Source organism: Cibotium barometz, chromosome 13, assembly GCF_041138505.1.
Source record: "Cibotium barometz isolate CiBa-2024 chromosome 13, ASM4113850v1, whole genome shotgun sequence".
NCBI classification, from domain to species: Eukaryota; Viridiplantae; Streptophyta; class Polypodiopsida; order Cyatheales; family Cibotiaceae; genus Cibotium; species Cibotium barometz.
Window position 1 is genome coordinate 7,568,676 of NC_141058.1, and position 72,089 is coordinate 7,640,764.

The 72,089-nt window shown below is 44.6% G+C and overlaps 1 protein-coding gene across 1 annotated transcript; it reads left to right on the forward strand.

Annotated features, from left to right (window-relative positions):
* The first annotated feature begins 19,910 nt into the window (after positions 1 to 19,910).
* LOC147632325 (protein GAMETE EXPRESSED 1-like) lies at positions 19,911 to 49,367 on the forward strand. The gene is made up of 8 exons (XM_086807150.1): positions 19,911 to 20,555; positions 20,861 to 21,388; positions 22,141 to 22,267; positions 47,590 to 47,776; positions 47,863 to 48,019; positions 48,110 to 48,372; positions 48,471 to 48,687; positions 48,774 to 49,367. Exons 1-8 carry the CDS (start codon positions 20,017 to 20,019, stop codon positions 48,814 to 48,816), a joined length of 2,061 nt encoding a protein of 686 aa, XP_086663276.1. The 5' UTR covers positions 19,911 to 20,016; the 3' UTR covers positions 48,817 to 49,367.
* Positions 49,368 to 72,089: the final 22,722 nt, after the last annotated feature.

A 72,089-nucleotide genomic window follows, 5' to 3' on the forward strand; every position in this document is an offset into this window, starting at 1 on the left:
CGGTGTTTGACAGCCTTGAATTTGACGTTTGGATGGGTACTTCTTGCCTTGGACCAAGTCCAGTGCTGGTTGATGAACCCATGCCCAGAAATTGCACTTCTTTGTTCATGAGACTGGTTTGCAGACCAAAAAATCCCAGGTCGATATCAATGATACCACTGGAACTGGTTGGGGAGGGTGGTTTCTCCTCTTCCCCAAACCCAGACTAGTTTGGAGACCAACAAATCCTTGGGCGATATCAATGATACCACTGGATCTGGTTGGGGAGGGTGGTTTCTCCTCTTCCCCAAACCCAGAGTGTACCTCAACCCTTTTTCCATGGACTCTTCACTACTAGTGTCAACGGTAGTCAGGTTTAAGGCACTCAAGTGAGTCCTTGCTGAGTGACCTGAACCCACACTTTTTTGATAGGAAGATCCTGGGTGATCTGATGCACTATCGTCAGGTGTAAGATCGTCTCCGACGATGAGCTTTCCAGATCTTAAGTGCATGTATGTATGATTTGATAAGCTACTTTGAAGTTTTGATTAGATTCTGTCGATTTGTTTTTGAGGCCGTGAGATTGCAAAGAATAGTTCACGACGTGAAGTGTTAGAAAACAGTTCACATCATGAATGAATTTCTACACTTTCACATGTTCAAAATTGTTTTACTCTTGGGGTCATAATTCCTCGTCCTTGTTGTAGGTGTCACTCCTTTCCAGACCTTCGTAGCCTTAACGTGACTATACTAAACTCGTGCATTGGATTTGGACTAATCCATGAGTTTACAAGAAAAAGTTCATGTCGTGAAAATATAAGGTTTCACGTCGTGAAAAATAATGGGTTCATGCCGTGAAAGTTTTCTAAAATGGTTCACGTCGCGTGAACAAAAAATGGTTCACGCTAAGAAGAGTTCTCAAATAGTTCACGTCGTGAACGATTTTCTGCACCTTCACGATTCTTGATTTTGTCAGACCTTGTGGCATGAGAGGTGTCAGGATAAGGTTGCCTATTTTTGGCAAGGTAATCCCGTGATTTGTGACATTAAGGCGCTGATGTTGGGAGCGATTTACGGTGTGAAGTTACAAAAAATGATTCACGGCATGAACATTTTCCTGCAGTTTCACATGGAAACTTCCTGCATCGACTATTATGATTTTGGGTGTAAAATACTTATCCAACCATTCCCAAAATGATTGTGCCACATCTAAGGAGTGGAATACAAGTTCAAGGCACAGTCAATGGCTCCTTATTTTTTAGATTTTTGTGGATTTTTGGAAAAGAAGAAAAATAGAGCACCAACCTGCTCATTCACGTTGATGCTTCCAATTATGCAAATATCAAAATTAACTAGAAAAAATAGTGAAGCTCTATTCTAAGACCACTCCACCACATATATACACAACAAACACAACCAATTTCACATGATTTTTAACTTCCACGCAATTCTTATCCATTCATTTCCTACACAATGCACTACCAGAATGCAAAGGCAATCATGAATCTTGGCAGTGGTGCAAAAAATGTAATGGGCTACCACACCTCCAAGAGGGAACTCAATGCATTCATCTAAAGAATGAGTAATAGATCATAACCGTCGTAGAGCACTTACCAAGGCTTCGAACCTGAGTCCCTTGAGGCCTCCAATCTCCACCTCCAAGATGTCACCATAGAGTCGCTCACACCGTCACATAAGCCAATCACTCTCTCCCACACAAGCATGAATCATACAAGCATAGAAGAGGCACAATAATTGAATTCTCTCTCTCTCTTAATCTCTCTCAAGACACAAAGAAAAGTTCTCTATATCACAAAGGGGCATTGTATCTTTTCATTATGAGAAGATGCCTTATATACATTTGGCCCTTACTCACACTTGGGCGCCAAAAACTTAACTTAACTAGGCCTTGGGTGGCCAATATCTCATAATGTACATTTTTTATAGTGCCGTTTTATGACACTTTTTAATGTCCTCAATTGGAGGAGCATACTTGTTAATCCAAAATGGAATTAACAATACGCTTGCGGCTTAGAATTCAGACAATAGGTTACACCCACCAGGGCCGCCGCATCCAAAAATTTGTCAAGATGATTGTTGAACAGATGAGTCTTAGTGCAGGTGCTTGAGATAGGTGTTATCTTTTCCTGCTAGACGTGTCTACTAAATGCAAAGCCCACATGTATATTATAGGTGTCATTGTGCACGGGCAATGAGCTAAAGGTGTACCCGAGTAAAACTCCTTTTGGTGAAAACTCAACCACACTTCTTTCTTTGATTCTTATTTTTCTACTTTCTTTTGACTCTTACACATGGTTTATGTAATGAGGGTGGCCGATAAGGTGATTTTGAATGAGATCAGGTTATCCATGAGAATGGAAGAATTTAGTACAACATGTATGGCATGTATGTTGGTACTCAAATGTACTAGTTTCTTTGACTCTTACATATAGTTTGGAGAGAAATTTGATTGTTGTTGATGTGTAATGAGGTTGGCCGATAAGGCAACTATGAATGAGGTTTGGAGTAAAAAATTGATAATTGATGTGTAATAAGGCTAACCACAATAAGGTAATTGTGAATGAGGTCAGGTTGTCCAACACCATGAGAATGGAAGAATTTAGGACAACAAGTATGGCATGTACGTTGGTAAACTACAAGCTATGGGCTATGGGTGGCTTGCTGGAAAACATAGCTGAATGGATCCATGTGATTCTTGAGCGTCCTCTTGAAATGTTGGTGGCTTATCAACCCTCTTGGTGGAAGCATGGCACATTGTCAAACGAAAATAAGCTTCGCAGCAGCTTAGGGGTGAAATTTTGGATTATCGGATAGTGTGGCTTTGCTTTCACTTTTTTGGACATCTCTACCTTATTTGATTAATGTGGTTGTGGGCATGTTTTGTGCCTTGGAGGGAGAGGCATAGCTCGATTGATTAAATCACTACTTATGTGAAGAAATCCATTTTTGGGTGTATATGGCTCCGAAAGGTACTCCATAGACCGCAATTTAGATGATCATTTGATTTGAGGCAACATGGAGGATTCTCCGGTAAGTTCGTGCTTGTCATGCAATGATGCAAGGCTAGTAGCCCTTATGAGTGCGCACACGTTGGAATGGCAATTTATGGCTTGGACTTGGCAAGAAAAACCAAACACACAATGAGGAGAACAAAACAAGACTAGCGGATCAAGGCAACCATACAAAGTGTTAGCATGGCACATTAGTGCGGCTTGCACACGAATGGAATCCAATGGTGTCTAGATCAAAGTGTAGTTGAGACTATTAGGTGTGACCAAGCGAAAGGTGGACCACCTAGTCGGATGTACCAAGTCACCAAGCTTGTGTAGAATGTACAAGGAGTGATTTGGACAATGCAAGAAAACCCACGTCTACAAGGGCAAGTTATAGAAAATGCAAATAAGACCACTTTGACCAAGAAAACTCAAAGAATATACTACTACAACAAGAGGCCACAAGGCATCACGAATGTCTCCTTGCAGGAAAAAATCTAAGTGTTGACCAAAGGCAAGATGACACAAATGAAGTTCGTACAAGAAATGGGTAAGGAAAAAGAAACCTAGAGCAAGGGAATCGAAGCAAGTATGAGAGTATTGAAACTGGAGTGGGTGCTCTATGAAGAAATGAGAAAAATGAGGCTCAACATCACTGTGGAACAATTCCTAAATGTATGGACAAAACTACTCCAAAAATTGGAGCTCAACATTGCCCTAAACCTACAGGAAAAAACTACTCCAAAAAATAGTATCCATAGAGAAGTCGATGGAGCTTCCAAGTATCAATATGGAAGAACTAGCACCACAAACTGCAAGAGTGTACAACAAAGTCGCTAACCTTCGACCATAGCAAAAGCCACACTACAACTCTTGAAGTAACAGTCAGATAGCCTAGGAAAGAAGCTGTGAATCACAATAATGCATCAAAACAATGCAACCAGGCTCCTTCCAAGTGAGAATGGTAGACCAAAGAAGGGTTTAAGGCCAGTGGACATTGTCTGAGGGAAAGAAATTAAGCTAGAAGGATGCAATTCCTTATGGTGTTCATTGTCCTAAAGATGGCAAAAATTTTCAAGATTCTATCCCATTCTTTTAGGAAGAAGCAAGAGGATCAGCAACAAGCACAAGTGGGAAACTAACCAGGTTTCCACTAGGAAAGGAAAAAATAAAGTCAGAGTGTTAATGGAGCAGCCAATGATAAGATAAATGAAGCAAGTTGCCCCCTCTACATGCAAAAGGGTTGAACTACCTAAAAGGTGTAGAGGATGAGGAGGAAGAGAAGATTGTGCAAGAAACTCTAGACTTGCTCTCACTATTTGATTGTATAGCTAACTAGGATTACAACCATTAATCACACACCATCAAGTCCAAAAATCTCAAAAAAACTCCAAAAACCAAGTCAAACTAGATCTCAGATTGGGGACTTGAGCCCATAGTCTAACACTCATGTCCTTTCAAGATTTTCCCATCATACATCTATACTAGAGCTACAAATTCCAAGGAAAATTCTTATCCTTCATAATGATTAGGAAATTAAAGTATAATTATTACCCAACCTGTCGTAGGCCCCATTCCTAAAATTCTATGCCCTAAGTAGGCTTATTTCATAAAAGGAAAGCACTTCAGTCTACTTCATACAAAAAAGACATGAACATGGACATATGTGCATCATGTAGACATGAACTTAGATATAAATTATATGTGACATGCATTGTCTCTCTATGGGGATGCCCATAAATTATATGTGACATGCATTGTCCCCCTATGGGGATGCCCATTGTATTTAGCTCAATATCTTGAGTGATTCTATTTAACACTTGATGTTGAATATATGCTTACATGGATTCAGGTTGTTGTGTTTGTGCTTCTACATTACGTGTGAGAGTTGATTTGTTGAGTGAGTCCAAACCATTTCGTATTCACGCGATAGGAATTGGCTATAAGTGAGTCCAATTGATTGTTACCACATGTTAGTATTATTTTGTTGAGTGATTTTATTTTAATTACGATCAAACATTGTGGATTGTATGAGTATAGGCTATGAGTATGAGGATGGTGATGATGGGCTGCACTATACATGAACACCTGCCTAGGTGTCTAGATTATTTTTGTCTAAGGGCATGCATACACCATTTTGATTTATTATGATTAGGCCCATTATACATAATTGTTGGATAAAGGTCATATTATTTTAATACCTTAAAAATTGGACAAAGGTTACTTTTTGTAAAAGAAAAGCCCAATTTTGGAAAAGTACGACTGCAAGGGAAATTTTTGATAATATGACTAAAATACTATGTGTGGGAGGAGGAGCCACACACGTCAAGGGGGAGATTGCACCCAACCTTGTGTATTTGGTTATTATCTTATGTGTTTGTCATATGTGTTTTTTCTTAATGCAAGGTTTAATGTTTTGTTCATTTGGTTAATATGGGCAAGAATGTAACAGATCCTTTGACGATGGTATTAGAGCACGGGTCCAAATTCAAGAGAGAGCTTGAGCATAGGGGTTTGTGAAAAAAAACTTAAATTAATTTTTTCGTGAAAGCTTTGGAAGCGTAAAAGGTTTAGAGTAGTTTATGAAGCTTCATCTTGCATGGGAAGAGGCAAAAGTCTAAAGGGCCGACAAAAAGTGATTTATATCAATCTCAAGGTCAAGTACAAGGATCTTGTTCAAAAGAGAGATCATACATATAAAGTATCTTCAAGGATATATCATGTGGTTCTCTTCTTTATTTAAAAGGGAGATCGTAAATATAAAGTATTTTCAAGGATATATCAAGTGGTCATCTTCTTCTACAAAAAGAAAAAAAAGGCTCATAAAAAATGGTAATACATTCTCCAAAATAGAAATCTCTAGTGTTCATATATGAGTAGAAAATGGAGCACATGTACGAAATAGATATATAGAGTAGGTTCTAAAAATAGTAAAAATAAAGATAAATGGCCCAGCTCGAGTTGTCAATCTTACTCAAAGTAGATGAATTCAGACTATATTTGATGGCAAATGGACCCACAAATCTTTGTATACAAGATTCTGAGTGGCATGTAAAATTCAGTCAAACTCAAAGTTTCAAATTTTATTGTGGACGTCTTGGCAGCTTGTTGAAATCTGTGAATGAGCCAAAAGCATAGAAATCTGAGGGTATTTTAGTGTATTTGCTGGTGCTTCTCGAAGCTCTACACAAAAATCTCTTCTTGGATATGTCCACGGTTGAGCATGTAGGGGCCAAAAGAATGTTAAAAGACCTCTTTTTTAATCCTTTTAATAGTACCAAAGCTTAAGCTTGTTTAGCTTTTTAGCTAAAAGTGATCAAACACTTTTATAATCTCACTATAGAGAAGCACATAGGGTCATTTGAGCCATGGATATGGAGTTGATGTTTTGCAGATAGCCATGTGGTGTTTTTACATTTTTGAGACCCACTCTATATACCTATTCCACACATGTGCTCCTTTTGCTACTCATATGAACTCTAGAGATTTCCATAATGGAGAATGCATTACCATTTCTGTGAGCATTTTTCCCCCTTTTCATAAAAGAAGACGACCACTTGATATATCCTTGAAGATAATTTATATTTACGATCTCCCTTTTAAACAAAGAAGATGACCACTTGATAGATAAGTAATTTTTAATGTTTATTTGATATTTACAATCTCCCTTTTAAACAAAGAAGATGACACTTGATAGATAAGGAATTTTAATGTTTATTTATTACTATTTTTATATTTTTATATCTTTTCTTCTTTTACTTCTTTAAAATCACCTGCAACAACTGCCCAACACTAGCCAAGAGCAATTGGATGCACTTCAAGCTCAATTATTAAGTGCGATGATACTTACAGAAGATTTGGAAAGATAAGTTTCACACAAAAGGCAAAGTCGAGCATCTTTGAGATCTAATTCTTTAGACACTAATAAGGAAGATCGTATTTGTAGGACAGTGTAGGCTACCATTAAAGCTCAAGAGTCCAAGAAGGAGATAAAGGTAAGCAAGAAGGCATTCACTTTCCAAGATTATGAAGGCAAAGTGTAGTGCTCGCATGGTTGAGCCAACTTGACCGATTAATTTTTTGGGGAAAAGTTCTCACAGAAGGATAAAGTCAAGTAAGCCAATAGTAACCATTTATTTGAAGGGATTATAACTTCTAATTAATGTAGATCAACAAAGTATCAAGCACTTGCTCTCTTAACCCATAATCTCAGATAAACATATAAAATGGGCATCATTTATTCAAAGTTTTCAGCCCATGATATAGTATCAACCTAGAAAAGGAAATGATTTCTACAATCAAGAGTGGACCATTTGAAGCTATGAAAGAGGTATATGTGAATGATCCATATTTATCTTAGTATGCATGATAATGGTTGGAACCCTATTAACCCCTTTTTGTACACCATGGCTTAACACTACCTACCTTCTCCACACACGACAGTGCACATGAACTTGTAAATGCATATCACTTTGGTGTAGCACATATCCTATTTTTTCTATAGGATACTTGGGTAACATTGAGCTCATTGTATATCTTTTGTGGACTCACTATTTGGGTAGTGCGGTGAAAAGCTTTGTAGGATGTCTAGAAGATAGTCTCAAGGGAGCACTTTGAATCACCAGCCTAGCATCCATTGGACTCACTTATAGTAGCCAAGTATCTTTGTCGAAGAGTGGGGACTTTGTTGATGTTGAGGGCCATGCCCTAGAGAACTTCATCAAAAGTGTGTCAATCTAGAAACTCCACCAGCAAGATGAAAAAATGACTCTAGTGATGATAATTCCAGCGTTAGGCACCTCCTCATAATCTTGGATGAACTTGTATATATGGTGCAAAGTATGCAATCTTTGTTGAGAAGGAGAGGTGGCCAAGGTGGAGGTATATCCAGAGGAAGTTGAATTGTAAGTGATCAATGATCCTATTGATATTTGGTATGGGGTTAGGGTGCTTCCTCTCTTCCAAGATCCTAATGGCTCTGTCAATGTCAATGTTAATGTCAATGTCAATGCCATCCAATGGATCTTGCCAGTTAAATGGGTAGTTAGGGGGGAACATATGTTCCTGGTCCTCGACTTGAGAAGTTGGGATTTTTCCTTCTTCGAGTACTCCTAAAGACAAGATTATTGCATGTGGGGTCAATGGTTGGCAATTGTCTTGCAAAGTTAAGGCCTTGTTTAGTCCATTTAGTCCATTTAGGACATCCCCTAAAGATGTAAGTGGTGGAGAAAATTTGGGAAACAAAAGCGGCTGATGTTGGAGGGTTGGGCATGAAGTTCTTTGGCATTTCCTTTTGCAAGATCTTCTAGAGTGTGTGCATCTTAAGAGGGCCCTAATGGGGAAGGGTCGTGGTGGGGAGCCACACCACCGGCGTCTGATCCTATGGAGTGATCCTTTGCTAATTAGTCCTTGCTACCTAATGCATCTCTTTGTCATCCTTGTCCATGGTAATGTCATTTGTGTCCTCCTCTCCTTTTTGCCTGATGCATCTTCATTGTCCTTGTCCTTGTCCATGGTAGTGTCACTAGTGTTCTTCTCCTCTTTCTTTAGAGTGGCACTTGTCTCATGGAACTATAGAATTCATCAGTATCCATCATCAAAAATGTCTTAAGGGTAGGCCACATGGACACATTGGCTAGTCTTCTATAGTTGCTTCTAGATCCTGTGATACTAATAATGGGTTTGTAAACTATGTTCCCCTCCAATGTGAGGTGCCTGCATGTATCATCCACTGTGTACCAACCATTGTTGCACATCCATTAAATGGGGTTGCTAATGATGGTTATTGAGGTGGAGTATGGGTATAGGTCTTTGGGAACAAAGAGCTCAATGTAATCTCCCACTTCTCAGTCTCTCTAAAAAGAAAGAGGCCTAAAGCTTTACGAAAGGCCTCAAACGTTTTATGGCATAAGACTTTAGTGATAAAATCTGCCACAATGTCATGTGTGCTACAATAGATCATATTTATTCCACCTGCCATGGAGTCTCTCTTGCTCTTGACATAGTGATAGTGCACTTCAATGTGCTTGTTCCTAGCAAGAAAAACATGATTCTTTATAACTGCCATTATGCTCTAATTGTCAATGAGAATATGAGTAGGGGTTTTTGAAGGGACACAAAGATTCTCCATAAATCTTCTCAACCATACATATTTGACTATCACAATGAATGTTGCTCTTTATTTAGCTTCATAGGATGATGTTACCACAGTTGGGGTTGTTTCTTGCTTAGCCAAGATATGCATGAATTGCCAAGAAAGAAACAATTTCCATCAGATGTGGATTGTCATGTACCCGTCATGTATCATAATCACCTATCTAATCAAAATCACTAAATCGCCCCTCTTGGCATAGAACAATCCCAAGGTCTTAAGTGCCTTGCAAGTATCAAAAGATACATTTAATTGCTTGCCAATGCTAAGTGCCTCGGCAATGCATGAACTTTGAAAGTTGTCACACCATACTAAATGTATGGTAGTGAGTTGCATAAATAGAGGCATCCAAATAGCTTGATTATAAGTGGTTATTTTTAATAGTTCACCAGCATCATGCAAACTAAGTTTTACACCAGGTTCAATTGGTGTAGGAATTGGTTTACAACTTTCCATGTTGAACCTCTTTAGCTACATCATGGACAAACCTGGATTTTGACAGGCTAGCAACTCTTCCGACTTAGGGGTCCGATGGGCTGAAACTTAGCAGATGTTTTTGATTCATTTCTCATTATGACACCTATCTCAGTACACTAGCACTATCAAAGATATCGTAGGTGGTGCTAACTTGGCCCCTTGGACTTAACTCTAAACGGTGTCCAAGATGCCTTTCACCTACTCCCAGAGCAATCGAACCTTATCAAAATCTTAGTGGTGCATAGGGGATGGTCAGAGATTGCATAGGGGATGGTCAGAGATTATCAAAGACCCTAGAAGATCCAAGAGATGGGTCGTCCCATGGACCAGGCTTGCGCCCACCATGGTCTCCCCATCCAGAGATGTACTTGGGTGGTTGTCTCTATGATGAAGCTTTATGCGGTGTGTGTGCATAGGACAGAGCCCAATGAGATGTGTAGGTGTTGTGCATGGGCGAGGGAAAAAGGTGTGACCGTGGTCCTAATCACCTAGAGACTCTCTCTTTTTTTTTGGCATGTGTTCATTGGTCAGTGGGTTAGTACCCGTAAAGAGGGTTCTGTACTGAGTGGCCCATGTGGCTAGAGTTGTGAGATTACCTTTGAGTTTATCTTTGAGTGGTTGGATAAGCTCAGCCATGTGTAGCACTGCCCCTTGGTTTGGTGATGAAGTCGAGGGGCGTGGTGGAGCTTCATGGAGGAGGCTCCGTGGGTTGAAAGGGTTGGGAACATTAAGCTTTGGAGTGCCCATGGGTTGGGTGTGGGCAAGTCTGAAGGATTTTGTCGAGGAGGAGGAGAGTTGCCTGCCCGTTGGTCACCAAATCATCTTTGTCGATTGGACCGGTACTGGCGTGGTGGGTGTGGTTTGGGCGAACTGCTGAGGGGTATGCCTTGGGAGCCAAATGATGGAATTGCGATCATGGAATCCTTGGGCTTCTAAGAGACATTTGGGCACCCAACACTGCCGAGTGATGAAGGTCCATGGTTGGCGAGGCTTCTGGCTTTTTTGTTGACAAGGCTTTGAGCTATAAGCTGGTTGTCGACATGGAGGAGAGGCTTTTGATTGTGGCTTGGGGAGCCACATGTGTGTGTTGCCTTCATGGAAGCCTTGTGCTTTGAGCACATTGGTAGGCACCCAACCGTATTAGCTTTGTTGTGCTTGGGGTTGCCAAACCCGTGGTTGTGGGACCGTTGGTCGTGGCTTCTTGGGGAGTTGTTGTGGTGGATGAGCACAAGCAGCATGCTTGGGTAGCCATAGGTGAGTGTTTCCCTCATATTAGCCTTGCGCTCATAACAAGTGGTCGGGGACTAGAGAACGTTGAAGCTTTGTCTTAGGGTTGGTGTTTGTTAGCTTTTTTCATTTGGGTTTTAGAGATGGTCGTATGGGGATCCATAGTTCTTTGTAGCCATCATAGAATCCATGAGAGGCAAGAAGATTCTTAGGCAACCACCATTGATTTTCATGATAAAGATATGAGGCCAAGGTGTTTGCAATGCGGGTGGTTGAAGTTGTAGAGTTGAGGGGCAATGTCAATGTGACGAGGCTTGATTGTCATTGGTGGATAGTGTCGAGAGTGGACGATCGATCGGATTTGGTGAGGCATGGGGTGGGGGAATAGGAGAGACTGTCAAGTGATGAGGAGGGGGAGTGACGAGGAAGGGAAGTCGAGGGTGATGGTGTGTGGATGATTTCCTCTTAGGGAGACAAGAGAACAATGGCCTTTTTATCGTTGATTTCCATGGTGGCCGTTTCTTCGTGCCAATTGATTTGGCAATGAGTGGCATCAATCCACTCTTTTCCAATAATAATTTGGCCTTGAAGTGCCCATGCATCAATGACATGAAATTTTCACTCCAAATGGTTATTTCCAATAGATATTTTAGGAATGAAATACCCAACACTCATTCAACACATTTCATGTGAGATTTGAATGTAAGTGTCTTCTTTTGCTAGTATGGGTTTTCTAAGAGCTTTCCACTCCTCCAAAGAATATGATATTGGTGCGGACCATAGGATATATGTGGGCTTGCCACCATTGTAGACCATTATCAGTCAGAAGTCCAATCCATATTCATGGTGGGTGGAGTTCTGGTGGTAGTTCAGGGATAGTGGAAGACTTACCAGTTGTTGGGAGGTGTGAGAATACCCTTTGTGGAAGCAGTTGATGGGGGCAGAGGATCAGAGTCGATGCGCTCCCCAAACTAGAGGATCATTGTTACCTTGCCTTGGGGAAGCTTGAGGGTAGCTGTGTTGTCATCTAAGTTAATTGTACTTATAATGTTCTGGACCCAGCTTCTACCAAGGACGACTGCTTCTTTTGTTTCACCTATGGGAATCACATAAAAATTACACGCCAATGGGTTAGCTATAGTATGTATAGTTTGTGTAAAAATTACACGCCAATGGGTTAGCTATAGTATGTATAGTTTGTGTAAAATACCCAAGGCTTTGTATGCGTTGTTCCACTAGGTAATTGAACTTTGGCATGGGTAGTTTTAAGAGATGGTTTTCCCAGAGACCCATGTTTCCCATGGCAAAAGATTACAGCTAGATATGGGAGACAACAAGGCATGTTTTCTTTACATGTTTCTACCAAAGAGAAACTCTATCCAGACCCGAAGGGTGTGGAGCTACACTTACACTCATGTTTTCTTTACATGTTTCTACCAAAGAGAAACTCTATCCAGACCCGAAGGGTGTGGAGCTACACTTACACTCATGGTGTCAATGGCTTTCTAGGGTTCATGAAGAGTATGGCCGTTTGGGAGCACGAATTGTGTGCCAAGGGATGGTATCAATCACAGCAAGAAGTTTCAACCAGTCATGATCAACTTTGTCTCACTACTGACAGAAGCAACCATGCATGGCACCCGTGTGTCATCAAGGGCTTGATGACAAGCATCGCAAACCAAGAGATAATTACTCCTAGTGATGGTCATAGAGTCTTCAGCAAAGGGATCTTTGGCCATGGGATGTGAGTGCTAGGCATATAAATTGACCTTCAGTGTTTTAGACCCTTTGTGGATGTAGACATGATACATGTCCCAGTCATGGATCAGTTGGGTTTGTCTCATGAAGGGTCGAACCAAGATGGCATCATAGGCAGCATTACAAAAGTTCATGACTACAAATGTGAGGTGGAATGTCATGTCACAGACTTTAACCTTGAGGTCATGCACTAGGCCAAAGGGGTTTTGCAGAATTCCCGTCTGCAAGCTTGATCACACATGTGGTGCATGTTTGTGTGAGGATGCTTACATCAGCACCGCCGTCCATTATAGGAAATGGGCAATGCTGCATTTGTGTCATCACCTTCAAAGTATTGTCCCAGCACATTGTGGCAAATTGTGGGTACGCCTTTGGGTTGTGGGTTGTGGTGATGAAGTAAGTTGAGATGATGGGGCTCAGATTCGTCCAAGGAATCTAAGGTAGCGCCCTCCTCCATAGAAGCTTGTAGTTTATGTTCCATCCAATCCTGAAGGTCATTCCATAAATTTGAACTACCTTTTAATAAGGCTCCTATGGGCATTTGGATTTGGGAGGAAATGAAGGTAGAGAGGCCTGCCAAGTCGCATTGATGAGTAGGGGCTTCTTGAGAGGCGGGGCCATGATCATAAGGTGGACCAACAATAGTATATGGAAGTTCAATTTGGTCCTTATTTGATAGGTATGGAGATCGAGAGTTGGTTGCAATAGGAGGATAAAATACCTTAGCAAATTTGGTGTGCGAACCTCGTGAGTCACTGTCGGGCTCTATGTCAATGTTCACATCAAGTTGTTCTATGTGAACATGGGATTTTGGCTTGGCCGTTTGTGGAATAAGTTATCCAATTTGTAGAAACCTCAACTTGCCAAGATTCAAACCCAGTCTCACCATGTGATCTGGTTCTCTCTAGAAGTTTGGATTGCATCTCCAACACCCCCCCTTAAGCCACACTTTGGTTGAGGTCTTAGCTTCCAACATCATAACTTGGGCTCTGATACCATGTCAAACCCAATCTCACCACATGAGCTAGTTCTCTCTAGAAGTGTGGATTTCATCTCCAACACCCTCCCTCAAGCCACACTTTGAGGTCTTAGCTTCCAACATCACAACCTGGGCTCTGATACCATGTTGGAAACATGGATCCTCCTAGTTCCCAGGAGGTCACCCATCTGAGTTGTGTTCCTGTGTAAGCGCGCTTAACTGAGGTGTTCCACATATTAGTCTAGCCATCCAGACCCCAAAACCTTAAGGTTTTAGTTATCCAATTTGTAGAAACCTCAACTTGCCAAGATTCAAACCCAGTCTCACCATGTGAGCTGTAGAAGTGTGGATTGCATCTCCAACAGAGTACTCTCTTGCTCTTTTGTTGTGTGTGTGATGCTTGCATTGTGTGCTTCTTCTACTCTTCTATATCGCATAAGTGTGTAAGCCTAGTCATTTTATGCGGGCAATGATGCGCCCACATAGCCTCCCTTCCAATCATTGCCTCCTTACCTAATGGATCGAGGACCATTACTACGCGATAAAAGAGTGAGCACATGAGCATGAGTTTTGCCGTTAGGAAGTTGAACAATCAGTATTGAGGTAAGTTCCTTGATGACCCTTGCATAAACAAGGCTAAACAGTTTGAGCATCATTGTTCGGGAATAACCCCATTGCTTACTTGTCTTACATTGTAAATTGATTCCACTCTCTCGTTTGGATGCATAACCACGGAGCAATTATGGCTTGAATTTAAGAAACTTGTAGTTGGTGAAGTTGTTTTGATTGAGTTTTTGTGAATTGTGTCTTAATTTTTATGTTTTTATGTGATAATATGCTCAAAGGAGGATATCATGGCCAATTTCATGTGGAAATCTTGATGCTTGTTATTTTTTTCCAATTTGTGTGTTTGTGTTGGAAAAAATCACAATCAATATTGTGTGTTTTTTTGCATTTTTAATTCATTTTCTAGCATTTTTAAGTCAAAGTATGATTACGATTAATTTAGCATCGTTAAAACAAGGGAGAAGCCCCAAAATTGCTTTCAAAATAAAAAAACTACTCTTGTTATGGACTTCTTCAAATCTTGGTTAAGACTTCTTCGCCCCCCCTAGAAGTCTCATTTCAATGCCCAATAGAAGTAACTTATATGAATCATAGAAGTCACCATTCATCAATCATTTTTATTCACAATGGGCCAATCAAAGGCTACCAAGTGTGAAATGTCTCTGACCACAGAAGTCAGAGTTCTTTGATCATGGAACTCTTCCTTTTATGATCATACAACCAAGTATGACTTCTCTTTGACAATAGAAGTCTCCAAACTTCTACTATGGTAGAACTCCCAACTTCACGATTGAGAAAATTTAAATTATATAACACAAAGATAATTTTTGTGAGAAATTTAAAAATTCACTTCTATGACAAGACTTGTCTGATCATAGAAGTGTACTTCTATGATTATACAACCACATTAAAGATGAGGAATCCGTTTCTCCAATCATAGAAGTCCCAGACATTTAAGACTATTGAAGTCATTGAATTTGGAAAATTTGAGAGTTGTCTAGAGAGCAAGAAATTGAAGGGTAGGGAGCCAGACTTGGCACACTTCAATGTGTTTAACTGCATTTCCTATGTACATGTGCAAGATGAAGTAAAAATCAAACTGGATTCCAAGGTAGAAAAATGTATCTTTATTAAATAATCTCTCAGGGATTCACCTAAAATATGTAAGCATACTACGTAAGTTCAAATGAAGGGGTTTTTTAATTCTAAATTTTAAGGTAAATTTTTAAAAACACATTTTAAAATGGGGTTTTTTAATCAATTTGAAAAAAAAACTAGTAAGTCTATAAAGAAAAAGGGGTCATTTTATTCATGAAAAATTCATAGATAAGGGGTTTTTTAAATACCCCTTTAGCAATCACAGGTGCTTAGTAGACTTGGAGAGTCCTCTAATAGTGGATCTAGTGTTAGTCCATGGTAAGGTAGGTCGAGAACAGATGTAGATACACATGTATCATGCAAAGGGAAGGAAAAGGTAGATCAACGTTTTGTGCCTAATCTATTAGCTACGTCACTCACATGTGGATAGTGACTCTAGTGGCTCTGAGCAGAGCCTTGATGAGGAGCTTGGGATCTGTCAGTGGGGTTACTCCTGGTGTAAGGAGAACCAGGGCTGTTTTGAGGACCCCTGGTAGTGATCCAAGTGTATGCAGGTCTACGAGGGTTAGACACCCTGTTTTTAAGTTGAGATATATAGCCCATCATTATGCTTACATGTTAAAGTAATACAAGAATTGGAACCCCCTTGTTTTGATCAAGCACTTGGAAATAAAAAATGGAAAGATGACATGAATGAGGAGATGGCAACATTGGATGTAAATGCAACATGAGAGCTAGTGCCTTTGCCTAAGAAAAAGAAGGCAATTTGATGTAAGTGGGTATATAAGGTCAAGCATAATGCATATGGATTAGTGAGTAGGTATAAGGCAAGAGTGCTTGCCAAGGATTATTTGCAAACCTATGGCATTAACTACGAGGATACATTCAACCCGATTGCAAGAATGGCAACCGTGAGAGGTATTATTGTTATGCCTGTAATGGTATTTACATCAAATGGATGTAAAGAATGCTTTCTTGCATGGTGATTTACAAGAAGAAGTATACATGATGCATCCATCATGTTATGAGAATGATGCACACCTAAATTTTGTGTGCAGGTTATGCCAAGCCTTATGCAACTTGAAGTAGACACCCAGAGCATGGTCAAACAAGATCAGGGAGTACCATTGGATTTTAGATATCTAATGTAGATTTTTCACTTTACGTGAAAAGACAAATAGAGGGATCATGTTATTAGTCATCTATGTGGATGACTTGATTATCACTGCTGATAATAATGCTGACATACATGATGTTAGGAAGATTTTGAAGCAAAAGTTTGAGATGAAGGATTTGGGCGAGCTGTAATATTTCTTGGGCATATGGTGAGATCACATCATGGCATTTTGTTATAACAGAGGCAATATGGCTTGGACATGTTGTCTAATTATGGTATGACAAGTGTCAGCCTATTTCAGTGCCATTAGAATAGAACATAAATCTTTATGTAGATACATGTGAGATTTTGGAGAGGACCCTACTATGTACAGGCGCATCGTGGGTGGGTAGCTTGATCTTACATGGCCATTACTAGTCCAGACATGAGCTATGCTGTTAAACTTGTGAGTCAGTTTATGCAGGAACTTGGGAAGCCACACTTGGATGTGGCTAGATGGATTCTAAGGTACATAAATCCCATAGTTGATTATGGACTTTTTTATGAGGCTGGTACAGAGATATAACTACATGGGTACACATGCTGATTGGGCTGGCAGTGTCATAGACAAGAGATCTACCAACAGTTTTATATTTTCGTTTGGGAATGATATTGTGAGTTGGAGCAGCAAGAAATAGCCAACAGTTGCTTTGTTGAGTACAAAGGCAAAGTACATGGATTCTATTTCGGCATCTTGTGTGGAAGCTTAGTTTTAGAAATTACTTGGTGATATGGATGAGCCCATGGATAGGGCCATTGTCATTTATTATGAAAATTGTGATAATATAAGTAGCAATATAGTTGACTCGTAACCCAGTATACCATGTTAGAACGAAGCACATTAAGGTGCATTATCATTTGTGAGGGAGAGGGTTCGATGTAAATATAGTATATGTCAGCAAAGAGGATCAGGTGGCAGAGATCTTCTTGAAGGCATTGGACATAAAGAAGCTCCACAAGTTTTGGAGCTTACTTGGAGTGTACTATGTGGCGTTGAGCTCAAGGGGGAGTGTTGAGATATCGAGGTCAACTAGTACTGTGGACATTGAGGACCCCCCAGGGTGATAGCTTCCGCACTTATGCTAGTGAGATTATGGTTGATATGCCACCAGTGGAGAACAACCTGTGTGATAGCCACTTTGGAGTACTAGAGTTATGGCATAGTTATAATGCTAGCTCATATAGTTGGGTTCACACTATAGACCATTATATGTTATAATAGAAGAGTCCTTTCCCTTGTAGTAAGTACTCTTATCTCTTTTATATTAATAGTTGTAAATAGGAGAAGAAGATAGAAGAAAATTTAGCCATCCATCTCTCTCTTATGTTTTGCTCTCTCTTGTGTGTGTGTGTGTGCTTGCAAGGAACTTACGCTCTCCCTTTGCCCCGCATTTACTTTATTTCACTAGGTGTATAAAGAGCCACAACAATGTTGAGAACACATGGCAATGATCTAGGTGTACGCAGGTCTATAAGGGTGAAATATCCAATGTAAATGTTCATATATAATGGGTATAGAGCCCGTCATTATGCATAGATGGTCAAAACAATACAAGAGATAGAGCCCACATGTCTTGAGAAGGTATGTGTACATAAACATTAGGAAGATACCATGAATGAAGAGATGGTTGCAATAGATGTTGTAAATGAGACATGGATGTAAAAGACATGGGAGTTGGTGCCTTTGCCTAAGGAGAAAAAGGCAATTTGATGTATGAACACTATTTTTGATCAATTTCTTGCTCTCTAGACAAATTTCCAAATTTTCAAATTCAATGACTTCTATGCCTTAAAGGTCTAAGACTTCTACAATTTGGAGAAATGACTTCCTCATCCCTAATGTGGTCATATAATCATAGAAGTAGAGTTTTGTGATTAGACAAGTCTTGTGACTTCTACGATCATAGAAGTGAATTTCTAAATTTCTCACAAAAATTATTTTCATGTCATATAATTTAAATTTACTCAGTCATAGAAGTTGGGAGTTCTACCATAGAATTCTATAGTCGAAGAAGTCATACTTGGTTGTATGATCATAAAATGAAGATTTCCATGTCATTGATCAAAGAACTTTGACTTCTACAGCCAGAGACATCTAACACTTGGTAGCCTTTGATTTCCATGTCATTGATCAAAGAACTTTGACTTCTATAGCCAGAGACATCTAACACTTGGTAGCCTTTGATTGGCCCACTATGAATAAAAAAGATCCCATATTTGAATTTGGAAGCATTTGTCTCGCCACCTAATAGGCTCACCTTGCTCCAAAGACCCCCTTTAAGTAGGGTATGTTGATGGTGCTCTCCTAGCTTTTGATAGGTGCCAAAATGCTATAAAAAGATTCCGTGTTCTAAATCCCATCAACTTTCCATCACCAACATCAGCTCAAAGGTCGTGCAAATAGGGGGCTTATCACATGCAAGAACTTTAGCCTCTCAATGCCGAACGGGCCCATTGTACGTATGCGTATTAGTTTTGTTTCTAAGATTGTTGAGAAAAAAGAGATCACTACAAGTATAGATTTTGTTGTTCTTACAATTTATTTTGTAAAACTTTTTCTAAATGTTATTATTTATTAATATACCTTATAGTGTTGAGCTAGTGCTTTGACAGAAGCCATGATAATAGAGAAGATAGGGTACGATAGTCACACATGTGAAGGGTCAAGTACTGCTTTCATTCTTAACTAATATACGGGTACACTAGGCCCTTTTGGTGTTGAGAGGCTCAAGTTTTTGTGTGTGATAAGCCCCCTGCTTGCATGACCTTATACCAAAGGTGCAAGTAGGGGGATTATCACACGTAAGAACTTGGTACAAGGTCATGCAAGTGGGGGGCTTATCACACGCACTTTCGCCTCTCGACTCTGAAAGAGCTCATTGTACTTGTATTAGTTAACAATGGAAGCTGTACTTAATTGTCCACATGTGTGACTATAAGACCCTATGGTATAAGGTCATACAAATAGGGGGCTTATTACATGCAAGAACTTTAGCCTCTCAACACCGAAAGGGTCCATTGTACATGTATTAGTTAACAATGGAAGCTGTACTTAAACCTCCACATGTGTGACTATCACACTCTATCTTCTCTATTACCATGGTTTCTTATTGAACCACATAGGCTTGTGTCATACCTGTAGTAACTGAGAGGTCCAGCAGTGAATTAAAGAATTTTGCTACCATTGCTCCACATCAACAGTGAGAAACACATTCCAACTATTGTTGATCTGTCATACCGATGGTAACTCAGAAGACATCATCCCCTTCTTGTTGGCTTCTTATTTGGTGTCCTATTTTTGCATCTAGGGCTGACCATGTTAGCTAGAGGGGCTGGTCACCGCTCACATAGAGGTGAGTATCCTAACTCAGAGGTCAACATCCTTCCCTCTTGGAGTTGATGTGGCGCACAAACATAAGTATGCTTGTCACCATCTTTTTGGTGAACCCACTTTTTGCCTCCCCCCTTCCTTTTCAAGGCTCGAGGTGCCTCGCCTTCAATTTTATAGTAGCCGCCGTGACTACGAAGGGTCACAACGTTTTGATGTCACAACGACAGGCACGGTCCTTGCGGGAAGGCGTAGGATTTCATAGTCAATAGCCAGGAACCCATGCTGTCATTGTCAACACCCTGCAAATGTAAGCGCGCGCATGATGGGCACGCGCTAGTTTGCCTTGTCTTGTTGGTAACGGTGGAATTACTGGGGGCCTTGGGCTGGCCAACATGGGGCTCGAGCAGGTCTCATCAACCAACCGCGGCATTGCGAGAGTTACCAGACCATTCTTCTGCGCCGCGCGGCGCTGTTTTGGAGCTGAGCAGAAGTGGTGGAGAGGAGGGGCTTCCCCATACCTCCCTCATGAAGCAAGCCCAATCGATGAGCGCCAAATCGACTGGAGAGGCTACTTGCTGGCAGAAGGCCTACAAGAAGCTTCTGTCCAGCTGCCAAGACATCTTGAAAAACGAGGAGAGGAAGTGCCGGCTCGCCTACGAGTTCACTGATTGCTTCTTGAAGATTACCGGCTGGCCTCCCCCGCCCAGCTGCCCGGACAACATCCTGGTCAGGTTTTGCACGGAGAAGTTCGACCAGCACACTCACGAGGTTTACCTGGCTTTCTTTGTGGAAACGGCAGCCATGTGTCATGATCTTCAGTTAAGAAACAAAACCAACCCCCTTCCCCTAAGGACGACTTGACATGAGATTAGGGGTTCTTCTTTGCATTGGGTTACACAAAAATTTGACGGCACAATGGGACTTGAAGAGGGGTTCTGTCATTTATTGCCATCGCTAAGCCAGTGGACCATGTATGATCTACATTAGAGCATAGAATTTTAGGTTACCGGACTAGAAGAGGGGTTCTCTCCAAGGTGTACGCCTTTACATGGATGGTCGTGGACTTGGATTTTATCCTCCTTTCCCCTTTGATTTCTAATAAAGGACTTATGTATGCTTGCAGGAGTGAAGCCTTTAGGCAAGAGACAACCAATGTGGTGAACGACCTAAAGCAAACGGGGCATTGGGTGCTGGACACAGTGAAGGAGGTGGAGGGTCTGTCGCAGGAGATCCTAAATGATGCACTGAAGCAGTCAAAGAGGCTGGAAGAGAAGCTGACGGGGGTGGAGACCCTCTCGCAGACGCTCCTGAAACAGAACGAGCAGTTCGATAGAGAGCTCAAGAGCACTCTGGGCACTGTCCAAGCCATTTATGACTACTCGGACCAAATAAAGGCCAGGCAGGTGGAGCTGAAAGACCTGCACCACGACATGAACATGGCCATGCACTCAGGCATGAAAGAACTGGAGAGAGCAGCCCAGCAGACCCACCAGCAGCTCGATGGCATCTCTGAAGGGAACAAGAAAATAGAACAGCAGCAAGTCAAACTCGCGGACTCCCTTGCTGCCAACATCCAGCAGCTCAAAAAAAGTGCCTTGCAGAGCTTGGATGAGCTCAAGGAATCCCAAAGTTCAGCCATGGAAGAGACAAGGTGCATTCATTAATCAGTTGCAACATCATTATTTCTTTCCTTTTGGGAATATTTGCGTAGATAAAGTTTGGTGGGACGCGCGCCCCCACGCGGGGGGGGGGGGTGAGTTGCAGGGTTGTGACAGTGGGCTGTCAAACCCCATATGGTTTTATTGCATAGTCAATCAGAACGCTCACCCCTTAGGCTAGCTTCAGACCCTTCTGGGCGAAAATGCATGTTATCTAGCTGCAGCACCTCAATTAATTGGTACGCTGCGGACATGTTTGCATGTGCTGCGGGACGTCAAAATAGGGGCCAATTAAATGCTACCAGAAAATACAGATTGTGCACATGAAGAATGTCAAGCTCCTCACCTGTCACCCTCCTCGCTTATCTGTGGTCATCTCTCAGCTCAACCGCAGTTCCTTGCCAAGCTTGCCTTCCTAACTGTAGGTCCTTGCCGTCCTCCTCAGCTAAGCCCCTTGCAGCTGTGCCAGTCCTTACACACAAAAAGGGGCAATCTCTCAACTTGCCTGTGAGGATGCTGAAAAGGGAAAACTTGGGCAGCGATCCATATTTTCATGAGCACATTTGGCTGTGTCTAAAGGACGACTTATCAAGTTACAAGGTTACAGAAAGTTGTGGCTGACAACACACCATGTGATTGGGCATGCGAGGAAGAGCACAATGGCTGTGTGTGACCAGCCTCACTACATTGGTCACCCTTTCTTTGAGTATATCTAATCAAGATTGATTTATGACTGATCCTGCAGGGTGTCCTTGACGGGCCTTTCTGATGGAGCCCAAAAAGCCCAGGCGAGCTTTGACAGGTGGCGGACAGAAATGGACGACAGAAATGAGCTTCTACTAAAGGGATCTCAAGCTATGCTTAGTGCCCAGGTACATACAATTGTGTTGTCGTTGGCTCAATAATAACTGATTGAGTTTGCCCTCAATCAACCCCACCTTGCTAGCACATAAACACAAAGTTGTTTTCACTTTGCGCTTGACTTTTACTTGGTGACTTTTGGTTATGACTTTGTCTCAGAGTAAACAATATTTTTGAATAATATGGAGGTATCAATAACTAATGCCATGCACATGTTTTCAAGGTGGACTTGCACCCATGCACTGATGTGCAGTGTGACACGCTGGCTCATCATTAGTGCTATACTTTGTACAGAAGTAGTACCTCATTACTAATTAGGAACATTTGTCATATGCTGTGACCCCATTGTGAGCCCTAGTCTAGGGACATGTTAGGCACGAGCTACGTAGGTCATTCCAAGCCACAGGTGTCAGTGTTTGTCACTTAACCCACTTGGAGAACTGTCACGTAGCCTATAATGGCACGTGAGAGCTTGACTAGATGCGGAGCCCGAATGCCGGAGTGCGGATGGCGAGTGCATCCGGGGTTGAGGGGTGAGGACATCTCGTTTAGAGCACCAGCCGTAGAGCTAGGCGGTTGGATGACCGGGTGGCCGGACGGTCGGATTAGTGAGGAGCTCAATGCTTAGAGCAAGAAACAAACCAACTGTTTTGGGGGATAAGAAGAGAACCTTAGAGATAAGGTTTCAGCAGGTGGGAAGAGTGGCCGTGAAGTTTTCGAAGAAAGGCAAGTAGGCGCCAGGGCTCAACTGAGGCAAGAAGCGGCGATGGTGGACAGCATGCACCATCACTTGGAGCGGACGCTCCCAGAGAGCTGGACTATCTAAAGGAGGGGCCTTTTTATAGTCGCAGAGGTGAAGGAGATAGCGAGGAGATGTGAGTTTGAGTTCCGTCTGGAGCGAGGCAACCTCAATCCCGAAATACCAGCAGTGGAGCGGAGAAAGATGCTCATGGCCTCTGCAACTATGATATATAATAATGGGGCTAAAGGGCAGCCCTGTCGTACTGAGCGAGAAATCTGAAACCGTTCTCTATCATCGCAAGCGAGAACTCTACTGTGGGCATCACGATACATGCATGAAACTCCCTTGATCCATCTCTGAGAGAAGCCCATATGGCTAAGAGTACCCTGAAGGAAGTCCTAATCCACTCTATCATAGGCCTTCTCAAAATCCAAGAGCAGAATGGCTAAGGGCTGATTGCTCGCTTTAGCCCATTCGACGGCCTCCCAAAACGAGAAAATGTTATCAAAGATGCTCCTGCCGTGTAAGAATCCATTCTGAGTATCATATGAATAACATCCTGCAAAATTGGCTGCAATCTGATGCTCATTGGCTTAGCAAGAATCTTATAGGCAGTCCCAAGTAAGGTGATAGGTCTCCACTGGCCAATCAATGTCTTATCTCCGCTCTTAGGAATAAGATAAATAAGCCCCTCAGTGAGAGAAGAAGGCATAGAACGTGTGTCCCACATCTCCTGCAAAGTTGATGTGATCTCAGCCCCGATCACATCCCAAAAAGTAATGAAAAAAACAGGGGAGAGGCCATGCTGCCCTGGACACTTACCATGAGGTAAGGCATGAAGAGCCACAGAGAGCAAAGGCCAGGCTTTGAGAGGCTTGTAAGAAATCATGAGATCTCCAAATATCAAGCATACGACGCGATAGCTTTGCATCGGAAAACAAATGATCAGGGATGCGTACATGGGGTGCTGATCTATGGCAATTCGAATCTCTAATACATAAAACCACTGGGCAATGATCCGATTTGGAGCAATAAAAGTATGTCCACCTGTGTCAAGCACCCAATCATCCACATAAAATCTGTCCACCTGTGTCAAGCACCCAATCATCCACATAAAATCTATCTAACCGTGCATAGATACATCCTGCATCTCTTCTCCTGTTAGACCATGAATAAAGAAGAGTGGATGGACTCTTCAAAATGTCATCCTCATGCCAACAATCTTTGCCATGAATGGAGAGTATAAACCTTTCCCAAGACGCTCTTTCAAGAGGATGCACCAAGCCCTCATGTCCACCTCTTTTATCCGTTGGCATCTCGACCATGTAAAAATCCCTACCAATAATCCAATGGTTGGCAAGAGGCATCAATGTAGTGAGAGATTTCCAAAAGGCAATCCTCTCACCTCTATGGTTAGGAGCATAGAGGTTGAGAATGCCAATGCGTGTAGTACCCTGCATAAGAAGGATCCACTGCGCTCTCGCAGGCAAAATGACACCATGTCCAATGATGCAAGGCAAGATCAAAGCTGAAACAGAGATACAAACACCACCCTTGGTACCAACAGTCGGTGACCAAAAGGTATGTCCCGAGAGAAGCTTGCCTGATCTCCCACACTGACTAGCATCCAGTTTATGCTCTTGCAAGAGCAATATATCCATAGGTCCACTTGTGACTGCACAATGAAGCTAGGTTTTTACAATTTGTTTCTGCTGACGCGGAAAAAACTCCCAAGACCTTGAATGTTCCAAGAGACAATCCTCATAAGGACTCAGAGTAGGAACGACCAGATCTCGTGGTCGACAAAGGAACCCCTTTAGAGGCGGAAGTACGTCTCGCATAGGTAAGGGAGGGAAAATCTGATGATGAAACCTTACCTCTCTCCCCCACTCCGGGGAAAAGCCAGGGCTAGTCCTCAGAACTAGAGAGGTACCATGACAATGCGAATGTGCAACATCATCCTCAAGGGTACAATCATCTTGTAGCTGTAATGCAGCATTGTCCTGTGAGGGATCCAGATCATGTGCTTGCAAGGCCTCATCCTCCAAAGAAGGATCAACATCCTGTGAGGCAAGAGCTGCATAGGGGTTAGGGTGTTCCACAAGGAGTGTGGGTGAAGGGGCAGGTACGGGGGTCCGAGGGTGCCTGCCATCCCTAACCACAACCCAACACTGTGTGGTCTGCTATGGCAAAGGAGCAGTTGGAGTCTTGGCATCTAGAGAAGGCCCTTGATGGGCAGGACCATGCCGCCTCCAAGCATGGCCCCTCGATCTGGGACAATCTCTAGCAATGTGACCCTGTCGACGACAAATCTGACACTGGTTAGGTCATCCTGCAATCTCCATCCTCTGGCGGAAATGAGATCGGTCAGGTCTCTCTCGATGGATTAGGAACAAGCACAAGGACCCGGGGTACACCATCAAGAGTGGCGGTAACGGCCGCGGAAGCTGAGGCGGGACAGCTTGGAAGGACTGGTACCTCTAGAACCTGGCCAAAGGATGCCCCTATGGAAGCTAAAAGCTTCCAATAGGGCCAAGGAAGAGCAAGGAACCGTAGTGAGACCGGGGTAAGGCGTTGATCCTCCACCACTGGATCAAAGCCCACCTGGTACTGAAAGAAGAAAATCTTCTTAGGACCAAGAGGGAAGGGGCTGCCAGCCAAAGCCTGAGAAGTAGCTTCTGAAGAATGAAAGTCCGCCTGGAAGAAGCCTCGACCAAGTAAATGAGTATCCTGAAAGTGCACAATCAGCTTTGAAGGGAGAGCTGCTAGAAGCCATTCACGGGCCTGCGAACGTGAGGGGTGGGAACCATAAACTCTCGCAACAAGGGTGGTATGGACCTCAAGGTCAATGTCGTGCTGAAGAGGTGAGCTCGTCCTGTGAAAAATTGATGATTCTCCCGGCCAGTGGGGGTGACGAGAGATTGGCTGCGACAGAAGAAGCCATAAGACCAATCAAGAAAAGTGGGCGGCCGACTTGAATCCAGATAAAATTGCTGCTGAAAAAGAGGCGGGTGTAGAGGAAGAGGGGCAGAGGCGGGAGCTGAAGGGCGGGAGCAGCTGGGGAAGCAAGGGCAATGGGGCAGGTGGGAGCAGCAAAGGGGCAGGCGAGGACTGCAGATGGGCAGGGGGGCAGCAGAGGGGCAGGTGGGGGCAGCAGATGGGGAGGCGGGGGCAGCAAAAGGGGCTGGTGGGGGCTGAAGAAAGGCAGGCGGGGGGCAGCAGAGGGGCTGGCGGGGGCAGCAGAAGGGCAGGCGGGGGCTGAAGAAAGGCAAGCGAAGGCAGCAGAGGGGCAGGCGGGGGGTTGCAGATGGGCAGGTGAGGGCAGCAAAGGGGCAGGCGGGAGCAGCAGAGGAGCAGGCGGAGGCAACAGAGGGCAGGCGGGGCAGAAGAGGGACAGGCGGGGGCAGCAGCGCAAGTTCACCTGCACGACCTAATAGATAGGCATTGAAGCTTCCAAGCTCACTAAATAACTTTCCACTCCATCTTCTTGTCTCAACAAGAGCTGCAAAACCATGACAATGTAGCCTTTTTGTCATGTGGCCTCATGTTGGGGTATTCCATTACGGTTGTAGGAACACCCCTCCTTGCCCACCTTGAGCGCTTGTTCAAAAGTTACAGGGGCAAAGGCTGGCCCTTGACAGCAATGGTCTCTCAGTTCATTGTGGAACTGCAGGGCCTCAATGTTGAATCCGCAGAAGCCTTGCTGTACTGATCCACAGCCCTAAGCATACTAAAGAACATTGATGCTAATTAGCTTAGATTAAGACACCGAGGAGAGAGATTAGTGTTCAGGTTTTCTTGTATTACTATGGTACAAAAAGGTTGCTTACTGCTTGTACATGATGTAGCCCTATGGTCAGCCCCATACCTATGGTCAGCCCCATAGGGGTTGACCTAGGCCCCTTCTACATATTCACTACTATGCTATGTCTTAATGATGAATTATGAACTGAACTATGACTTGAATTATGCTGAACATGTTGTGGTTCTTATACATGTTGCTCACGCTCCAGTCGGCCTGAAATGCTGTTGTCGGCTAGCAAAGACAAGCACAAAAATGTAGCATTTTTTTTTTCCCGAGAAAAGATCCTTTCATTAGTTATAAAAAAAGCCCACTGGGCTACAAAACCCCTCTCCTGCTCATAAGAAGGCAGAGCAGCGATCCAATCAAGGCAGCTAGGGAGACTCTCCCTAGGTGTAGAAAAGTACAAATAGCTGAGAGGCTATATCATACAATAGGAGGGGGGAAAATCCAAACAGGTGGCTTGTAGTGCCAGCGGGGGGTACCCGCGTGTAGAGTATAGAAAGGGCCGCTGCGCCAAGGGGTGTGGAAGGCGTGGCGCCGCAAGATCGCTCGATCCGAGTCGCCCCGGATGCGGTCATACTGCCCTCGCAGGGTGTGAATCAACTCCTGCGAGATAGCCCGAACAGTCTCTGCTGGTGGCTCTAGTCTCCCCTCAAAGGCCCTGAAACAACGGGCTCTCCAAGTGAACCATATGGTGAGGTTGCTGAGGAGCTCCCATCTAATATACCTCTCCTGTGTCCAACCGGCTGTCGAGAAATCCGGTGAAGGAACAAGGCGAGGCTGGCCCCCAATGAATCTGATGGCCTGGCTGTCCTGCTCCGTCTTGTATCCCAGAGCTGGCCTTGACGAAGTCGACCAAGTAGCGGCTCTCCACGTATACATGCCCTCTGGAGAGGGGGGCCAAAATGCGCAGCATCCTCAGCCAAATCTGCTGCCCCTGTGGACAGTCCCATAGGCAATGTCTCTGTGTCTCCAATGGGTGGCCGCATCGGACGTAGGCTGGCGGAAGGCCACTGTAGACAAGCCAGGTGCCAACTGCAGAGCCCCTGTGGGCAACCAGCCACTGGAAAGCCGAGATCCTGCGTGCCTGTCTGCTAGCCCAGAGCTTGGTCCAAAAATCCTCCAGGAACTCCTGTGAGAGTCCCTGAAGCCGCCAGTGCTCCGATGCAGCTGGAAAGACCGTCCTCCTCGCAGTCAAAATATGCCTCCCCAAACGAACAGTGTACTGGAAAAAGGTGATCTCTGTGGCCTTGGGGGACGCATAAGGATCATGCCACTCGTACTCGCGAGGGTCCCACTGGAGCCGGGCCAAGGGGCGCGCAGCATATGCCCATATGCGCCAATCAGAGTCCACATCTGCAGGGTCTGGATCAATATGCCACTTCCGAGAAGCGGTGGCCACTACCCGTATCCTCTGAAAGATGCACTCTGCAACCAAAGGCGACTCCACCTCCACTCTTTGAAGTCTGCCCTCATCCTGTATCTCATAGTAGAAGCATCTACCAACCTCAGTGCAAGCTCTGACAGCAAATCTCCAATTGTGTAAAGGCTCTCATCCACCGTGGGGCCGTTGGCTCGAAAGGCGTGAACCACTCCTCAGTGAGTGCCTCCTGAATGTCATCCCTCATAATCAGCCCCCCTCTGAAGTGACTCAGCCTCTCCGCCTGGATCTCCTCCGGGAGACTACAAAAGGCCTGCCAATCTCCAAAACTGCGCGCTGGGCCTGCCGCCAATGGTCCCCAGGCTAGACGAGGCCGAGAACCTAGCATATGACCCTGCTCTGTGCGTACCGCGGGGCTCCAGATGAGCTGCTGTCTAGCCCGCTCCTCATCACAAGTGGGAGGTCTCTGAGAAAGCCCCGGTCTGAGCAACTCCCAAGCTCGCAGGATACTCAAGGCAAATCTGTCCTCCCATCCTCTACTGAGGCATGTCCTCCTCATCTCTGTGAAGATCCACCGAATCTCTGGTGCCCCCTGCTGGGGAGCTCTAGCCTACAGCCATTGAAAAAGAAGCTCCTTCCAAGGCTCATCGCCTGGAAGCAGCCCCCGAACAATAAGCTTCCCCAACAAGGCTCTACTCTGATCAGCTGGATCTATAATGCCCAAGCCCCCTTGGGCTAGCGGAAGAGACTCGAGTAATAACTGCCCAAGCAACCTTAGCCCGGGCCGGCTGACCATCCCGCCCAGACCAAAGAAAGTTCCTGATTAGCCTTTGTACCTGGTTGATGCAAGAGCTCGAGAAAATCCAGCAAGACGTGATATACCACATAGTCGCTAAAAGCACCTGATTTGTCACCACCACCCTCCTAGCCAGGGATAGCCGAGCTGTACTCCAATATAAAAGCTTCTTCCGAATGCTCAGAAGAAGCGGGGCGATCTGCTGCTCAGGTGACAAATCAAGTCCAATCTGGCATCCCAGATACCGCACTGCTATGCCAGGAGGAATCCATCTAAAACCCGGGTCTGGGCTCCATGCCGGAGCGGGAGCGCTACTGATCCAAAAAGCCACTGTCTTGCGCCAATTGATCAATGCTCCCGAAGCCACACCAAAAACCTGTAGCGACTGCTCTGCCCTCTGTAGATTGGCCTCCTGGCCATGCAGAAACAATCCCGTGTCATCAACAAACTCAGAATCGAGGAGGTCCTCTCCTCGGACTGGAAGCTGGAGTCCTCTCAAACCAACCTCCTCTGCTGTCAGATACATGCTCATAGCCTCTGCAAAGAAAAGAAAAAGGAACGGGGCGAGAGGGCATCCCTGACGGACTGATCTGGTCAACTCAAAACTCGGCCCCCATCCTCCTGCCATCAACACCTGGCTACGAGCTGTGGAATATAGAGCCGCCACTCCTCGAATCCAGTCTGGCTCAAAACCCAAGCGAATTATAGTGCCCTCTAGAAAACCCCAATCTACTCTATCGTATGCCTTCTCAAAATCGAGAAGCATAATGACCAAGTCCTCACCGAGAAATCTAGCTCGGGCCGTCGCCTCCCAGAAGGTGAAAATGTTGTCAAGGATACTGCGCTCCTTGACGAATCCTATCTGGGTAGCATGAATCAAATCCCCAAGGAAGGGCTGGATCCTCAAACTCAAGGCCTTTGCTAGGACCTTGTAGACAGTATTGAGGATCGTAATAGGCCTCCAATGCCGAATATCATCTGACACTCCCTCCCCCTTGGGGATAAGAAAGATCAAGCCCTCTGAAAAACTCTGTGGCATCACCCCAGTGTTAAAAACATACTGAAAACCCCTGTGGAGGCCTGGCCCCAAAAGGTCCCAATAGCGCATAAAAAAGGCAGGCGTCAATCCGTCCTCCCCAGGGCAACCATGACGCGGAAGGACCCTCAAAACCTCAACAAGCTCATCCTCTGAAAGGGGCTCACCCAAAACTGTGCGCATACGATCTGTGACCCTCCTCTGCACATGGGCCCACAGAGTCTGTCTACAAGCATCACGTGCCTCCATGGCTGGCTCCGTTGAAAGTAGGTCTCTATAGAACTCAGTGGCAATAGCTCGAATCTCCCCGGGCTCAGTGGCTAACGATCCGTCCTGCCTCCTGAGCTGGCGTACTCCTGCTCGAGCATGGCGGGGTCCGGTGATCTCAAAAAACTCCCCAGTCACTCTATCACCAAGCTGCGTCCACTGAGAGGCCTGGCGATGATAGTAGAACTCGTGTCTCTGCTCCTCTGCCTCTCTAACCTCCTGGCGTGCCTGGCTCAACTGGGACGCCACCCACTCACATGTAGGCTGCTGCTCCTGAAGACGCTGGAGCGAAGCAAGGCTACATCTCAAGTGACGCTCCCGCTCTCGTGTCTCTCCCAACCGTGTCAAGGCTGTAGCGTGCAAAAAAGAGCTGAGCTCGATGAGTCATGCCATATCCTCTCAATGTCCTCAAAAAGACTGGGGTCTGTAAGTATCCTCTCTGGGATCCTCAACTGCAAGCTGGTCTCCCGTGTCCTCTCCTCAAGTGTCAAAATAACTGGCGCATGGTCTGAAAAAGAGGTGCCAGCGAGAATGCCAACGGAGCCACCACGCTCCCCGAACCTGTCGCCCACATAGAAGCGATCAATCCGTGATAGATTAGTCCCTCCCCGCCGGCGATCCGCCGACCGAGAAAAACTAAGACTGTCCTGAGAACGGGAGAAAGCCTCACGCTGCCATGCATCAGTGATCCGCAGCGTCATACAAAATCGCTCCCAAGCTGCAAGCTCCGTGCCGTGCACTGTAACATGACTGCCTCCCATCCTATCGGCCGGGTCCTCAAGCATGTTGAAATCTCCCCCGACACACCAATGTGTGGCCTCAGGCAATGCATCTGTAACAAGGGTCCAGAACTCTGCTCTGGCACTAGCATGATTGGGCGCATAGACATTGAGCACACCAAAATGCTCATTGTGCATCCTCAGAATAACATACTACGCTCTACCAGGCACAATGACCCCGCGATCCACAATGGCCTGCCGCCATACATCCGCAATGACCATACATACTCCTCCCTGCCCACCCAAGGGGCCAAAACTTGCAGACCAAAATGTGTCCCATCTACCAGGCATCACCGAACCATATCTCCGAATCCTGCTCTCACTCAAATGGTGCTCATGCATCATCAGAATATCAATACTGCCCCCAACCAGGCATCTCTGAAGCTCCAAACAACCACGATAATCTACATAGTGTGCGCCGCCAAGGCCCTGTACATTCCATGAGATGATCCTCATGGATGACCTGCTGAGGTGGAGGCTGAGAGTCGGCCTATCACGTCTGTCATCTCCAAATCGCTCACATGGTGAGAAAACTCAACTGCCTGTGTTTGCAAAATACTAAGAGCGAGATCCAGAGTCCACTCCCGGTCGCTAGTGCCGCAAAGAGGGAAGGAGAAGGCCACCGCTGAATCAAGTGCCTCCTCCCCTCGGGCCGGAGGTATCACCACATGAACTGTGATGGGTGCTGGCTCATGGGGGCCCTCCGCTCCAAAAAGGCGTGTAAAGGAGTAGTCGAAAGCCTCCGAGCGTTGTCTAGTGTCGAGACTACTCAGCTGACTGCGGATAGAGGATATCCGTGAAGCACGAATCGGCATGGTAGGTCTCCTCTGCGGTGCACGAGCAAGGTCGGTGCTCAGTGCCCGCCGGACTGCAGGTGAGCGCCAGGGTACTGCTAGTGCCTCTCGGGGAGCTGAGGCGAGCGGAGGGGGGGAAGGGGGTGGGAAAGGAGACGCTGAAAAAGCGGGAGCGGGAATGGGAGGAGGCGAGGGTGGAAGCGAGGCGGAAGGGGGGGCGGGGGAGGGGAGGGTGGAGGAGAAGGGGGGGTGCTGGCATCTCCTGATCCTCAGTCTGCGCTGGGGTCTCCTCCTGGAGGGGAGCAAAGCTGTTCCTCACTGGAACCCAATGATGCTGAGGCTGTGTCTGCTGCTGCGTCGGTCTCTGGGCATGCTGCTGTGGCTATCTCCCTCTACGGTGCCCTTGTCCAGGCTGCCAATCAGAGGTCTCTGTGGGCTGAGCAGGTGTCCCGGAGGCTGCTTGCCGAGCCGCATCTGTGGGCGGGCCATCGAAGGAAGGTCTGCTGCTGCAACTGAATGACCTTCGGAAGGGAGGAGATGTCAGGAGCCAAAACTTTGACCGAAGGAAGGCCAGCTGCTCTAGCCACCACTAAAGCTGCTGTGGGGCCAGTCTCAAGCACCGAGCCCACCAATGATCCTATCCTAGAAAGGAGCGGAAGGTACTCGTGTCGAAGTCCAGGAAAGCAAACTGTGACATGGAATAGGCGCTCTCCCTTCTTGGCCGCTGCTGGGTCGAAACCATGCTACCAATGTCTGAAGAAGGCCTGAGCGCCCCTGATGTCAAGGGGACTCATGGCTAGGACCTGGGCCACGCTCTGGGCTGTCTCGAACTCAATCTGGTAGTGTCCGCGGCCCAGTGACTGAACGTCCAGGATCTTGCCCACATCTGCAAGAAGGTGGGCCTGGAGAAGATCCCGGATCTCCCCTCTGTTGGGGCGAGTGCCAACTATACGGCAAATGGTGGAATGTGCCTGGAGGCGTTCCACCTCTGTGGCGAGGCTCGCTTCCTCTTCTGGCGAAAGAGAAAGCCTAATGGGGGTATCCTCCTTAGGGGCGGGCGAGGGGGTTGCGGAAGAGTCCCTGTGAGGTGGGGCGGGAGGAACCTCCATCAGAGTCTGAAGCTGAGTCGAGGGCGAAGCGAAGATGGAGGGTCCTGCAAGAACCAAGTTGCACGAAAAAGCGGAGCGGGGAGGGGAAGAGGGGGAAGGGCGGAAGACAGAGGGGGAGGGGCGGAAGACAGAGGCGGGAAACGGGCAATGGGGAGCGAAAAGAGGGGGGGGGGGGGGGCAGGCAGGGGGCGGGACGCGGAGGAAGGGTGGAGCGGGGGGCGTGAAGGAGACGGGGGCAGGTGGCGAAAGGGGGGGGCGGGGGGCGCGGAGGGGGGGGGGTGCGAGCAGGCGGGGAGAGGGGAAGGCTCGAAGGCGGGGAGGGGGGGTGCGAGCAGGTGGGGAAGGGCGAAGGCAGCTCGAGCGGCGGCCGGGGGGGTGGGGGGGGTGGGAAAGCTTCAGCGAGCGCGTTTTGCACCCGGATAGCTGGTTGAAGACTTGTACAAAAATGTAGCATTTAATGCTACAGCCATGCTGTTGGCCTGCTACAGCTGGCTGACCAGCATACTGAGGTAGAATATAAGGGCTGGCTCCCTTTCCCTCAGTCTATCTCATTTTTCAGCATTCAATTGAGGTCATTAGCAGCTGCTACTGCTTCTCATGATTGTACAGCACCTACGGGCTTCCCTCATGCTCAGATTTCAGCAATAAACATCAGTTTCCAGCATTTACAGGTCTTGTACCTGGGCCTACATCTGTGTTTTATATTTGCTTCACTTTCTTTCATGGTATTAGAGAAAAACGCTGACCTGTGAGCAGAAGAAAGCTGCGTTTTCTGTTTTGTAGCAGAGGCTTCGACAGTTTGCTGCGTTTTCTGCAGATTTCAGCGTAGAAGGTGTTGCGTTTTCTTCTGGGAGAAGAGGCTTCCTCAAGAGTGCTGCATTTTCTTCATTTGACACTTGGGACTTGGGACTGTTGTATTTCTGAATTTTCAGCAAAGATTGCTGATTTTTCTGTGCTGAAGCCCTCTTCTAGGTGCTGAGGACAGGGAACTACATCTTTGGAGAGATCTTCTTCCTCTCCTTTCAGTTTCCCACCCACCCTCCCTTTCTTCTTGCTGTGCACAGCCTGAGAGGAGGACTTGCTGATTTTTTTTTTCAGTCCCTTTTCTTCAGAGAAGGTTTCTTGTCAGAGGACATGGCTTCAGGAGATTTCTCTACTGTTGCTCCTTCTCCTGTTGATACTCTAGCACCATCACAGCTTGGATCCCCTGCTCCCGCCGCTCCACAGGTGGTTCCTATTCCCAATCTTTCTTCTCTGAGTTTCTCTCATCCAGGTCTTGCTCCAACCCCTACCCACATACCATCCTACAACCCTCCCCAAGTCAGTGACTTCATGAAGCTTTTCGAAACAAACTATCATACTTGGTCTTTCTACATTCAGTTGTTGCCGGAAGGAGCCGGTGTGTGGATGGCTATCTCCACACCTCACTTGGTGGACCTTGCTTTGAGAAGCATATTGGATGCTCGGACTCGTCTTATCATCATCCATTGCATGGCTCCATCCATACAGGCACAGTTTGTCTCCTCCTAGAGTAATGCTCATCAGATGTGGACAGAGTCCAGAGGAGGTATGGGAGAGTTTTGACAGTGAAGATTGCCAAATTGGAGTCAGATCTGGAGAAGCTTACCATCACTGAGTCAGATAACCTGATTGAGAAGATTGGAGAGTTTTCCCGTATCAAGATGCAACTTGAGGAGTACGGGACCATCAACAATTCCATCATAGTGATTCCCATATCCATCAGCTTTTCTCACCCGTTTTGGCTTTGGTTTGTGAGGCAGATACTTCTTTGTGGCATTCTCGCTTCAGTCATGTACCCATTGCTGCCTTACAGAAGTTCCATTCTAAGCAGGTTGTCAATGGACTACCTCAGCTCAGGTCTCTCTCACACATCTGCTCATCCTGCATGATTGGCAAGCATCATCGAGATGCATTTCCAGAGGAGGCCACTCATCGAGTAACCCGAAGACTGGAGCTTATACATGTAGATCTTGCAGGACCTATGGAGGTTGAGTCTCTTGGTGGGGATCGATATTTCTTCTTCTTGTGGATGATTTAACTCGCAAAGTCTGGGTATGTTTTCTGGCTTGCAAGTTAGATGCTTTTGCTAGTTTCAAGACTTGGATTGCGATGGTGGAAAATCAGTCTGGGGGTAGAGTTTCATTCTTCCGGACTGATAATGGTGGCGAGTTTGTACCATTTGATGACTTTCTTGCTTCGAAGGGCATTCAGTGACAGACTTTAGTTCCTTACACTTCTCAGCAGAATGGAGTTGTGGAACAAAAGAGCCAGACCGTCAAAGAAATGGCTCGTGCTTTGTTGCATCATGCAGGTCTCCCTCCTGCTTTTTGGGGTGAAGCTGTGGCTTACCTCAGTTTATCTCATTAACCGCTCTCTCACAAAAGTGGTTGAGGGGATGACTCCGGAGGAGGCCTTTACAGAACACAAGCCTTCTGTATCTCATCTTCTTGTTTTCGGCTGTGTTGCTTATGTGCATGTCCCAGATAAGAAAAGGACTACACTCGCCTTGAAGTCAAAGAGGATGATCTTCACAGGGTACAGTTTGAGATCCAAAGGGTACCGCTTTTGGGATCCGGAGGTTGATGACATCATCATTTCCTGTGATGCTCGATTTGATGAGAGCTTGTTTGGCATTGATTCCTCTCTGCTTGATGCATCTTCGGATTTTGTGGATGATCCATTCCCGGCAGATGCTAGTGATCTTTTACCTCTTCCACGTCCAGCTCCTCCTCTTCCCCCTGCTGCAACCCTAGTGCCAGCTGCTTCTTTACAGTCACTTGTTCCCGTTGCATTAGCTTCTGAAGCTCCTAGTCCCTCTATGAGTCCTGCTTTGACTCTGGGATTACTCTCACTAGTGCTTACCTCATCACCACTTCTAGCAGCATCGGATGAGTCCTCTACTATAGCTGGATCTTCTTCTTCACGCTTTGAGAGGAAGGCTGGCCTACCTCGGTGGGTTCAGCAACTCTTTAGAGATTTTGGTCTCACTGATGCACAGCTCCATAACCAGATCTCTACCACCACCCTTGGACCTCGCCGTTCATCTCGGGCTGCCACATCTCATCACACAGTGAATTATACTCTCATGAGTTCTCTCCAAGAGATTGATGAGCCTGAGAGTCTAGAGGAGGCTCTTGTTAGCAGTCATCTCCTGTCTGTATATTTACACCAGGGCCTCTGTTGTCAGTGTGCCCGCCCAATTTAGGTGTTTTCTCATACCGACTACTTCTATGCTAGCCGACTGCTCCAGAGCAGGTCGTGGACAATTTTGCTCCTGTCGGCTGTCTCTTCTACAGGCCGGTTGGCTGATGGGGACCATATAAAATGGCCCCTTGGTCCCCGAAACATTGTATTCAGTATCCGGGATTTTCTCGTGTATATAGCAGAGTTATACATCTCTCTCTCTCTCTCTCTCTCTCTCTCTCTCTCTCTCTCTCTATTTCTGTGTTTTTCTACAGTGCACTTGCTCTAGTATTTTCAAATCTTGTCTTCATCTCCACTACATATTTTGACATGGTATCTGTCACCAGCCTGGACATTTCCCAGTCTGAAAGGGGTCTGGTGGACTCCAGGATGTTTAAATATTTGGAAAGTACAAGCTTTGGGAATGGGGGATTATCCTAGAATACAAAGGACCACACTCCTAAAATTTAGGAGAGTTGCTATTTTTGGCCCGACTCCGATGGAAATTCTGTTCGCGTCATTACATCTGGAATTGAGCAGATACCAAGAGTTGGCAAAGTGCCTATAATGTCTACCAGTTGGGATATTTTTAGAGGTAAAGATTATGGAAGGACCCATCTCTTAGATTGGGACATGTGGCAAGAAAGTGGACCAAAGTGAGACAAGTGGCCTGACACTTGTTAGAAAAAGGATCAAAGTGAGACACGTGGCCTCACACTCGTCACTTCAGCTATTGTGTGGCTCTCCACTTGTCATCGTAACCTTCTCTTGCCATTTTAGCTCATGGGAGGCCCAAATCTATAAATTGGAGCCCTCTGTCTTCATTAATGGAGGCTCTCTTGCTGCACACTAGCCTCTACCACCGTTACAGGCTGCCCTAATGATGGCTACTCTCTTTCTCTCTCTCTTGAAGGCTGCCCATGAAGAATACCGGCTGTTGGGGACTGTTTTGGAGGCTTCCATCGCGAAGAAATACTTAAGGCAAGGGTATTTAATCATTTATTATGATTTCTAGCCATTGTACTTGTTGTACCAGCATTTGTACTTGCTATACCAGCCCTTGTACTGGCTGTACCAGCTTTTGTACTTGCTGTACCACCCATTGTACCGACTGTACCAGCTTTTGTACCTACTGTACCTGATGTGCCAACCACCGTACCGGCTGTACCAGCCACTGTACCTGCTGTACCAGCCCTTGTACTGGCTGTACCAGCTTCTGTACTTGCTGTACCACCCATTGTACCAGCTTCTGTACTTGCTGTACCAACCACCATACCGGCTGTACCAGCCATTGTACCGGCTGTACCAGCTATTGTACCGGCTGTACCGGCGGAATGGAGAGTTGTACTTGTTGTACCCTTTCTATTGCATGAAGACCCGTGGTTTTTGGGGAAGAATCAGTACCCACACGGAGGTATATGGATTATATTGTTGGCTCGGCATTTCTACAGCCTATGTTCCGGCTTGGTTGCCTCGTGTTGGGCTGTGTTATGGCATTTGTATTTGGATAATCCGGCATCTCCCGTGGGGAGAGTAAGGCCCTCAAAGCTTGTACATGATATTATTCTTCTTGGGTAATAAAATACTCCAAGGGGGGGGTCGGCCCATTCCGGCCTCTATGCGGTGTCACACGTGCAAGCTCCATTTTCAGCATTTGTGGATGTTTTGTCTAGCTTTTATGTTTTATGCAAAGTGATGATAGATATGTGTTAAGGCTGTGGCCATGTTTAAATGTTTTAATATGCATTGATGGTATCAACAAGTGTGTCAAAGGCCCTAGTCCCCTGGGCACCCGCCGCGAGTTTCATTGGTATCAGAGCATAGGCTTTCTTGGAAGCGGAGGCCTCCTTCTATCAATAAGGAAGAGAAAAGATCTCAAGTGGGGACCACACTTACCATCATTGCTGTTAAGCATGGCCAGCCGCTTCATAGCTTATGAAGCAAGAGCATGAGCAGTAGACAGCTTGTTGATCTAAGGATTTATGAATTCACAGAATTTTATCGTGGAAGTGTGAAGTTGGCTTTATGTGCACACGTTTAGCACTCTTTCCATATGGATATTGTGGATTATATTATCAAGCTTACAGGCAAGCTATATGGAGATATATCTCGGGATATCTTAAGGATATGGTGAGGAGATATTTCTTTTGGCTTCATGACCAACCTGGCAAAGAACAGCTAAGTATACTTTGACTTTGCAAAGTTGGTGCTTTTGCTATTTACTATGAAGGGTTTTTGATGTTCACTAACCCTTGTATAGCTATGCAAGGAGAAAGGTGTTGTTGTTTGCCTTGAGATGGTTTCAGGGAAACATTGTTTATGGCTCTCTTTAATGGGATGAATTCTTTTCATGGCTCCCTTTATTGGGATGGATTATATCCATGGAGATTTCTTTCTTGGACGAGATTTATATAGATATTGGGCTTCACAAGCAATTTCTATGGACGAATCTGGTGGACTTGGACTTGCGACTTAGACATGGGATTTCGACTTGCCCAACTTGGCCGTCGTCGCCGCCGCCGTCTGTAGAGCGCCGCTGTTGTTGCCGCCCTTCTTTGAGATTCGGAATTGGGGTTTGGACTTGGAGCTTGGACTTGGAACTTGGATTTGGAATTTGGACTTGGGACTTGGACTTGCGACTTGGACGTGGGATTTCGACTTGGGACTTGGACTTGGAACTTGGTCTTGGGATTTGGACTTGGATTTGGATTTTGGATCTGGTAGCAGCCCGGTGAGAGATACTTGTGGGTCATCCCCGCGGTGTGCTCGGCATTGGAGATCTCGTGCCTTGATATCGACTCCTTGGGTTTCTACACTTACATACTTGTTTGATCTTGTATTCATTGGTTGTATTGATCCTGGCCAATGTGCCCGTGGATTGTTCCTAAATAAATTCCTGAAAGGGGGCGGGGCTTGTTCCCCGCTCAGTGTGGTGTACTATGCAAAGTTTCCTAGTCCCTTCTCTCTCCCCTCCCTTTCTCTATATCTTTTGGATACGTGGTTGAGTTTGTCACGGCACGCCCCACTGGGCTTACAGTGGTATCAGAGCAGGATTTCACCAACCTTGATGTATGCAGCAGCAGTTTGGGCACCAGGGCTTGCAGCCTCCACATGGGTACAGCTGGAGAGACCACAGATCTTGATGCTCTCGAGGATGATACGCAGCAAACCATCCGTCCCGCAGGACATTGTTCGAGCTGAGTTTGCTGCACCACCTATGGCAGTGGAGGCATTGTTCCATATGATCTCCTTTATATACAAGATGAGGGAGATGCCCACGGAGAGATTATCCCGTCGAGCTTTTGAGGCATCCAGACAGCTGGCCGAGACTGGACACACCGGATCTTGGTATGCACAGATGCTACAGTGGTTCTCACATCATGGGATAGACATTGAGCGGTTGCCACCTTTTCAGTATGATCAGTCTGCTCCACGGGGTTACCTCTCTCTCAATGAGAGGAACAGAGTGATGAGACAGGACACATGGCAGCGCTACATGCAGGAGACATGGACAGCACCAGAGAGCCCACTACCATCGAAGATGCTGTATTACAGAGACCACTTTATGAGCATCTAAGGGGATGGGTTTATACAGCGACCGCGGTATATGGATGTATACATGCCACACAGCTCTCGCGTTGCTATTGGACAGCTACGAGTCTCATCACATCAGCTAGAGATAGAGGCTGGGAGAGCGGCACGGGTTCCCAGAGCCGAGTGGATATGCAGATTGTGCCGCGAGGAGGTGGAGATTGAGGATCGCTTTGTATGTAGATATAGAGCCCACCAGGGGGTCAGAGATAGTTATGCAGGATTGTTTGAGGAGCACTCTTCACTACATCAGTTGATGGAGGCCTCGGACCAGCGACAGCTTGGCAGACTACTACTAGAGCTTCATAGTTCTCGAGAGAGACTCCTCCAGACACTCGCTCCCACTAGGGATGGGAGACAGTCCCAGCTCAGATTTCTTCTAGAGAGCTATGCCAATGCCAGCTGATGTACTACGTGGGGTGACCGCACAGAGAGCAGAGGAATTGAGAGCCAGGAGGAGACCTAGACAGTCTGGACATAGAGCACCCCGACTCCGTCACCGAGAGATAGCAGCTATCCGGATGAGACACCAGATGGAGACACAGGAGAGGCTAGCTCGCTTTCATTCAGACTCAGGGTACATGTTCACGCCACTCACAGCCTCAGCATCGGCGATGTATGATATCTTATATCCCTCTTATGGCACTGGATGGAGTTAGACATAGATCTGCATAGCATGCTTGTACTACCCCTTCAGCATATAGAGATGCATCTTGCCTTAGCACTCCATCCACATCCCCACCCCCCCTTTATATTGTTTGTATATGGGCTCCACCGATCCATGATGATTCACAGTTGTATCCAGACACAATGCACACTTTTTCTTTTCTTTCTTTTTCTTTTCTTCCGATGATCGGAAGAACACAGTTGTATTATTTTGTCTCATAGGCCGACTTTGGCCTCTCGTAGACGTTAATATCTCTCTCTCTCTCTCTCTCTCTCTCTGTGTGTGTGTGTGTGTGTGTGTGTCAAGTGCATGAAAGATGCCATGGACATTCTCAGGTGCTGATCCAGAAGAGGCAGCCAGATAAAGAATATGAACCAGACGTTAGGAGCATCAGGTTGCAGATGAGATAGTAGCTTGGACTTGCAGCCAGGACAAGGAATGATGCGCTGTCGGCTGAACCAGGAAGGGCTGTCGGTTGCTTACAGAAGGTGGGCGGCTGGACCCAAAACAAGAGGCGGCTGGCCAACCAGAGGCGACTGGGCCAACCAGAGGGCGGCGCTGGATATTATGGATATAAGGCCAAGACTGCTGGCCGACCAGCAGTCGGCCAATTCTCCAAGGAAATAAAGGAGCTATAAATAGGCAAGGTAGCTCATAGTTGGACTCATTCAATCCTTTAGGGATTGGGTCCCTAGGGTCCTATAGTAGGACCAGATTTTGGGTGTTACCACCTTTTATGAAGACAGCCTCGGGCTGTAGCAAAGTACCCTTTTTGTACCATATCAATATACTGAATTTTCCAGCACATCTCTCTCTCTCTCTCTCTCTCTACTCTCTCTCCATATCTGCGTTTTGCATCAGCATGTTTCCACGAGTGTTTAGGGCTGAAAGAAGACCCCCAGAGCTTCCGCGTGTTACATTGGTATCAGAGCATTAGGCTCAGCAAAGCTAAACACTGATTCAGTCCCATATGATGGTGTACAGGTCCAAGGTACAGGAAAGTACACGGATACGAATCCCAAGGCAAGGAGCACAGAATCGGGAAGAGCTCCCAGGAAGTTTGTTGGTGGTGTTCCACAGAGCTAGAGGGGATGGCAGGCCTATGAGCCAGATAGGTTCTCGGGCAACGGTCCCAAGGGAGGTTTACCCTCCAAGAGTTATGTGAGTGCCATACTCATTTCTCAGGAATGAAGACGAAGACAGTGTTCACAGTCAGGGAACAAATGGATTGTGGACTAGATGGAATCAGATGCATAGATCTTAGTCTGTGACAGAGTGGTTTGGAGACCGGGCTGGGCTTTTAGAGAAAAGGGTTGCCAGGGATGGATGGATGACAGAGGGACTTCAGGAAAAGATTGGGATGATGACAGTCATCCAAGAACAGTTTGGAATCTCGTCATCAAGTTTAGTAGAGGGGGATATGTCATGTGCATGAAAGATGCCATGGACATTCTCAGGTGCTGATCCAGAAGAGGCAGCCAGATAAAGAATATGAACCAGACGTTAGGAGCATCAGGTTGCAGATGAGGTAGTAGCTTGGACTTGGAGCCAGGACAAGGAATGATGCGCTGTCGGCTGAACCAGGAAGGGCTGTCGGCTTCTTCCAGAAGGTGGGCGGCTGGACCCAAAACAAGAGGCGGCTGGCCAACTAGAGGCGGCTGGACCAACCAGAGGGCAGCGCTGGATATTATGGATATAAGGCCAAGACTGCTGGCCGACCAGCAGTCGGCCAGTTCTCCAAGGAAATAAAGGAGCTATAAATAGGCAAGGTAACTCATAGTTGGACTCATTCAATCCTTTAGGGATTGGGTCCCTAGGGTCCTATAGTAGGACCAGATTTTGGGTGTTTACCACCTTTTATGAAGACAGCCTAGGGCTGTAGCAAAGTACCCTTTTTGTACCATATCAATATACTGAATTTTCCAGCACATCTCTCTCTCTCTCTCTACTCTCTCTCCATATCTGCGTTTTGCATCAGCATGTTTCCAGGAGTGTTTACCACCTTTTATGAAGACAGCCTAGGGCTGTAGCAAAGTACCCTTTTTGTACCATATCAATATACTGAATTTTCCAGCACATCTCTCTCTCTCTCTACTCTCTCTCCATATCTGCGTTTTGCATCAGCATGTTTCCAGGAGTGTTCCAGGAGTGTTTAGGAGTGTTTAGGGCTGAAAGAAGACCCCCAGAGCTTTCGCGTGTTACACTCTCTCACCTCTCCCTCAAGCCTCTTGAGTCTTCCAACTTTCAAGCCTCTAGGCCTCTCTCTCTCTCTCTCTCTCTCTCTCTCTCTCTCTCTCTCTCCCCCTTTCTCATTGCTCAAGGCTCAAGAGTCAAGCCATCTTCCCAGTCTATTTCTTGTGGAGGAGAGAGGGAGGCTCTGCCCAGGCCTGGTTTCTCAAGCACACCAATGCCACCCCATGCACGCAGGACTATAGCATGTCTTCGGACAAGATCACGCAAGCTTGAGATTGAAAGAGGAGCATGTTTTGTGACATGAAGGCCATGGAGACAGAAGAACATATGGTCATGGTTTGTCCTCGATATACACATATTCGAGGCGGTTTCAACAAACTCCTTGAAGGCTACACATAGCTGCCACAAGTATTGCTTACAGCCACACCCATTGTTTTGGGGGCATTCATCATTCGACTCTTCAAACATAGAGAGGAGCTTGAGTCACATTATGCCACATGCTAGCTTGCTAGTTTTACCCTTCATAGTAACCGAAGGAGACTTTTTTTTTTTTGGTCTTCTACTAGTTTGTTGGTTCCATGGGTCATATTTGGTCCCTAGTGGACAATAATACAATCTTCTTCTTCTTCTTTTTCTTCTTCTCAGATGCAGCTTCTTCAGGACAGGTAAGGGATTGGAAGGCAAAGTAGCCTACATCAACCAACAAGATGGACTTCAAGTCGCGAGAGAAGAGCGTCAAGTTTGATACTTTTCATGGAAAGCGGGATACAAAAAAGCATTATGTTTTGTTAAGCAGTTTGATGCCGCTTTGGAGGAGACGACTACTCCAAAAAGTCAAAACTTCGCATGGTTCGCATGCACTTCAAAGATGCCGCCTTGAATTGGTGGCTAAAAGTAGTACAAGAAGGGACCGAGCCAAAGACGTGGACGGACTTAAAGACTGTGTTCAACAAGAAGTTTCTATCCGCAAATTTTGAAGCAGATGTGTAGAAGGAGTGGGATGAGGTAAAGCGAAAAGTTGGTGAGAATGTGGCATCTTACCTTAACAAATTGTCAGCAGTTTCTTTGAAGTTTACTTCATACACTCCCATTCCACCACTAATGGAAATGTGTAAGTTTGTGAATGGATTGCAACCTAAGCTTATGCAAGCAGTGTATATGGATGGACCGAAAACGTTGGAAGAAGTCCAAGACAAGGCTTTACAAGCCGAGGCCTTGTACATGCCTTGGATGGACATCAAGACAATGAACGACAATCGGGATCCATCTCAAAGGAAGAAGTTTAAAGATCGATCCCCATCAAGAGTTGAGTCTCAAGAGAAGAAGGATGGAAGTGGAGACAAGCCTCCACTCTTTCGAAGAAGATTGTCCCTCAAGCAACGTGAGGAATATGTCAAAGAAGGGAAGTATTTCCAATGTGGAAACAATGAACATATGGTTGCAAATTGTCCTGACAAGCCAAAGCAAGAAGGCAGATAGATCTGAAGATCGTCAGATTGACATTTTGCCAGGAAGTTTGTCAAGAGGAGATTGCATTGGAGCAGTCTTGTACCATGAGGGTCATGTTGTGGCCTATGAGAGTCTTAAATGAGGATTTCAAGGATTGTATTGGAACAGATTATATAATGAAAGTTTTGTGACTTTTCTTGTCATCAAGGAGGATTCTTTATAAGAAGTAAACCCGTTTGTGTGACAAAGGACTTGGGGCCAAATGTGATGAAAGAAGGCCATTACAACTCAAGCTTTGGAAAGCAACTGACCTAGCAGAGAATAGACATTGAGCTATATGCTCGAGAATGTTTGGTTTTGTTAGATGATCAAGTTTGATCGACAAAAGCTAGCAAGATTATTGCACCCATTGAATGTTCTATGGGAGAGTATTGCTATGGATTTTATGTTTGGATTGCCAAAGTCAAGGAATGATGGTATATGGACCTTTCTTAGGATACCGAGAAGATCAATCACGTTTGTTATTGGTTGGACCTTTCAGATCATTGGAGGATATATAATGCCTTCCATGATTATAGTTAATGGAAACCATGTACAGGGTTACCTCTAGAGGAGCTTGTTTTGAAGGATCCACTAGGGGTGGAGGAGCCAGAACGGATTGAGTTTTATTCTGTGAGAAAAAGAGGAAAGATAGTGGTAAGAAAGCTCCTCTTGGAATATAAGAATTATTCGCTATTGGATGCGAAATGGATGCCAGAGAAGTACTTCAAGGACTATCCAAGTATACTACGAGCTAATGAGAAAGTGGTTGGTCCAGATGTATTTGAAGTACAGATATGGACGTCTTGCAATCAAGACAGATTCAAGAGGGAGGAATTGTACCTCGAGCTCTCTTCATTGTATATATATTGGACTAGAATTGATCATTATTCCATTTATAATGGTTATTTGGACATGCTCTATGATGCCAGATAGCCCAATGAGCAAGATTTGTATTTGGGTGGCAACGATGCCAGATGACTCATTGGACGACAATGATGACCGAACGAGATTTGTATATGGGAGGCAACAATGCTAGATGATCCATTGGATGGCAACGATGCCACATATCTTGGACTTCATAGTTAGGCGGTCATTGTGACCAGATGGCCCAGATAACTGTATTGGATTTCACAGTCGGACGGTCATTGTGACCAGATGGCCCAGATGACTGTATTGGATTTCGCAGTTGGACGGTCATTGGGATCAGATGGCCTAGATGATTGTATTGGATTTCATACTTGGGCGGCGACCAGATGACTATTGATGAATTCTTGGGCTATCCTAGTGACTAGATAGCCTTGAGCGAATTCTCAGGTGGCCCTAGTGACTAGATGGCCTTGAGCGATAGTCTGAGCTGTTTCCCTTGGGAGCCAGATAGCTCAGCACAGTTTCTGATGAAACTAGACATGACAATCCATGAACAGGAGAATCATTACTTGTGCACTGTATACTGATGTATGTATGAATTTCTTTGACTTTGTGTGCTGTCTTTGATGTATGGACAATGCTCTAGACTACCTGGCTAGTACCTAGAATACCCAGTAGACACGAATGATGCATACTTGTTTGTTGACTAGCTTCTGTCTAGTTTTTGCAGAAGGTAAGTATGCATTTATTATATCTAACACATGTGATAGGCCCTAAAGAAGAACCATCAAGAACAAAGCCATTCATCAAAGATAAGACATAGAGATGTTTCCAAATGAGCAAATAACATCATAGATATGGGGAAAGACCAGCTCACCCGATAGGGCTAGTACTGGGAAATATTTGAAACATATGTATGTACTTGATGTACTTGGAACACATGGATATACATGGAACATATGGATGTTCTTGGAACACTTGCAGTCCGCAGTTGAGGACAACCATGATATAAGAGGGAGGGAATGAACTATTTGGCTCTCCTAGCTCTATTTCACATGATGGAACACACGCCCAAACACTTGGACATGTTGATGAAAGCATGGAAACAAGAATCATGAATTTGGCTCAGGAAAAAGCACCACTCTTAGTCAAAAAGCAAGAAAAAGCAAAAAGTCGAATTGGGTTGACCATGAGCCAAGGGCACCATTGGAAAGAGGAGATTGAGGTGGACCAAAAAGCTAAAAGCCGCTTCTCCAAGAAGCAGCTCCAGGGCCAAAAAGCAAGGCCGTGAAGTCAGAAAAGCAAAGCACAACAACTTTATTAAAAGACGGGTAATATTTTATTAATTTAAAAAAAAAAAGCAAAGAGTAAAAGGTAAAAGCCAAAGCATGGACAAGCTTTTGGCAAAAAGCAAGGCGTCCCCAAGGTATAAAAGAAGCTAGAGCCCTCTTGTTTGGGCATCAAGTGCATAAAGTTGTGGAGATCATCATCTTTATCATCTGCCTCACCATCGGCTTCACCTCCTTGCGCCACCTCCGTCCAGCTTAGCCTGGCCGCCGCCACCTAGAGCCTCCGCCACTCAGCTTTGCCTTTGTACAACCGCCGCCCTATGCCGTCGACACCGCCACCCAGCTCCGTCCAGCTCAGCCGGTCGCCGCTGCCACCGCCACCGGCACCCAGCTCCACCTCCGCCCAGCTCAACTGCCGCCGCTTGTGTAGTGCTGCCGCCGTCGCTGCCCATCTTTGAGGTTCGGAATTGGGATTTGGACTTGGAGCTTGGACTTGGAATTGGACTTCTAGACTTGGATTTGGATTTTGTAGCCTGGTGAGAGATACTTGTGGGTCATACCTGTGGTGTGCTTGGCATCAGAGATCTCGTGCCTTGACATGGACTCCTTGGGTTTCTACACAGACATATTTGTTTGATTTTGTATTCATTGGTTGTATTGATCCTGGTCAGCGTGCTTGTGTGAAAATGGCCTTTTATCCAACCCTAAAAAGGGGATTTATCTGGATTATTCTAGATATATTAGTTTTTATTCTTTTTTGTTCTCTTGCTGTTGGCCGGGCCTCTTCAGGACCAGCTTTGAAGTATGCCTGTGCACATGACACTGGAAGACTAGACTATCCTCCTGTACAAGCTTTAACCTGTTGAGAGCATTCCCCACCAACTATTCAGGGATTAACCAAACACGACCCTCAATTGAATACTTATTTGTATAATAAAATGTCTTTTTTTTTTGGGTGGGGCGGGGTGGGGTTAGGACATTCAGCCCCAGTGCTATACCACCTTCATTTGCTTTTCATACGTATTGTGGATCACAGTGTGGCTATTTAAGTTTCTTAATCTCATTGTGATAGTTAACAAGAAGAAGCTTCTAAATCTAAAACTATATTTAATGTGATTGTGAGTAATGTCCTTTTTTTTTTGCTATAAGCTTCATTAGCATTTTATGTTCTACCTTAATCTAAGCACACGCATACACACACACTCACTCTCTCTCAATCCTTAATATATTTAGAAGGTAGGCTGTTTGAAGAGAGAATTTCTCTTGTTTTTTCACCTTGAAAAACTTTTAAGCCAAGCTGAGCAATGGTGACAAAATTGCAGGAAGCATTTGTAACGAAACAAGGCTTTATCTTATCCACCTTGGATCGCATGTTCTCTCTCTACGACAACATTCTCTATGAATCGAGAGCCCTCAAAATGTTGGTTTTCTATGCGACATCACTTGTGTTTGTTCACGTACTCACGAGTGCCAAGCAGACCAACAATGCTAGGGCGCTCTTATATGCCGGCAAGTTTCAATGCCTATTCCTGAATTCCATACACTTCTGTGGTGATTTTTTCAATAGGATTAGAAGCTTGTATGTTGAATGGCAGGGCTTTGCACGTCCATGGCTATCGAGTTGTACCTCATGAACGCATACGGCAGCGATCTGAAGAACCAGCAATGGCTTCAAACTCGTTCCTATTGGACTAGGGCAATATTTGGGTCTTTCACAGCTACAGTGATTTTCTATTTCATTGCCACATACCGGTTAGAATATACTTGATTTCTACACAAGATAACAATTCAATCAAATGGTCTATCTTGGCCCTGCATCTAAGCTGATTTACAAATATGCAGAGATATTTCATGGCAAAATCATGAGCTGCTGCTGGAAATGCATCAGAAATTGAGCAATATTGCCAACCAATCGTATAATGCTCAATTCAAAACCGATCTGCACGGCACAGCTAATTATCCAACAAAATCTTCTCTCTTTGGCGGAGAAGACCATGCAAATATGGCCTCTTCAGGAACTTTCTCTTTGCCATTTACTGCTACTGCGAGCTCTCTCGCTCAAGCCCTTTCCTCCAAGATCATTGGTCGAGCACACAAATTCTTCAGTAAGCCACGGAATTAACAAGGGAAGATGGTTAGTAGGACTGACGATTAAGGCATCAATTCTCTGATTTGTGGGAGCATGTGACATTGATGAGAACAGGGAGACGAAGAGGTAGAAAGCAAGGGACCAAAAAGCCCAAAACAGACGCTTTGAAGGTATGGATGGGATATCGTGGTCTGGACACCACAATGCTGGATTACTCTGATGGTAGCTCCGAGGACGACGACAGCGATCCGGATTACGAGTGCGATCCCAATAATAATGAGCAAATCACTCTGTATAACGATTACAACCTTCGTTCAATTTGCCGGCAAAGGTTTCGCCCGCCCTAAATTTTCGTTAATCTTTTTTGCATCAACAGAAAACTGAGCAAATATAACACATGATTTTCCTTCCATGCAGCTCGACTTGTAACTTCCATCATGCGCACACAAGAAGATTTTGATAGCCAACCAGGTCAAGGTAAACACCCTTCTCCCAAAAACTTCCATTTTCCATATAGGTTCAGAAAATCATTAATTTCACCAGTAGGAATCCTCATGACTAAGCCATGGCCTCAAACATTTAAGTTAATAATCTCTCACTCACACACACACACACACACACACACACACACACTCTCTCTCTCTCTCTCTCTCTCTCTCTCTCTCACACACACACACACACACACACACACACACACAATTACAACAAATAAAAATATTTGACTAGTACATCACACATATTTGTCAAGGACTCAATATCAAGTTTGTATACTCAACTTCAAACACTTCTACATAAAACATGTCCTGATATGCATGGAAGTACATATTGACTTGAACAAAGGTTGCCTCTTGTTGGTGTATTTAAGATCGAGATCGACATTGTTAGACAAAATATTTGACTATATGTCATGTTGTCTAGGACTCATTATGAGGTTTGTTTATTCTTTGACTTCAAACACATATATATAAACATGTAATGATATGCATGTAAATACATATTGATTTGAACAAAGGTTGCCTCGTCGTGGTGTATTTAAGATCGAGATTGACATTGCTGGTGTGTTTGCAAGGTAGTGCAATAAGAAATGCCTAGTGTTATATATATATATATATATATATATATATATATATGTATGTATGTATGTATGTATGTATGTATGTATGTATGCACACACACACACACACACACACACACACACACACACATATATATATATATACATGTACATGTACGTGTACATACATTATTATTACATGCATGCATGCATGCATATATATATATATATATATATATATATATATATATATATATATATATATATATATATATATATATATATATATATATATATATATATATATATATATATATATATATATATATATATATATATATATATATATATATATATAAATAATATAATATATATATATATAATATTATATATATATAATATATAATATAATATAATATATATATAATATACCTACATTGCCAATGAATGGAATGCAATGGGGTGGATCTTATATTTCATGGACACTTCAATTGTCCATCCTATAAAGCTTAAATATCTAGTCTTGGACCACTCTTCCTCCGCATGTTTGCCTTTGCCTTTACAACGCTATAGAGAAACTCCCATGTCATGCCTTAGGACTAAGTAATTCTAGATCTCACTAAATTTAGGCTGTTATCACACTGTTGGGGGTCATCCAACACTTATTGAGGTTTGCATATAAAACAAAGATGAAGCACAATACACAGAAGAACACTAAGACATAGTTGCTTGATAATTTATATTTTTGCAGAACTGTATTCATATTCTCTCTTATAATGAACATTTTGTGCATGTATATATAGTGTTTACATTGAAGATAGTGTTTGCATGTATATATAGTGTTTACATTGAAGATGTGAATCGGCAAGTATGCCTTACTACATCTCTGCACACCACTTGGGCATCTCGATGAACTTCTTTGTAATCAGAATACTCTTTTATAGAATATGTTTTATGAGTAGTCCACCAATGAGCTATAGGGGCTAGGCATGCTGGAGCTCGAAGCCAATATTCATGCCAAAGTAAAACATCCATCAGCTTCAGCATGCTGCTCTTCTAGTCATTCGATGGGTTTGATCGACAGATCCAGATGATTTCTTTTTCACCTTGTCTGCAAATCTTCTTTCTTGATTGCGCTCCGTTGATCTTCTATCATCATTTTTCTTACCACCAATAGATCTAGCAGATTGCAATAAAAATGCATTAATTTCACTCCAGTTGTGTAACGTGCACGAGGCAATGCCATGTCTAATCCCTAATCATATCCCTCATTAGGCAGTAGTATTAGGTGTATTTAGGGCATCTTCATCAGCATGCATCAGGTCGGCCGCAGTTCAATACACATATATCAGGTCGGCTGTAGTAGAATTCCAGTTGCAGCATTGTGTGAGAGCCGACAGCATTTATGAGTAATTTAGGTGCAAGAGTTAGCATTTTATGCTACATATTTTATGTCAGAGGACAATTCAGCTGGCCGATAGCAATTGAAGTTGGTTGACCAGCATATCAACATCATATATAAAGGCAGAGCATGTTAGCTCATAATTCATCTCTCTTCATCTTGGAGTCGGATCATGTATAGGCAGTAGAAGTAGTCAATAGTCCTTTTAGAAAGGCCTATGGCCTATGTAACCTTTTTCTATGTACATAATACATTATTTTGGAACTCCTGTCTATTTCTCTCTTCTTCTTCTTCTTCTTTTTTTTTTTCCAGAAAGAGACTTCCATTACGTATGAGAAAAACATACAACAATCACATCTATAAGCCGGAAAAGAATAGAATCACCCCAATATGTAAGGTGATTTCAACCACTGAGGAGCATCATGATGCCATGTAAGACCTGTGGTACTATAGGAAAAGAAGATGCCATGGTCCCATTCCCGCATAAATATCACACGCTTCGCCTACGCAGAATGACAGGGCCCCTGAATGCGAGCCCAAGTAGCCATAAGAGTGTGGATGATATCACCCCATATAGTACTAATGCACTGAGACCCAAAAATCTGGACACCCTCAATAGCCTCCATGCATCTAGCTCTCCAGATATGCCATGCTGTAATACTAGCAATAATCTCCCAACTAGTCTCAATCCTCTGTCTAGGGGGTGTATTATCAGAGTGAGGAACATCCTGCAATAAACCATGCTGGGCAATACCTCTACGAATGAAAAAAGCAGAATTTGTACCACTGCTCTCATAAAAAAGCTGCGGACCGGACTGGGAGAGCCAAGCAATTGCCCCCCAAGTCACATGCATGGCTCGGCCACTCAATTTGCCCATAAGTTGGGCTACAGGACCCCAAATCTGCTGTGCAATGCTGCATCCCCATAGACAATGTTGTATGGACTCAGAATTTGCCGCACATCTAGGACAAGAAGGTGCTACACCGAAAATTGATCTCCATTGATTGGTGGGGAGACCACCATGTAAGAATAACCAAAAGAAATGAGAGATCTGGTTCCTTCTGTATGAGTGCCAAAGTCTATGCCAATATCTGCACCGTATCACTGGAGAAATATCAAAACTCTCCCAATGAGGCCTGAGAGTAGGGATCCTACGCATCTGTCGAGTGAGGAGAAGCCTGGCATTCTGAACAGTGTAACTGAAAAAAGGAAGGCTTTTCAAAGGATCGAAGGCATCAATCCACTCCCACTCTCCTGGATCCGACTGAAGATATTTGATAGGACTGCCACCATATAGCCACAAACACCAAGAGCCATGAGTCACTATCTGAGGAGAAGGGTCAATGAACCAGTGCTTCCCCGAGTGACCAACAATCCTCACTGGACTAAGCCTAGTATTTGGGATGATCTCCTCCATTCTACATCTCCTCAATCTCCCACCAGGCATGATAGAGTAAATGAGGCAATCTGTATCCTCTTGGCCCGGGAGAGCAATGACCTGCAGAGGTATGCCTATTCTCGAAAAAACTCCCAACCAATTCGGATGATAGTCTCCGTGAAAGGTCCCAGAAAGCCACTCATGCGGAATAGCTGCATCAATCTGATCAATACGAATGTGAGAGCCCCTAAGATGTTGAGTGGATGCAACTCTCCGATCCTCCGGAGGACTCTTAAAGGTCTTCCAAGCAAGAACTGTGTATGCGCATCTCTCCCATCCTGACCATTGCATATAACGAGATGCACCAAGTGGCCGACCAGTCTCATCCCTAATGACCTCGTTCCACATAATAGGTTGTTTGTCAGCCTCGTCCAAAGACCTAGGAAGCCTTTGTCGCAAAAAAATATCTCATGCTTCTCCATGCTCTGACAATGGTTGCAATAAGAGGAGAAGATGGTGTCCTAATATCAGCCTCTGTGAACAAAAAACGTGTGCTGGGCATCCAGTCTCTCCCGACCTTAGGTGTACATCTGGAAATTTGAGACAAGAAAAAATCCTTCCAAGCCTCAATGCCTGGTAGGAAACCTCTGACCACAAGCTTGCAAAGCAACGCCCTGCACTGAACATCCGGATCGATAATATTCAAGACCCCCTCTCGTTTGGGTTGAATAACTGTGAGCCAAGCTACCCTGGCACGAGTGTCTGAGGTGCCATCCAAGCCCGACCGGAGAAAATTGTGGATCAATCTCCGCAATTGGCCAATGCACGCACGAGAGAAGCACCAACAAGAGGCAATAAGCCAAGCTGAGGCAAGCAGAACCTGATTATCCACACCAAAGCTCTGGAGGCTAAATCTAATCTCCTGGAGCTCCAATGGAGGAGCTTCTTCTGGATACTCATAAGTACCGGAGCAAACTGTTGTGCAGGAGAAATATCAATCCCAACTTGGCATCCCAAATATCTAGCAGAGCATCCTCTGCTGATCCAAGTACAACCAAGCTCTGCACCCCAATCAACTCTTGGTGAATCACTAACCCAAAAACCAACAGATTTGTGCCAATTAATGAGTGTTGCTGCTGCCAAACAGAACTCCTCTAGTGCTACCCGGAAGGAACATAAGCATATATGTGAAGCCTCCAAAAAGAGGGATGTGTCATCAGCTAACTCAGAGTCAACCAACTCCTCTTGACTACGAAGAGGCAACCTCAATCCTGAAATACCAGTAGTGGAGCAGAGAAAGATGCTCATGGCCTCTGCAACTATGATATATAATAAAGGGGCTAATGGGAAGCCCTGTCGTACAGAGCGAGAAATCTGAAACTGCTCTCTTCTATCACCGCAAACAAGAACTCTACTGTGGGCATCACGATACATGCATGAAACTCCCTTGATCCATCTTTGAGAGAAGCCCATATGACTAAGAGTATACTCAAGGAAGTCCCAATCCACTCTATCATAGACCTTCTCAAAATCCAAGGGCTGATTGCTCGCTTTAGCCCATTCGATGGCCTCCCAAAATGAGAAAATGTTATCAAAGATACTCCTCCTGTGTAAGAATCCATTCTGGATATCATGAATAACATCTTGCAAAATTGGCTGCAACCTGATGCTCACTGCCTTAGCAAGAATCTTATAGGCAGTCCCAAGTAAGGTGATAGGTCTCCATTGGTCAATCAATGTCTTATCCCCGCTCTTAGGAATAAGATAAAGCCCCTCAGTGAGAGAAGAAGGCATAGAACCTGTGTCCCACATCTCCTGCAAAGCCGATGTGATCTCAGCCCCAATCTCATCCCAAAAAGTAATGAAAAAAATAGGGGAGAGGCCATCCTCCGCTAGACACTTACCAATGAGGTAAGGCATGAAGAGCATGATTGAACTCCTGCATAGAAAAAAGGGCATCCAGAGTGGCACACATCTCCTCAGTGATCAAATGTGGCAATGCATTCCAAACCTTCCTCTGTGCCCTGTGTCCCAAATCAGAATGCGGCTCAGCACTAAGAAGCTGGCAATAGAAGTCGGTGGCAATCTGTTTAACCATAAGAGGATCTGAGTGAAGAGTGCCATGTGAATCCTGCAACTGCCTGACACTATCTCTGGCATGAGATGGGCAGTGAGAAGCAAAGAAATGTTTGTTACATTTGCCACCCATCTGTGTCCAAAAGGATTCCTAGGCATGGAAACGGTACTCCGCGCGCTGCTCAAGAGAGTGATGAAGTTTTGCTCTAACAGTACATAAAGAATCTGCAACCCATTGAGCATGAGGATGTTTCTCTTGCTCTTTCTGCAAGGTAGCCAATCTACGTCTAATAGCCCTTTCTAAGTCCAAGGCCTCTTGCCTCTTAGACAGGGCACGTGTGATAAAAGTCAGTAATATCACAGAGAGCAGAGGCCAGGCTTTGAGAGGCCTGTAAGAAGTCATGAGATCTCTAAATATCAAGCACACGATGCGATAGCTCTGCATCTGAGAACAAATGATCAGGGATGCGTACATGGGGTGCTGATCCATGGCAATTCGGATCTTTAATACATAAGACCACTGGGCAATGATCCGATTTGGAGGTGCCTGTAGCAATAAAAGTATGTCCACCTCTGTCAAGCACCCAATCATCCACATAAAATCTGTCTACTCGTGCATAGATACATCCTACATTTCTTCTCCTGTTAGACCATGAATAAAGAAGAGTGGATGGACTCCTCAAAATGTCATCCTCATGCCAACAATCTCTACCATGAATGGAGAGTATAAACCTCTCCCAGGACGCTCTTTCAAGAGGATGCACCAAGCCCTCATGTCGACCTCTTTTATCCGTTGGCATCTCAACCATGTTAAAATGCCGACCAATAATCCAATGGTCGGCAAGAGGCATCAATGTAGTGAGAGATTTCCAAAAGGCAATCCTCTCACCTCTATGGTTAGGAGCATAGAGGTTGAGAATACCAATGCGTGTAGTACCCTGCATAAGAAGGATCCACTGCGCTCTCGCAGGCAAAATGACACCATGTCCGATGATGCAAGGCAAGATCAAAGCTGAAACAGAGATACAAACACCACCCTTGGTACCAACAGCCGGTGACCAAAAGGTGCGTCCCGAGAGAAGCTTGCCTGATCTCCCACAATGACTAGCATCCAGTTTATGCTCTTGCAAGAGCACTATATCCATAGGTCCACCTGTGACTGTACAATGACGTTGGGTTTTTACAATTTGTTTCCGTCGATGTGGAAAAAAACCCCCAAGACCCTGAATGTTCCAAGAGACAATCCTCATAAAGACTCAGAGTAGGAACCACCAGATCTCGTGGTCGACGAAGGACCCCCTGTAGAGGCGGAAGTACGTCTCGCATAGGTAAGGGAGTGAAAATTTGACGATGTAAACCTTACCTCTCTCTCCCACTTCGGGGAAAAGCCAGGGCTAGTCCTCAGAATTGGAGAGGTACCATGACAATGCGAATGTGCAACATCATCCTCAAGGGTACAATCATCCTGTAACTGTAATGCAGCATCCTCCTGTGAGGGATCCAGATCATGTGCTTGCAAGGCCTCATCCTCCAAAAAAGGATCAACATCCTGTGAGGCAAGAGCTGCATAGGGGTTAGGGTGCTCCACAGGGGGTGTGGGTGAAGGGGCGGTCCGAGGGTGCCTGCCATCCCTAACAACAACCCAACGCTATGTGGTCTGCTGTGGCAAAGGAGCAGCTGGAGTCTCGGCATATGCAGAAGGCCTTTGATGGGCAGGACCATGCCGCCTCCTAGCATGGCCCCTCGATCTGGGACAATCTCTAGCAATGTGACCTTGTCGCGACGACAAATCCGACACTGGTTAGGTCTACCTGCAATCACCATCCTCTGGCGGAAATGAGATCCGTCAGGTCTCCGAAGCATAACATGGTCATTAGTAATCGATGGATCAGGAACAAGCACAAGGACCCGGGGTACACCATCAAGAGTGGTGGTAACGGCCGCGGAAGCTGAGGCGGGAGAGCTTGGGAGGATGGGTACCTCTAGAACCTGGCCAAAGGATGCCCCTATGGAAGCTAAAAGCTACCAATAGGACCGAGGAAGAGCAGGGAACCGTTGTGAGACCGGGGTAAGGTGCTGATCCTCCACCACTGGATGAAAGCCCACCTGGTATTGAAAGAAGAAAACCTTCCTAGGACCAAGAGGAAAGGGGCTGCTAGCCAAAGCCTGAGAAGTAGCTTCTGAAGAATGAAAGTCCACTTGGAAGAAGCCTGAAAGTATCCTGAAAGTGCACAATCAGCCTTGAAAGGAGAGCTGCTAGAAGCCATTCACGGGCCTGCGAACGAGAGGGGTGGGAACCAGAAACTCTCGCAACAAGGGTAGTCTGGACCTCAAGGTCAATGTCGTGCCGAAGAGAGGTGAGCTCGTCTTGCGAAAAATTGATGATTCTCCCGGCCAGTGGGGGTGATGAGAGATTGGTTGCGGCAGAAAAAGCCATAAGACCAATCAAGAAAAGTGGGCGGCCGACTTGAATCCAGATAAAATAGCTGCTGGGAAAATGGGAGCAGAGAAAGGGGGGCAAAGGCGGGAGCAGCTGGGGAAGCAAGGGCAAAGGGGCACGCGGGGGCAGCAGACGGGCAGGCGGGGACTGAAGAATGCAGGGGGTGGGCAACAAAGGGGGAGGCATGGCAGCAAAAGGGGCAGGCGAAGGCAGGCGGTGGGCAGCAGAGGGGCTGGCGGGGGCAGCTGAAGGGCAGGCGGGGACTGAAGAAAGGCTAGCGAAGGGCAGGCGGAGGCTGAGGAAAGGCTAGCGAAGGCTGCAGAGGGACAGGCGGGGGGGTTGCAGAAGGGCAGGTGAAGGCAGCAATTGGGCAGGCGAAGGCAGCAGAGGCAGGCAGGAGCAGCAAAGGAGCAGGCGGAGGCAACAGAGGGCAGGCAGGGGCAGCAGCGCAGGTTCACGACTTCAGCACTGAATCTAGTTACTCAAATATCTATTTCTCTCTCTTCTCTCATGCGTTTTGCTTTAATGTTCCTACAGGGTGCTTAAGGGCTGTGATTAACCATCAAGGCTTCCATTATGTCACATTGGTATGAGAGCATCGTGCAGCCACATCACCAAGCACTGCAAGTCCCATAGCTTCACATCAGAATATGTAAAGTTTTGATACTTGGATTAGTAGTCTTGCAAGGACTAGTAAGCCACACCCACCCTACCTTCGTCGCACGAGGACCAACCTCCACACCCCAATGGTGTCATACTTGCACCACAAGGGCATTGTCGTAGTTCTCAAGGGCATTGTCACAAGGGGTGTACAGGTCTAAGCAAGGTAAACACAAGCAGTTAAGAAGCATCATGAAGGTTTAGGTGAATCCTCAGCATTTAGCCCATGGAAGTTAGGTGTCACAAACTTCCTTACAACTCTTGTTTTCTACTGTTCATGTGTGGCATATGGAGCCTAACATGATATACATGTATGGCTGGTGGAGCCTGACATGGTGTGTCTGAATGGCATATAATGCCTGACATGATAGTACATGTGTGGCTTGTGGAGCCTAACATGGTGTACATGTATGGCTCATGGAGCCTGATATGAGATTAGCTATCTTGGAGATCTTATGTATTAATGTTTTGGGAAGGTTTCGAAAGGATCATGAGCCCTGGACATTTTAACTAATACAATTGAGCAGATGGGTGTTTCTTCCAGTCTAGCTGCACTCATGTCTGTGCATGACTTCGATTTTATATTTGGATGACTTGTTTTGTTTGCTTGGACAATGCTTCAGATTATTTCCGTATCAACTACCTTTTTGTTGTAATAATTCTTTCTATTTGTTATAATCCTTAGTGCTACGCTTCATTATGGCTGAGTCTGCCTTGTCTCTCCGGAGCTCTGATAGAAACTCAGTACACAGACCTTTGTATGGATGTATGCTCTTATGTGTGTGTGCTTGCGTGGGGGGGGGTGTGTGGGAGCATATATTGATACCAAGTTCTACTATTGAGCACTGATGACGTTAGTGGGAATGCCGTAGTATCTAGTCCATACTATGCATGATGGAGTTGATGGTTTATTGTCTTGTGGGTGACTACCATGAGGTTATAAATTGCACTTTCTTATAAGGTGAATTTGGGCATGCTCCTGGATTCATCTAGGTATATATATATTACTGCATGTGTTGTCCATGGGCCGGGGACGCCTGGGCACCCTGTGGACATGTATGTGCATACCTATTTGGGACTGATAGGTGGTCTACATGTGTTTTGCAGGTGGTAAGTGTCCCCAAAAACCCAATTTACAGCTTTATGATTTCACATACTAATAATTATGGGTGCAGGTCAACACTCACTTATAAGTGACCGGACAAATTATAAATTATTCACATTGGACAGAACCAATTTAATACATGTGGCGGCCAATAGATGGGCACTAGACAAGATTTGGACCAATCTCTTGTAGGCACCTCCTTTTGGACTAGAAAAGCACACGCCTAGGCTATTTTGAGCGGTGGAACTCTATTACGGGGGTGGAACTCTATTAATGGGGGGGAACTCCAGTTTTGGAGAGGCGCCTAGTGCATGGAGGAGCTGGTCGACTAGTTCTACAACTTCCTACAACCATCTACCACTACCGACCGTGATGGAATTCAACCAGGGGTGTGGCTAAGGCTGGTCAACTTTATCTGGTGGCTGTTTTTTGATGCTGGCCGACTGTTTACAGCCCTAAGAAGCTGCTGGTCAGAGCATCCGGAGGTAGGGAAGTGCTGGCCGATTTGTGGGAGAGACATCCGGCTATTGATCGGAGATCATTTGGCTTGTGAACTGTTGCTGGTCAACTTCCCTTGTGGTTTCTGAGAGCTGGTCGACTTGCTCTGTGAGCCATATAGGAGGAATGCACGGCTGTCACGAGCTGATGTGGGAGTGCTGTGGGCTGTCCATGGTTGTCCTATATGTGTTTAATGCCGGGAATGCTCTCTGGTGCTTAAGATTGACATCAAAATTTAGCAAATGCCCACTCCCGAGAAAGATGGACAGCTTCTATGCATGAAGCTCGGCTATAGGGAAGAGGACCCTCTCCCCTTCACCAAAGCATGGAGAGCCGGGAAAGACTCAACACGCAAGCGAGCCCTCATCCTACAGTTTGCAGGAGAGACGGAGAGGGTCAGAAAGAGGGTGATTCTACGAGGATTACAGGGAGATCCCATCTCTATTTGGATGACGACCTTACAAGGATGCAGATAGAACACAGGAAACATGTATGCCAAGAGTCCTACAGGCCCAAAAAGAGGGCAAGAGAGCATTCTATCGCGATGGCCGTGTCATCATCGATGGCAAGGCCACCGATTAGCGCCAGGCGGCCTATGGGACATCGGCTATGGAGGATCCAGATTCACAGATACACAGAGCAGTTTGGAACTACAATGGAGCACTTTGGACACATCCTGGGAGGATGGAGGAGGTCATGGAGGGACAGGACATCATACTACTTACAGAGACGCACCAGAGCCTAGAGAGGGGGCTACCCAAAGTAGAGGGCTATCAGTGGGAGTTTACATACAGGGGGGCCACACGGCAGAGCACATTGAGAGGATCTGGAGGTATAGCGGTACTCTTCAAGCGAGAGCTACAGGAGTGCCTACAGGTGGTAGCACGTGACTAGGAGGCTAGATACATGTGGATTAGACTGCAGCTCTCAGCAGACAGGGTGTTATACATTGCTCTATGCTACATCTCTCCTAGAGGATCGAGATATGCCATGACAACAGAGGATGAGAGTAGAGGCGAGGAGGAGGACACATGGCCATTGGGAGAGTCCCCATATGCGGCCCTTTCAGATGAGATCATACACTACTCCAACTTGGGGGAAGTCCTTATGGGGGACTTCAATGCACGGACATAGAGCCGACAGTGCGACATTTATGATTTCGAGCACCCCGAGGTCATGCACACACTAGAGGTGGAGGACACGGGAGCCTGCAGGGTGTCAGAGGACATGGGACTGGATAACACCAAATATGGTCATCACTTACTTGAGCTGGGAGCGCGACACCATCTCGTTATTTATAACGGGATGAGACAGTGGCAGGATTCAGGAGCACTGACATGCTTTCCACGATCGCGGGGGGGGGGGGGGGGGGGGGGTAGCACAGTGGACTACATCATGGGGTCCATGGAGACCACACAGGCAGTGACATCTTTCACCATCCCCCCTTGTCCTATTGGTGCGGATCACACGTACCTCTTATTGTCATTGGCAAGCTCCACAGTAGCACCCCCACAGCCCACACAGGCATTGCATACAACCTTCTACTTCACCCATGACTTGGTAGACATATATGAGCATCATGTATATGACGGGCTATTCCAGATGGATCCGCTGTCACCTCTAGACACACTCACCACCCAGCTGTCATCTCTACTACATACGGCTGCCACCCGCAGCTTCCCCCATCATGCACATTGCACATACAGATAGATGTGGGAGCATGCCCCAGAATCGGTGGTATGATGATGAGCGCAGAGAGCTATATAAACACCTCCGTGCCCAGAGAGCACTGGGGAACATCACACAGAGACAGGCGAGCCGACAGATGAGGATCCTCACACGCCGTAAGAGGTGTGCATATGAGGAGGCACAATACTGGGATATATACCACCTACTCATGAGCAGAGATGCAGCCACTGCATGGCGCAGGATGAGAGAGCCTCGCCCTCGTACCCCGATTGAGGATCCACACACATGGCACACATATGCAAAGAGCCTCTACCATATCCCTCAGCAGCCGCCCATACCACAGCCACAGGAATCCCGCCCTACCACCTCTACTATCTTTACCGCCTCGATGGTAGAGAGAGCTATCCTCCGGTTATAGCATGGGAGATCGGCTGACCACAGAGGTATACAGAGTGAGCATCTTATTTATGCAGCTAACACACTGGGACCCTTTGTTGCTCACCTCTTTAATAGGGCACTAGTGGAGGGCCTACCAGCTGAGTGGACTATGCACACCATCGTGCCTCTCCACAAAGCGGGAGACATGCTAGACCCCAACAACTACAGGACTATCATGATTGGTCGTACATTGGCCAAACCTTATGGTGCAGTGCTCGAGGCAGAGTTGAGCTCATATGCAGAGGAGGGTCTGCGAGCACCAGGGCAGGCTGGATTCCGACGAGCTTTCTCCACTATTGACCATATATTCACTCTGAGATGTCTGATTGACCAGGCTAGGGCGCGGGAGAAGAGATTATACTGTTGTTTTGTGGATTTCCACAAAGCATTTGACACGGTGCCACGAGAGAGACTCTTCCAGCGCTTACAGTCGTTGGGGATCCCATCAGAGATGGTTTGGGGCATCTATGCTTTATATGAGCAGGTCTTCGGGCGCATACGATGCGTCGGGGGGCTATTTGATGTTATTATAAGGTATATTAATGAATAATAACATTTAGAAAAAGTTTTACAAAATAAATTGTAAGAACAACAAAATCTATACTTGTAGTGATCTCTTTTTTCTCAACAATCTTAGAAACAAAACTTATACGCATACGTACAATGGGCTCGTTCGGCATTGAGAGGCTAAAGTTCTTGCATGTGTGATAAGCCCCCTATTTGCATGACCTTTGAGCTGATGTTGGTGATGGAAAGTTGATGGGATTTAGAACACGGAATCTTTTTATAGCATTTTGGCACCTATCAAAAGCTAGGAGAGCACCATCAACATACCCTACTTAAAGGGGGTCTTTGGAGCAAGGTGAGCCTATTAGGTGGCGAGACAAATGCTTCCAAATTCAACTATGGGATCTTTTTTATTCATAGTGGGCCAATCAAAGGCTACCAAGTGTTAGATGTCTCTGGCTGTAGAAGTCAAAGTTCTTTGATCAATGACATGGAAATATTCATTTTATGATCATACAACCAAGTATGACTTCTTCGACTGTAGAATTCTATGGTAGAACTCCCAACTTCTATGACGGAGTAAATTTAAATTATATGACATGAAAATAATTTTTGTGAGAAATTTAGAAATTCACTTCTATGATCGTAGAAGTCACAAGACTTGTCTAATCATAGAACTCTACTTCTACGATTATATGACCACATTAGGGATGAGGAAGTCATTTCTCCAAATCGTAGAAGTCTTAGACCTTTAAGGCATAGAAGTCATTGAATTTGGAAATTTTGAAATTTGTCTAGAGAGCAAGAAGTTGATCAAAAATAGTGTTCATACATCAAATTGCCTTTTTCTCCTTAGGCAAAGACAACAACTCCCATGTCTTTTACATCCATGTCTCATTTACAACATCCAATGCAACCATCTCTTCATTCATGGTATCTTCCTAATGTTTATGTACACATACCTTCTCAAGACATGTGGGCTCTATCTCTTGTATTGTTTTGACCATCTATACATAATGACGGGCTCTATACCCATTATATATGAACATGTACATTGGATATTTCACTCTTATAGACCTGCGTACACCTGGATCATTGCCATGAGTTCTCAACATTGTTGTGGCTCTTTATACACCTAGTATAATAAAGTAAATGCGGGGCAAAGGGAGAGCGTAAGTTCCTTGCAAGTGCACACACACACACAAGAGAGCAAAACATAAGAGAGAGATGGATGGCTAAATTTTCTTCTATCTTCTTCTCCTATTTATAACTATTAATATAAAAGAGATAAGAGTACTTACTACAAGGGAAAGGACTCTTCTATTATAACATACAATGGTCTATAGTGTGAACCCAACTGTATGAGCTAGCGTTATAACTATGCCATAACTCTAGTACTCCAAAGTGGCTATCACACAGGTTGTTCTCCACTGGTGGCATATCAACCATAATCTCACTAGCATAAGTGCGGAAGCTATCACCCTGGTGGGTCCTCAATGTCCACAGTACTAGTTGAGCTCGATATCTCAACACTCCCCCTTGAGCTCACCGCCACATAGTACACTCCAAGTAAGCTTCTAAACTTGTGGAGCTTCTTTGTGTCCAAGGCCTTCAAGAAGATCTCTGCCACCTGATCCTCTTTGCTGACATATACTAGATTTACATCACCTGTGCTCGAACCCTCTCCCTCACAAATGATAATGCACCTTAATGTGCTTCGTTCTAACATGGTATACTAGGTTACTAGTCAACTATATTGCTACTTATATTATCACAATTTTCACAATAAATGACAATGGCCTTATCCATGGGCTCATCCATATCACCAAGTAGTTTCTAAAACTAAGCTTCCACACAAGATGCTAAAATAGAATCCATGTACTTTGCCTTTGTACTCAACAAATCAACTGTTGGCTATTTCTTGCTGCTCCAACTCACAATATCATTCCCAAACGAAAATATAAAGCTGTTGGTAGATCTCCTATCTATGACACTGCCAGTCCAATCAGCATATGTGTATCCATGTAGTTATATCTCTGTACCAACCTCATAGAAAAGTCCATAATCAACTATGGGATTTATGTACCTTAGAATCCATCTAGCCACATCCAAGTGTGGCTTCCCAAGTTCCTGCATAAACTGACTCACAAGTTTAATAGCATAGCTCATGTTTGGACTAGTAATGGCCATGTAAGATCAAGCTACCACCCACGATGCGCCTGTACATAGTAGGGTCCTCTCCAAAATCTCACATGTATCTACATAAAGATTTATGTTCTATTCTAATGGCACTGAAATAGGCTGACACTTGTTATACCATAATTAGACAACATGTCCAAGCCATATTGCCTCTGTTATAACAAAATGCCATGAGGTGATCTCACCACCTCTATGCCCAAGAAATATTACAGCTCACCCAAATCCTTCATCTCAAACTTTTGCTTCAAAAGCTTCCTAACATCATGTATGTTAGCATTTCTATCAGCAGTGATAATCAAGTCATCCACATAGATGACTAATAACATGATCCCTCTATTTGTCTTTTCACGTAAAGTGAAAAATTTGCATTAGATATCTAAAATCCAATGGTACTCCCTGATCTTGTTTGACCATGCTCTGGGTGCCTACTTCAAGTTGCATAAGGCTTGGCGTAACCTGCACACAAAATCTAGGTGTGCATCATTCTCATAACATGATGGATGCATCATGTATACTTCTTCTTGTAAATCACCATGCAAGAAAGCATTCTTTAAATCCATTTGATGTAAAGACCATTACAGGCATAACAATGATACCTCTCACGGTTGCCATTCTTGCAATCGGGTTGAATGTATCCTCGTAGTTAATGCCATAGGTCTGCAAATAATCCTTGGCAAGCACTCTTGCCTTATACCTACTCACTAATCCATATGCATTATGCTTGACCTTATATACCCACTTACATCGAATTGGCTTCTTTTTCTTAGGCAAAGGCACTAGCTCTCATGTTGCATTTACATCCAATGTTGCCATCTCCTCATTCATGTCATCTTTCCATTTTTTATTTCCAAGTGCTTGATCAAAACAAGGGGGTTCCAATTCTTGTTTTACTTTAACATGTAAGCATAATGATGGACTATATATCTCAACCTAAAAACGTGGTGTCTAACCCTCGTAGACCTGCATACACTTGGATCAGTGCCAGGGGTCCTCAAAACAGCCCTGGTTCTCCTTACACCAGGAGTAATTCCACTGACAGATCCCAAGCTCCTCATCAAGGCTCTGCTCAGAGCCACTAGAGTCACCACCCACATGTGAGTGACGTAGCTAATAGATTAGGCACAAAACGCTGATCTACCTTTTCCTTCCCTTTGCATGATACATGTGTATCTACATCTGTTCTCAACCTGCCTTACCATGGACTAACACTAGATCCACTATTAGAGGACTCTCCAAGTCTACTAAGCACCTGTGATTGCTAAAGGGGTATTTAAAAAACCCCTTACCTATAAATTTTTCATGAATAAAATGACCCCTTTTTCTTTAAAGACTTACTAGTTTTTTTTCCAAATTGATTAAAAAACCCCATTTTGTAAATGTATTTTTGAAAATTTACCTTAAATTTTAGAATTAAAAAACTCCTTCATTTGAACTTACGTAGTATACTTACATATTTTAGGTGAATCCTTGAGAGAGTATTTAATAAAGATACATTTTTCTACCTTGGGATTCAGATTGATTTTTACTTCATCTTGCACATGTACATAGGAAATGCAGTTAAACACATTGAAGTGTGCTAAGTCTGGCTCCCTACCCTTCAATTTCTTGCTCTCTAGACAACTCTCAAATTTTCCAAATTCAATGACTTCAATAGTCTTAAATGTCTGGGACTTCTATGATTTGGAGAAATGGATTCCTCATCTTTAATGTGGTTGTTTAATCATAGAAGTACACTTCTATGATCAGACAAGTCTTGTCATAGAAGTGAATTTTTAAATTTCTCACAAAAATTATCTTTGTGTTAAATAATTTAAATTTCCTCAATCGTGAAGTTGGGAGTTCTACCATAGTAGAAGTTTGGAGACTTCTATTGTCAAAGAGAAGTCATACTTGGTTGTATGATCATAAAAGGAAGAGTTCCATGATCAAAGAACTCTGACTTCTGTGGTGAGAGACATTTCACACTTGGTAGCCTTTGATTGGCCCATTGTGAATAAAAATGATTGATGAATGTGACTTCTATCATTCATATAAGTTACTTCTATTGGGCATTGAAATGAGACTTCTAGGGGCGAAGAAGTCTTAACCAAGATTTGAAGAAGTCCATAACAAGAGTAGTTTTTTTATTTTGAAAGCATTCTCCCTTGTTTTAACGATGCTAAATTAATCGTAATCATACTTTACTTGGAAGCATCTTCAAGGCGTTTCCCTCATCAAATGACGGAATTTACAATATATAGTGTCGACGCCCATTACATAAGTGTTGTCGTAGGAATGTGTTAACCAATATGTGGTTAATAGTAATTTCACACCATCCAATGATGTTATTCAACTTAAATGTGCCAATACCAAAATTTGTAGAAATTCAATAAGATCCTTTCTACCTCAGCTTATGCTTGCCATGGTGCATATCCATTCTAGAGTTAAATTATAAAACTAGATCACCCACATCAAAAATATTGAACTTTGTATTATGATCCACAAAGAGCTTTTGATGCATGATCGATTCCTCCATAGAAAGTTTGAAATTTGACACCACTCAAAAACTAGAAATAATGAATTCTATCAACACTACTGCTTCCAAGCCATATACTAATGAAAAAGGAGTGTGACCTATTACCACCTTGTAAGTTGTTCAGAATGCCCATAGTGTTGAATATAACTTTTGATCCCAATCTATTTGATTTTGATTAATAATCTTTTTCAAGATTTATTTTTAGTGTAATGGCACACTTTTATATTTTTCTCTACACTAGATGCTTCATGATTCAAAGATAATAGGTAAGTAGGCTCAAAACCATAAATTCATGAGTCAAAACTATCTTATAATTAACATTTGGGACCACACGCACCCTAGACACATAATCTTAAGTGTGGCCACATGTAAAAAGGTAGGCATATATATAACACACTTTTGCTAATGAGGAAGGATACAATCCCATTATCTAACAAACTAGAGTGTGTAGGTATGGCCACATGTAAAAAGGTAGACATATATATAATGCACTTTGGCTAATGAGGAAGGATACAATCCCATTATCTAACAAACTAGAGTGTGTAGGTGTGGCCACATGTGAAAAGGTAGACATATATATAACACACTTTGGTGAATGAGGAAGAATACAATCCCATTATCTAATAAACTAGAGTGTGTTGGAAACATGGATCCTCCCACTTCCCAAGAGGTCACCCATCCCAGTTGTGTTCCTGCACAAGCGCGCTTAACTGAGGTGTTCCACATATTGCTCTAGCCATCCAGACCCCAAAACCTTAAGGTGTTAGGTGACCTCTAGTTATCCAATTTGTAGAAACCTCAACTTGCCAAGATTCAAACCCAGTCTCACCATGTGATCTGGTTCTCTCTAGAAGTTTGGATTGCATCTCCAACACCCCCCCTTAAGCCACACTTTGGTTGAGGTCTTAGCTTCCAACATCATAACTTGGGCTTTGATACCATGTCAAACCCAATCTCACCACGTGAGTTGGTTCTCTCTAGAAGTGTGGATTTCATCTCCAACACCCTCCCTCAAGCCACACTTTGAGGTCTTAGCTTCCAACATCACAACCTGGGCTCTGATACCATGTTGGAAACAGGGATCCTCCTAGTTCCCAGAAGGTCACCCATCTGAGTTGTGTTCCTGTGTAAGCGCGCTTAACTGAGGTGTTCCACATATTAGTCTAGCCATCCAGACCCCAAAACCTTAAGGTGTTAGTTATCCAATTTGTAGAAACCTCAACTTGCCAAGATTCAAACCCAGTCTCACCATGTGAGCTGGTTCTCTCTAGAAGTGTGTTGCATCTCCAACAGAGTACTCTCTTGCTCTTTTGTTGTGTGTGGTATGCTTGCATTGTGTGCTTCTTCTTCTTATATATCGCATAAGTGTGTAAGGCTAGCCATTTTATGCGGGCAATGATGCGCCCACATAGCCTCCCTTCCAATCATTGCCTCCTTACCTAATGGATCGAGGACCATTACTACGCGATAAAAGAGTGAGCACATGAGCACGAGTTTTGCCATTAGGAAGTTGAACAATCAGTATTGAGGTAAGTTCCTTGATGACCCTTGCATAAACAAGGCTAAACAGTTTGAGCATTATTGTTCGGGAATAACCCCATTGCTTACTTGTCTTGCATTGTAAATTGATTCCACTCTCTCATTTGGATGCATAACCACGGAGCAATTATGGCTTGAATTTAAGAAACTTGTAGTTGTGGTGAAGTTGTTTTGATTGAGTTTTTGTGAATTGTGTCTTAATTTTTATGTTTTTATGTGATAATATGCTCAAAGGAGGATTTCATGGCCAATTTCATGTGGAAATCTTCATGCTTGTTATTTTTTTTTCAATTTGTGTGTTTGTTTTGGAAAAAATCACAATCAATATTGTGTGTTTTTTTTGCATTTTTTATTCATTTTCTAGCCCCCAGGGCGGCCTGGTGGGAAAAGGCTTGGAACTATAAAGGCCAATTTCTCTTTTTTGTAACTCATTCTCCCATTTGTGCAATAGATGTGGAGTGTTATCTCTCTCCCTCTCTCTTGCAACTCTAATCTAGCATGTGTGGTGTGCTTAGGGTTAGGGTTTGGGAGTGATTAGTGCTAATCACTTATTTCCTCTTGCTTTCTCTTTCTCTCTCTCTTGAGTGATTAGGCTAACCAACGTGATCCTCTTCCGCGGAGATCCCCACACGATATTCACGAGAGAGCTTGCATCATCCATAGGATTAGACAAACCGCCTCGGTGTGACAATGAGTGCGGGAGGACGACGGTGACAAGCGGCTATGGTGGAGCTCTTGAGCCATGCTCGAGCTCGGTGGGATAGACAACTTCCCACGACACGTTAGGGTAGGGGTTCCTTAACATCTTTGGCGCCGCTATCGGGGAGCACCCATCCGCTACTTGTCTACACCATCTTTGATTCAAATCCAACGGGGCCTCCATAGCTCGGTGTCAGGTAGGCTCTTTGGCATGCGATTTTTTGCTCTTTTTTTTGTATTTTGATGTTTTGTTTTGTTGTTTTTGATGTTTTTGTTGAGATTTTTTGCTCTTTTTTTTGTATTTTGATGTTTTGTTTTGTTGTTTTTGATGTTTTTGTTGAGATTCATGTATAGCTTTGTGTTTAGAGTAGGATTATCATTTGTTTGAGTTAAAAAAAACTTGAGATTTGGGTGATTAGAGCCCCTAATCAAGAGGATATTTGCTTAAATCTAAACCAATTTTCTTAATTTTTAGCTTAATCCTTTTTCTTTTACTTAATCCCTTTTCATAGGCATGTTAGCATTACTAGATAGAACACTAATTTTTAGCTTAATCCTTTTTCTTTTGCTTTTCATAGGCACATTAGCATTACTAGATAGAACACTAATAAATAAAAAAAATAAAAAAAACCATAAACTATCTCTTAATTTTTACTTATTATCACTATCCTATTGGTTAGTGTGATTAGTGTACTTAAAGAGAGCAAAAGACTAAAAACTTGAGCCTAATTACTTACAATTAGACTAATTAGAGTGGCATTAGTGTTCTAAACACTTGCCTTGACTCAAATCTATGTTTAGTTCACTCCAATTAGGTCTTAATTAGTAATAATTAGCACTAATTTAGTCTCTTTTGTCTAATTTTTTCTCTTTTGAGTGGATTAATTAGTGACCTAATTAGTAAAATTATTTTGGGGTAATCACATGTTTGGAGTAGCATAAACATTTCTAATCAACCTTATCAAATTCCTATGCTTAAACTCCTCACCAATTAGGAGTAATTTGAGAGCAAAGAAGAGGATTAAGGAGTGATTAATAATAGGATTAAGAGAATTAATCTCTAGTTAAGCTAGAGTGTCTTTAAATTAGTCGAAATCCACTAATTCAGAGGTATCCTCTAACTTTAGCCTTTTCCCACCTACCTAGCATTAATGAGGGGGTCTCTTAGTTGTCTCCCACAAATTCTAAATTTTAATTTTTAAATTGCAAATTCAATTTCAAATTTATCACGGTCATTCTACACTTGCCAGGACAATTCTATAGTAAAGCCATGGGCGTACGCTTGTAAGTATACGACCGTACAAAAAAAGACTTTGAAAAAAAAAATTCGTATGTCATTCCACACTTACCACAGGCGTATGCTTGTAAGTGTATGGCCGTACCCAAAAAAAAAATTATAAAAAAAATATCCGTACAGTTGTTCCACACTTGCCACGGCCATTCCATACTAAAGCCATGGGCGTACGCTTGTAAACGTACGGCCTAGCAAAGAAAACAATTTTCTTTTCCAAAAAAACAAAAAAATCTGTACGGCCGCTCCAATACTTGCCATGGTCGTTCCAATACTAAAGCCACGGACGTACACTTGTAAGTGTACAACCGTACCTAAAAAAAACTTTTAATTTTTTTTTTTCATACGATCGTTCCACACTTGCCAACGGCCATTCCATACTAAACTCAGGGCATATGCTTGTAAGTGTACGGTCGTACAAAAAAAATAAAAATAAAAATAAAAATAATCCATACGACTATTCCACACTTGCCATGGTCGTTTCACTAAAGCTATGGCCGTAGCGTACGACCATACCAAAAAACTTTTTTAAAGAAAAAAAAATCCATATGACCGTTCCATACTAAAGCCACGGGCGTATGCTTGTAACCGTACGGTCGTAACAAAAAAAAATCTAAATTTTTTTCCCGTATGACCAATCCACACTTGCCACAGTTGTTCTATACTAAAGCCATAGGTGTACTCTTGTAAGTGTACGGCCGTACAAAAAAAAGTCAAATTTTTTTTCAAAAATTTTAAAATTTCCAAATCTTTAAAGGTGCTTTTGGTCCACCTTCCTGACTCACTAGGGCCATTCTTACACGCATAAAACGCCTCAAAAGACCACTTTTAACCTTAAGGGTGCTTTCACACGTGCAAGGCAAAAGTGAGCTAAAACTCCTATTTTGAGCCCACGCACACCGTTGAAGCTTTTTTAAGCTTCCCCGCACAGCATGGATACCTTTCGATCATGGTTGCATGCCCCCAATGCCTCCATTTCTTTCTTTCTCTCCACTGCCAATCTTTCCATCCCAAATGTTGCCTCTCCAGGCACACCCTATTGCTCATAGAAAGATTCCAACCAGGTCCATTGCTAAACCTGTGGAGTCCATGCGTGTCTCCATCCTAGAGGCACACAAAACACCTTAGCTTCCTTTGCCGGTGCCTCACATGGTCCTAAACCACTTGTGCACACTATAGGTGCACCCGCATGGAAACCACCTCTGGTGTGTTTCCTCTACCATGGACCCCATAGAGTGGCGGAATGCCCTCAAAAGAAACGTCTGCCAATGCAACCACAATGTCATGGCTATGAAACTGACCATTACTATAAGCATTGTCCTTTGCAATCAGTTTCTCATTCCATAGTTGAAGGCATGCCATCCCTCAACGTGTTGAGCGTTCAACATGGGAAGATATCCAGTGTCCCTTTGAATGTCCTCACATGGTTGCAGGCCAAGCTTAAGAAGGCAACATCCCAGAAGAAACAACACTCTAAGCACATTGGCCACGGAGACGATCGGGTTAGCATCCACATAGGCTCAACAAAGACCACATCCTCCTCCTCAAGGAGCGATGATCGTGTGCCTAACTGCCACTCCCCCATGCAGCCCACCAAAAACTCACCAAATGGGAAAAATGGCTAGCCACATATCCCAATGCCATCCTTGAGAAGCAATGTCTTGAGGGGTTCAAGCACTATTACAGAAATACCAGGCTCACCTTGAACCACCACCCGTTTTAGTAACCTTTGACCCAGTGCCTGAGTGAGCATCGTCCCCCATTGAACCTCCACCTCGGCACTAGGTCAAGCAGGAGCCCCCGTAAACGCTCAAGGCCGCAGAAGATCCGTTCGCCAGCATGATTTTGACAAACGTTGATTTTTCCCCTCCTGCACCTCCTCGTCCTCCAATGCTTATTCCACAAACGGCCAAGCCAAAATCCCATGTTCACATAGAACAACTTGATGTGAACATTGACATAGAGCCCGACAGTGACTCACGAGGTTCGCACACCAAATTTGCTGAGGTATTTTATCCTCCTACTGCAACCAACTCTCGATCTCCACACCTATCAAATAAGGACCAAATTGAACTTCCATATACTATTGTTGGTCCACCTTATGATCATGGCCCCGCCTCTCAAGAAGCCCCTACTCATCAATGTGACCTGGCAGGCCTCTCTACCTTCGTTTCCTCCCAAATCCAAATGCCCATAGGAACCTTATTAAAAGGTAGTTCAAATTTATGGAATGACCTTCAGG

Excerpts from the sequence above, each read along its gene's own strand:
- LOC147632325 (XM_086807150.1), top strand. The coding sequence starts at position 20,017 with ATGCTGTCATTGTCAACACCCTGCAAATGTAAGCGCGCGCATGATGGG. Across the intron at positions 20,556-20,860 it reads GCCATGTGTCATGATCTTCA|GAGTGAAGCCTTTAGGCAAG; the intron begins GTTAAGAAACAA and ends GTATGCTTGCAG. Across the intron at positions 21,389-22,140 it reads TCAGCCATGGAAGAGACAAG|GGTGTCCTTGACGGGCCTTT; the intron begins GTGCATTCATTA and ends CTGATCCTGCAG.